Source organism: Crinia signifera, chromosome 2, assembly GCF_055691185.1.
Source record: "Crinia signifera chromosome 2, ASM5569118v1, whole genome shotgun sequence".
Classification (NCBI taxonomy): domain Eukaryota; kingdom Metazoa; phylum Chordata; class Amphibia; order Anura; family Myobatrachidae; genus Crinia; species Crinia signifera.
Window position 1 is genome coordinate 183,992,303 of NC_139218.1, and position 50,896 is coordinate 184,043,198.

The 50,896-nt window shown below is 43.0% G+C and overlaps 1 protein-coding gene across 1 annotated transcript; it reads left to right on the forward strand.

Annotated features, from left to right (window-relative positions):
- The first annotated feature begins 18,626 nt into the window (after nucleotides 1-18,626).
- On the forward strand, nucleotides 18,627-33,745 carry LIN28A (lin-28 RNA binding posttranscriptional regulator A). The gene is made up of 4 exons (XM_083171121.1): nucleotides 18,627-18,651; nucleotides 23,469-23,653; nucleotides 31,217-31,401; nucleotides 33,422-33,745. The coding sequence occupies exons 1-4, from the start codon at nucleotides 18,627-18,629 to the stop codon at nucleotides 33,606-33,608; spliced, it is 582 nt and encodes a 193-aa protein (XP_083027247.1). The 3' UTR covers nucleotides 33,609-33,745.
- The last annotated feature ends 17,151 nt before the right edge of the window (nucleotides 33,746-50,896 follow it).

Consider the following 50,896-nt stretch of genomic DNA (forward strand, 5'->3'; position numbering starts at 1 on the left):
CCCCAATGTCCCCAGTGAATAGATGCTGTTCACATGTAGCCCCACGGTCTGGGGACATAACCAGCAGCTCCCAGAGCCGCTAGCCATGCCCCCACAGAGGCAAAAATGGGGGCGTGACCTCGCGGCAATAGGGATTTCAACACAGTCGACATGGACACTGAAATGTAACACCGCGTCCCCTCGTATTGCCTGCTGCATTTGCCATGCTGCGGGCACGGTGCCTCGCTATGCTCGCACACTATATTATTCTCCCACCATGCCCTAGAGGATGGTAGGCCATGAAATACCGCTTGTCAGCACATGTCGGCTCCAAAAAAAAAGTGAAAGACCACATGTTGACCTTTTATTTTGACTGTCGACCTCCCCCATGTCGACCTAATGCTTGTGTCGACCTAATGACCTTAATGCATGTCGACCTTAATGCATGTAGACCTATAGGTGTGGACCTAATGTTTGTCGACCTAATGCTTGTAGACCTAGTGACCGTATCCCGTATGAAATAACCCAGAACGAGAGACCCGAGTATCAAGCAAGGTACAACCCGTATATCAAGCAGGGTTGCACATGGTGCAGTGTGAATGGGTAAGCTGGGTCATTGCGACCCAGAACCCATTCACAATATAGGAAGAGCTCGTGCCTGAAGATCTTGAGACAAGTCAGTGATGGCGTCATCAAACTGGTAATAAACCAGTTTTTAAAGGGGTCTCAGGTGGATCGCACATGGGAATGACCCACGTACAAAATCCCAGCTGCCAAATGGCTTTGCTATATGAAAGCGGTATAACCCTCAAGGTACTCAGGATGCCTGGGGAAATCGTATTGCCAGAGCCAGTGAAGCTGCATCTGATGACACAGCAACTGGCTTCAGCATGAACAAAAAATAGGGCATGCCCACAAATAAGAGGGGAATTTCCTCTTTTCAAGGAAAAGGTAATATAATGTTATCTTCTTGATACTTTTAAAGCTTATCCCCTTGTGTATAACTTATTTAAAACATTTTGGTTAATATTTTCCTTACATATCAGAAACTTATTATTTCACTTTACTTCTTTTTTTAATACTATAAGTTCTTTCTATTTTGTCATTTTGGCTTGTTTAGGAGCTACACATGCTCCTTCCTGTATGTTCCTACTTTTCTGGTAGGCACATATGTGTATATTTTGTGGCTGAAATGAGACGCAATTTCAATAAACAGAATTTCTAACTAACATAACCTGTAGTAAAAAATATATATATTTTATTTATTTACCAACCAGATAACCCCCCCACACACACACACACGACACAGGACCTTATGTTATATATGATTAACTTCTATGCTGTCTTTTAAGCCCAACGGGTTCGAAGTTCTAAGGCAGAAAATCCAGTAGGCTTCACGCCTACACAATTGTACATATCTATTATTTTTGACATGTTCTATCCCTATAGGCCCCCATACACTATGCGATTTTGGTCCGATTTCATCCGATTTCGGCACTTTGTGCCGATAATCGGGTGAAATCGGCCCAAAATCGTATGTGTGTGATATCTGATCCGATCCGATGCGCGGTCCCGTGCGCATCGGACCGGATCAGGGAGGTCGGACGGTCTGTACATACGATCACGTCCGACCTCCCTGTATGCATATGCCTGCCACCTGACAGGCATATGCATGCAGACACCGGGCGGGCAGCGGCGGTGGCCAGCGGTGGTGGGGGCGGGCGGCGGGTGCGGTGAGCGCTGCTGACCTGGCCGGGCAGTGTACTTACTTACACATAGCAGCAGCGGGGACGGGCAGCGCAGTGGCGGCTATTCGATTTTTAAAATACTTGTCAAATGACCGGCCGCTCTCTGATTGGCTGAGAGCTCTCCGGCCAATCAGAGAGCGGCCGGTCATTTGACAAGTATTTTAAAAATCTAATAGCCGCCACTGCGCTGCCCGTCCCCGCTGCTGCTATGTGTAAGTACACTGCCCGGCCAGGTCAGCAGCGATCACCGCACCCGCCGCCCGCCCCCACCACCGCTGCCGCCGCTGCCCGCCCCTGCCGCCGCTGCCCGCCCCCACTACTGCCGCTGCCCGCCCCCACTACTCCTCACCGCCCTGCAGCTCCCCGGGTTTTTTTTAACATGGGATAAATCGCATGCGATTTATCCCATGTAAAAAATGGCACATCAAGTGCCAAATTGTATGTGAGCCTCCCGGGGAGCTGCCGGGCGGCTCGCAGGTAAATTGGGTCCGACTTGTCCCTAGGACAAGTCGGCCTAATGTATGGGGGCCTTATCATTCTAACTCCTTTCATGGTCCCCCTTTGGCACCCACCCATATGCCTATATAAGCATTGTTTTTATTTAGTTTAGTTATATTACGCTTGTGTTCCATGTATCTCACATGCAAGTTCCTAATCGTCCGGCCTACATACTGCAGGCCACAACCACATGTGAGCAAATATATAATATACTTTGTTTTGCAATTAATAAAGCCCTTTATAGGGAAAATTTTCCCTGATATATAAGATGAAAATTGAATTGTTTTTCTATCAATGTTGACACAGGATACACATTGTCCACCTACCCCTCCTCGTTGTACACGCTTTATAGCATGCTTTTGCCCATTTTGAGAATAAATTTGTCCTGCGATTTACTATCCAAGTGGGTATAGAGTAAGACTATAATAGAGAATCCAAGTGGGTATAGAGTAAGACTATAATAGAGAATCCAAGTGGGTATAGAGTAAGACTATAATAGGGTGCCCAAAGCACGGCGAGCACAGTGAGTCATGCAAGGGGATGCGGTATACTTATACAGTGTCCACGTTGACATAGACACCAAAAAAATTAAAACCATGTTGACCTTAAGCTTGTGTCAAACTTCTGTCAATGTCGACCTATGGTATGTTGACCATTTTCAGGCGTCAACCTAGTCATTCTCGACCATTATTGGTTGACCTAGTGCCTGTCGACCCACTATACCATAACCACAACTGGGTGCAGAGAAAAACATCAGGCCATGGCTCTTCAATGGAATGAACAATTCTGGGTCCAGAAATTGTGACAGTGCGCACGTAATGGCACAAGTGTTCACTACAACCCCCTAGGAGACAATATACTCCTTAGTAATATAAAACACTATAAAGATTAAGGAGACAAGTCAATTGGTATCCACTATTGGTCTACAAGCAATCATTCGACACATGAAAAGGGTTGACATGGTCTAGGTCGACATTAACAAGAGGTTGACACAAGCAAGACCATTGGTCAACACAGAATAAGATTCTCAATGATTTTTTTTTTTAACCAATTTACTCCAGGATTCAAGTGGGCATAGAAGGAGAATTTAATAGAGTGCACTCTGAGGCACAATGGCTGAATGCAGGTGACGTGGAATACTAACACAGTGTACATGTCAGCAGATGTCGACATAGACACCCAAACCTGTGGAAAAAACTTTTCTGTGTCGACCATATGCCAATGTCAACATGTTCCCTGTGTTGACCTTTTGTCAATGTCGACCTAGACACTGTCACCCTGATAATCCATACCCATGTTAAAGACCGGCAAATATAGGAAGTTGTAGATGGAGCAATTATCGAATAACTGCACAAGAATACAGATTGTATTACACATGCGCAGGCCCAAATAGCTATGAAAATTGCTTACGGATCATAAACACAATGTGGCAGAAGTGGACTGGCAGGAAGCCACTATTAGGGGATGGACATCTGACGTTTTTTAGGGTGTCTGGAAAAAACGCAGTCATGCCCAAGCATTTTAAAGGACAGTCTATGATGTCAGCACTAGCCTCGATCAGCCTGACTCTCTTGCAGAGTCATGGAGGGGTCAGACTTACCTAAATACATTACAGACTGGAAAAATGATGTGATTGTTTGTGATTTGCGTATGGATTTGCAGGTGGACAGCGATCTGCATTCATTTTCGCAATTCATTTGCAGATTTGCACGAGGCGGGTTGTGTTTCTGTCTGGGTGGTAGCTATCTACTCGCAGTTGTTTTTAACTTTGCAGAAGAGCAATCAGGTCTGAATCAGACCTTTAGTGCAATAAAATGGCGTATTTTTTTTTTAAGCAAAATCAAGGTGAATTAGTGTGCCATTACTGGTGTTCCCATGGTGTTGCAAAGAACATCTTAGGCATGCCCACAATTGAATTGATCCAAAAGTGTACCTATTATTTTAATAACTAATTTTGCCCCATTTTTATTATAGATTGAATAATATTATTGCATGAACTAATTAAATTGTATGCTTTCTCTGCATTGTGTTGGTTTCCTCTGCGTGCTCTGTTTATTTTTACCACAAACATAAAAACTTTCTGTAGGTAATTGGCTTCTGATGACACTCCCCTACCTCAAAAAGGTGTGAGCCGTTTTGTTTTGGAATGGAAAATGTGTGGTTTTTAAACAACTCAAAAGTAAACTCCAAAACATGAAATGTAGATCTTTACAATTTTCTCCCAGAGATTAATAGCCCACACCTCAGAAAACAAAATTAAGACTTCCTGTAACAAATTATAAGGGATATATACAAGTGGAAATGACTTACTAAATTAAAAATAATTAGCTAGATTTTTTAACAATGACATAATACGACACATCAATTGGCGGTGTGATCTGAAGCTTTTGCAATGCAAATGCTTTTCAATTCCCCTGCTAACGACATTAACCCATAATGGTATGAATGTCTAGTGCAGTGGTTCCCAAACTGTGTGCCTAGGCACCCTGGGGTGCCTCAAGACACTTGCAGGGGTGCCTTGGGTTGGTAGACCAAGATCAATTCATATTATTTATGGTCAATGTACCAGGCAAAATCAGTACTTGTGGCTGCCAATCATAATATACCTGTATGTGGACAAACAGAAGCAAATCCTGACCCTCACCAGATAACTGTGACATATACACACAATGCACTTCATTTAATATATTTTTTCTGAATTTCTCGATCAGAAGCATTTGGCCTAGGGGTGCCTTGAAAATATTTTGATACTCTAGGGTGCCGTGATTCAAAAAAGTTTGGGAACCACTGGTCTAGTGTGTGGTCTGTCATGCTTCTAACATTTCACTGAAATGTAAAATGTAAGTTTTTTAATTTTTATATAGTAACATAACTTAACCATCTATTAATTGATATTGTTTAAATACATTATATAGAAAATGATACAATGTATTATTCATTAGTTTAAATCCAAGAAATGTGTTTTGTTCATTTTTGGTACATTTTAGGCTGCACAGTATTATACAGTAAGTATTAATTCGCCATTTTATTTTTCTTATCTCTGTACGTCATATTGAATGTTACTTATCCCTGATGGATTCGGGCAACTTTGAAAATAGGTTTTACAAACTGAATGTGGTCTAAAAATAAAAAATAGTGTTTGAGCATACATTTTGCCTGTGTTTGTTATCAAAAATTGTATGTTGGCTACTATATATTTTATTTATATTTATTTATCTATGTATTTATTTATGTGCTCATGTGAGTATTTAAAAAAAAATTTGGAACATGGTCACTGCTGTCACATGTGAAAAATGTATCGCGCACATGAATAAAGTTACAGCACAGATGGTGTAGTGGTTAGCATTACTGCCTCGCAGCACTGAGGTCATGGGTTGGACTCCCACTAACTGTGCGGAGTTTGTATATTCTTTCCATGCTTGTATATAGGTTTACTCCGGGTACTCTGGTTTCCTCCTACAATCAAATTTACAGCTTTGCGAATCAACCAGAATAACCCCCACAGATTGTTAAATCAACTGGGGCAGGGACTGATGTTAATGACCAAATATTCTCTGTAAAGTGCTGTGAAATATGTGTGCGCTATATAAATAATTTGCAATGTTTATGAATAGGTGTTTTGATGCCAAAACATTGGAATTTAATGCATTCCTGATCCACAGTTTGAATGGAATTATTTACTTCCTAATAAGCGCCTGCATTTCATTTTATTCAAGTGCAAAGCAGGCCAACACATGTATGTATGTGTTTAGAACCATTCATTCGTATTCCTACCTGCATCTGTTTGCATTTGCATTGCAGTCTGGTTTTCTGGTCTCCACTTGTTCCATTTTAGTGTATTCAAAACATGTCTCCACACTTGGATCTCCTGGACTAATCACTTTGAGACTGGACTATCTCGAAATACCAAACCTTTTACATATTTTGTGATAGCATTAATTCTGGTCGTTGGGCCTAATTCTGACTTGATTGAACGGCTGCGAATAAGCAGGCCGAGCAATTATTGCTAGACTGTGCATCAGTGGCGTAGCTACAAAATAAGCACTCCCCTACCGGAACATTTCGGCAGCATCCCCCAACAACCCCCCCCTCTCCCCCTTCCCACCAGTAAAGTTGAATCTAACTCACTCCTCCGGTCCTCTGCTTGCTGCCGCCGGGTCTTGCTTGCGGCCCCGGGGCTCTTCCTGCTGCTACTGTATAATGCCTCCAACAAAATGCCTCCTATAGCATCCTCAAAACCTGTGTGCTGTAAGGGGCGGACATTTTGTTACAGCAATTTTTCATTAGCAGCAGCAGGAGGAGCGCCGAGAGTAGAGACTGCAGGCAAGTAGAACTGCAGGTCCCAGCAGGCAGTAGCAGTGCAGCAATAGCCCCGCAGACCCCCGGTGTCCACATTTACTCAGCGTCTCCCAGCGACCACGGATTCTGCAGGGCTATTGTTACGCCACTGGTGTGCATGTGTACGGCCTGTAGTACATATGCGCAAGGCCTTCCTGCGATAAAATCCTGGTAATTTTATCATCTCTCGTTGTATTTAAGTTGCTTGACAGCAGTGGCTTAAGTCCGTCCCAGGGGCCCGGAGGTAAGATGAAAGCTGATGCCCCCCCCCCCCCCCCCCCCAACTCCAACTCCCAACACACACACACATATATATATATATATATATATATATATATATGTGTACACAAAATAAATAACAGTGCGCAAAAAGGACCAACTTGTTTTTTAGGAACGTATAGTCCCAAATAGTGTTCACTTCAGTCCAGTTTTTTGGATAGTTCAATTTTCTTTTGCACTTAGGTCTATAGCCCAGCAGCTCTGTTCTTTCTTTCACCTCACGGTGATCCCTGGGTTCCTCAGGTAATTTCTGCAAATAGTCGAATAAAGACAGGCGCTCTATAGTGCATGTATCCGTTAAAAAAGTATTTAATAGCACATAGAAAACACACTCAAGGGGACGGGATCACGTACCACAAGAGGCGGTATAAACACCGCGATTAAAACAGCATGAAAAGTTTATATCACCCGGATGGCTGGAGCCGGTTACATTCACACACGGTCTCTCTCCTTCTGGTGATGACGCTAGGCCACGCCCCTACGTGTTTCGTATTCAACTTCGTCAGAGGGCTGGCCTAGCGTCAGTCAGTTACCTCCTTTTATTCCTCAGTCAGCAGCATAATCATTTGCTGCAGCTGGTCTCAATTTGAACAATGATATTCCTATCTCCTTGAACAACCTGTTTTTTCACATGGTATCTTACATAAAACTATATGCATACAAGAAAACGATATTAGACAATCAACAATACATGGAGTCATAAAATATAATAAATCTGTAAAAACTATTTAAAAGTTATATCAATACATTCATTAAGCGCATTATCTATATGATCGCAAGAATCCATACAAATCCACACTTTAAATATATTCATGTTTCAATAATATAAAATCACTAGTCAAGGTCTCTAAAAAATTTGTTAATATAAGGTGCATACTATAGATGAAATATATGTATGTACATATAAAACATATATCCCTGGGGTAACATTTACACTTAGCCAATAAAAGCCGTGATCTCCATCCCGTCATTTAAGCCCTCCGGGTATAATGTCTGTAATTTATACATCCAAGCAGATTCTCTCTTTAGCAATAACTTTTCTCTATTACCTCCTCTGATGTCTAGAGTTACCCACTCCAATCCTACAAATTTCATACCCACTGGGTCTCCATTCTGACAGGTTAAAAAATGCCTGGGAACGCTATGCTGTTTAAATGTATTCTTAATATTTCGGTAGTGTTCCAGCATACGTATTTTTAGGGCTCTTTTTGTTTGCCCCACGTATCTTTTACCACAGGGGCAGATAATCAAATATACAACATGTGTAGTGTTACAGTTTATAGGACCTTTAATTTTAAAATCTTTTTCCTCTCTTCCTTTAATTTGTTTCTGTCCCTTTAGACCAAAAGGACACATCTTACATTTGGAACAGCAGTAAAATCCCTGAAAAGGTGGCAACATAGTACAATCATTTATCGGTTTTGGCATTAATGGTAACAGACTCGGTGCCAGTTTATTCTTTAACGTGTTCGCTCTCTTAATTATTATCTCTGGACGTACCCCCACTATATCTTTTAGAATGGGGTCCATCTTGATGATGTGCCAATATTTATTCAATGCCTTTCTTATTTCTGGATTCTGAGCATTGAATTGCGTGACGAATGGGCAAATCAAGTTCTTATTTGTTGTCCCCCTCTCTTTATACTTCAACAATTCTTTGCGATCCAGGTTTCTACACCTCACTAAAGCTGTGTCAATTAACTCCTTCGGGTATCCTTTCTCCTCGAAGCGATGTCTATATGTCACAGCCTGTTCTTCAAAAACATCCATACTACTACAATTTCTCCTTAGCCTCAGTAATTGTGAGTATGGGAGGTTTGTCTTCCATTGCTTTGCATGGCAGCTATCAAACTTCAAATAACTATTGCTGTCCACTGTCTTAAAAAAAGTGGATGTCTCAATCTCTTTATGGACACCATCCTTTATCTTAAGATCAAGATCCAAGTACTCGATTCTCATAGTATCAAATTTAAAGGTAAAACTCAAATTAAATTGGTTGACATGTATATATTGGATAAATTCTATGAATCTTGTTTCTGGACCTCTCCACACCACTAACAGGTCATCTATATACCTTTTATACAGGACCACATTGTCACTATAAGGGTTATTCTCGTAAAAGAGATCACGGCTTTTATTGGCTAAGTGTAAATATTACCCCAGGGATATATGTTTTATATGTACATACATATATTTCATCTATAGTATGCACCTTATATTAACAAATTTTTTAGAGACCTTGACTAGTGATTTTATATTATTGAAACATGAATATATTTAAAGTGTGGATTTGTATGGATTCTTGCGATCATATAGATAATGCGCTTAATGAATGTATTGATATAACTTTTAAATAGTTTTTACAGATTTATTATATTTTATGACTCCATGTATTGTTGATTGTCTAATATCGTTTTCTTGTATGCATATAGTTTTATGTAAGATACCATGTGAAAAAACAGGTTGTTCAAGGAGATAGGAATATCATTGTTCAAATTGAGACCAGCTGCAGCAAATGATTATGCTGCTGACTGAGGAATAAAAGGAGGTAACTGACTGACGCTAGGCCAGCCCTCTGACGAAGTTGAATACGAAACGCGTAGGGGCGTGGCCTAGCGTCATCACCAGAAGGAGAGAGACCGTGTGTGAATGTAACCGGCTCCAGCCATCCGGGTGATATAAACTTTTCATGCTGTTTTAATCGCGGTGTTTATACCGCCTCTTGTGGTACGTGATCCCGTCCCCTTGAGTGTGTTTTCTATGTGCTATTAAATACTTTTTTAACGGATACATGCACTATAGAGCGCCTGTCTTTATTCGACTATTTGCATATATATATGTGTGTATATATATGTGTGTATATATATATATATATATAAATATATATATATATGGGGCTTAGAGGGGCACTAGCATTCATCTTGTGATAGGGGTAGAGCCAGCGGGGGGCCAGGCAGGAGCAGAAGAGAACCGGGCACACTATCTGGACGCCAGGCGAGGGGGTGGCAGCGGTGACCCGGCAGCAGGGGAGATCTGGGTGCACTATGTGGATGCCCAGCGAGGGGGGGGAGCGGTGACTGCAGGAGCAGGGGAGAGCCAGACGCACTATGTGGACACCCAGCGAGTGGGTGAGCCAGCGGTGGCTGCAGGTGCAGGGGAGAGCCAGGCACACTATGTGGACACTCGGCGAGGAGGAAGGGGGGGGCCAGCCCAGTGGTGATCAGGCAGGAGCAGGGGAGACCGGGGCGCAGTACATGTGGATGCCTGGTGAGGGGGGAGAGCCCCAGCAGGGAGGAGAGCCAGTGGGAGCAATGGAGTCAGTGCCCCTTTAGGCCAGGAGCCTAAAATGACTCAATTGCCTCCCAGAGTTCCGCCACTGCTTGACAGGACAGTGTTTGGGGGTGGTAACCAGCTGTTTTCTAGGAGTGTCAGGGAAAATGCAGGTGTGCCCAGGCATTTCAGGTGAAATCTTGTGATGTCAGCTTCAGCCCAGATATGACTGCTTCTATCGCAGCCACCGAGTAAGTCCCGGGCTACGCACAGACTGCATACACTGGAAAAATCCTTAGATGGTGAGAGGCTTGTGAATGGATTTGCAGCTAATCCCAGACCTGCAATATTTTCACAAGCAGTGCTAAGCAATTTGCAGGCTTGCACGGGACAGGATTCAATTCTGTCGGGGTGGTGTATACCTGATTGGAGGGCTCAGAAAATTAGCAGCCCAGTGATCAGGTCTGAATTAGTGCCATTGTTTTACAGACCAAATACATCGCTTATTACTCACTATTACCTTCTGTTTTTACTTTTACTTATTAATTGTTGTTGTCTTTTTGCTTTCAGAACTTGTGCAATGTTTTAATATATAAAATGCATGTTATGTTTTAATGACACTATGGGTGACATTCTATGCTTTGAGATAAATGCGCATGTTTTTTTAGCGCACCACATCGCCGCAAATCGCACTTTTTCAAATCGCACTTTTCTGACAAAATTTGCATATTTAATGTGATGCGCATTGGAGCCTGAAAAGTGCGAAGAGGTGCGATTTGCGGCGAAGTGGTGCGATTTAAAGTAACAAAAAAGTGCGAGTTCTTCCGCCGGTCATGTGCGAGTTTTGGACCAACCGGAGTGCGATTTACAAAACTGTCTTCGCATGACTAAGAACCCCCCAACCTATTGGCCCACCTGTGTCCCCTCCATTATGCATCACACCCCCTATATAAAGGGGCATTGGCGCCATTTCACTCTTTGATAGGAAGTAAGGAGCATGGAGAGGAGCAGTGGCAGTGTGATTAGAGGAAGAGGTGTTGGTGGCAGAGTGAGGAGTGGCAGAGGGAGCAGTGGCAGAGTGAGGAGTGGCAGAGGAAGCAGTGGCAGAGGGAGCAGTGGCAGAGGGAGCAGTGGCAGAGGGACCAGTGGCAGCAGCCAGACAAGTGGGAGACCCAGCAGTGTGGCAGGCAGCATGGCCACAGCAAGGCCAGCCCCACACCAGACCCTGGGCGTCCAGCCCCAGCAGGAGGAGGTTGAGGATCCGCTGGCATCCCCATCCTACAGCCAAGACCTAGACCATACCCCACACCAGCTGCAGGAGGGCCACATGTCAGAGGTGGAAGAAGATGCTGGTGAGGAGGAGGAAGACACTGGCATAAAGGAGGAGGGGTACATGGCTGGAGTTGAAAATGAGGAGGAGGAGGTGGAAGCTGGCCGCACCAAAAGTTGCCGGAAGGTCCGCTTTTTATATGAAGAAAATGCAGCACTTGTCCGGGCTATCCTGCCAGTGTTTGAGCGTTTGCTTGGCAAATCTAACTACAAGACCACTGCACAGCGCAAAAGGGCTATGTGGAAGGACATCACCCAGGCGGTGAACGCTGTCAGTAAGCACAAGCGCCTGGTCCGCAATGTCAAAAAAAGATTTAACGACATCAAAAGGCAGTTGAAAAATAAAATGGCCATGGAGTTGGAGGAGGCCACCAAGACTGGAGGAAGAAGCCCCACCACTGTGAGCTACAATGCGTATGAGGTGAAGCTGAAGCGCATCATACCCCCTGAGGTCCTGCCTGGCATGCACGTGGCGGATTCCGATAGGCCGCAAACGCCATCCAGAGCTGGTAAGTGTGACTCCATGCAATCTTAAACATACATGCCAATGTATTATACCTGTAATGTTCACTTGTATTGTTATGCAAAGTAAAGAGCTGCTGTGGAACTACATAGCCCAGCAATCTCATGCACAAGAAATTGGCTGCTCCTACTTTTAAATTGCTGATAATGCTGGGCCCTGTAGTTCCACAACTGCTCATATTGATTAACACTGTAACATTCTTTCTAGCAGCCTAACATGAATGTGGACAAAACCCAGAGGTGTACTGGTGGTTTACCTGCCATGCCTACATACCACCGATTATCCAATAGTTGTCATGTGTACACTAGTTTAATAATAATCTTTTAAAAAATTCTTTCCCTTTAAACAAAAAAAAAAGGTGTTGAAGAAATAATGCAGTCCTTATCCAAAGGGTATTGTCCATTATTGTAATTTCAATGCATGTTTTCAGAAAATGCTTAGCCATAGCAAGGTCCATAATGCCTGCCCATCTTTCCTTGCACAGATTGTCCATCCCGAAGTGCTGCGGCATCCAAGACCAGAAGGCCCGTTGCTGCAGAATCTGCGGAAGCAGGTAAATGATCAAAAACACGCCATTACACATACAGTACACACACCCATGTCACATGAACAATATCTCACACTACATTCATCTCCAGCAGCTACATTGCAACAGAAATGAATGTCATCTGAGCTAGGCATGTGACATATTATTAATGTCAATGTTACATGCTGTATCGGGGTACATGTGTAAGTACATAACACCCCTAGGTATGTGCGTCCAGCATCTCTAGCCCTATGTCAAACAATATAAACGACAGTGTGGCCTATATATGCATCAGTACTTACCTCTTCATCTGTATCCACAGGTGCTATACAACTAGGGACAAACCAAACAGAATCTTCAATACTGGTCTTAGACGAAATGGACATCATTCTTGATCCGGTCTACAACTTTGCGGCACAGGAAGAAATACAGACCTCGTCACAGAGTGATCTTCCCCCAAGTAGGGTGTCTCCCAACCCACCCCCACACACCCCATACAGCAGCTTCTGCTTCCCAAGTAGCTAACTCCTTGGTTAATTTCAAGGACAAACAGTTAGAATTCATGGCCTCCCAAAGCCTCCAAATAGGTAATATCCAGGGGTACATGCGTGACACCTTCCTTCAGTTACGCAAAATTGCACGTAGTGTACGGGTAGGTGTAGGCACTCATGTGCGCATTGCTAACAGCATTGACACCCGTTTTGCAGAACAAACTGCTGCAATAAGGGAACAGAATAGGCATATTGGCAGCCTGGCGCAAAGTATCACAGCACTAACCCAATCATGCACAGCGCAGACCAATGCCTTACTAGCTATGCAGGCCCAAATCCAGCAGCAGGAAGCCAATGTGGGAGGTGGCGCAGCATCAACCCTCAGCAGTGTATCCAGCACCCCAATAAGTGGCTCCCCCACTTCCCCACCCCGTCGGAGTGTTAGGACCTGTGGTGGGCTTGGTGCAGGGTCTAGAAGTGGTGTAGGGCTGCCTGATGCTGGGAGAAGGTAACTGCTATATATGTTTGTCCAGTTTGTCAAATGCCAAACATCTTGTAACATGCCCCCACAGTTGTTATTTTTCACATGGCAAAATGCAGAATGCTTCTAAAAAAGAAGACAGAATTTAAAATTGCTAACCGCATACCATTGTGTTTGTGTCTTTTTCTAAATACCAATTAATGTATGAATTGTAACATATTGTAATGGTATATGACAATGGGATTGCACTAAAGTAGTGTGGGGTAACTCCTTGGCTGGCAAAGGTTGTGGATCTACATATTCCAGCAGGCTCTGACACTCATGGTTTGGACTGTAATGGTTGTAGTGTGTCAGGGCATGCTGGCACGTGTAGTTCCACAACACCAGTGAGCCATGTTTGACTGCAAACTTCATTCATACATGTATCAAATGTACTTACAAGCTAGATAGCAGCAAGGGATAGGTCAGCACCACCATGTGCATCCGTTGGGCACTGTGTATTAGGTTAAATGTGGGTGTAAACAGATGGTATTGGTCAATAATTTGTTTCTGAGTACACTTACAACACAGGTACATTTAGGAGTACAGGGCACATGTGCTTACCAGAAAAGTAACGGCTGCTGATGTATGTCCGCAACAACTTCTTTATAGCAAGTAACACTTGAGTAAAATGCTTAGAGAAAGTGGGCTGTGATACCCCCAAGGCCCATTAGGTCACAGACTGAGTGGAGGCTGTGGCCAAATAGTAGAGGGCACACATTAATTTGTGTTGGCCAGACACTGCATAGTTGGCTCCCCCAAAAGGGTCCAAATCATCTCTCACCTCCTCATATAAGTCCAACAGGTTAATGGGGTTCAGCGTAACCATCCCCACAACCTGTTGATCCGAGAGGGAGTCCAGCTACAGCCGAGCACGATACATACGTGGGGTACACAGTAGTCGGGGGGCTACCAGGATCTGTTGCGCAGCTTCCTCCCTCCTGCGCAGCTCCTCCAAATGGGCCACATCACAGATAAGCAACTTGAAAATAGTCTGCTAAATCTACATGATTTAAACCCTCACAGGTGTCCTTACTGATGTTGGGGTTTATGTAGGGGTGTTTGTGAGTGAAAATGAGGGCACCTGTGGTGAAATTAACCATGTGTGCACTTGACCAAAATGAGTTCTGGGCCAAATCGCCAAACAGAACCTGGTCTGAAATAAGTGCGATAATTAGACACCTAAAAAGTGCGATTTGCGAATGCGCATTGCATTAAATAAGCGAGTTGTATACTTTTCTATTCGAAAACATCTGGATGCGATAAAAATGTGAATTAATCTCGCACTTTTGGTCCGCATACCTTACCGCACATAATATGCGATTTCAGTCCCTTAGAAAGCGGCAATAAATTACAATGCAAAATCAACCTGGCTTTGCTGTGTAAATGATTGCCACTTTTAAAAAAGAAAAGGGGAAAACTCTCCCAAAATCTATCACTTTCTGATTTATTATTTATTAACAGTTTCTTATATAGCGCACACATATTCCGCAGCACTTTACAGAGTATAGTTGAACACTCACATCAGTACCTGCCACAGCGGAGCTTACAATCTATATTCCCTACCACATGTACACGCACACACAGACATTCTAGGGTTAATTTTTGCTGGGAGCCAATTAGCCTACCTGTAGATTTTTGGATTGTGGGAGGAAACCGGAGTACCCGGAGGAAACCCACGCAAGCACGGGGAGAATATACAAACTCTGCACATTTAGAGCCATGGTGGGGATCGAACCCATGACTTCACACCCTATTACATTTTGCCACAGGAGTAGTGAGATCAGTGGTAAAAATGTATCTATATTTTATTTAGTTTATCAAATCACATCTAAACATTACATCATTTCATATACTGAACAAAAGATACATTTATAACTGTGATAACCTGAAAAGATATTTTCTATTGAATCATCTTATAGGAGGCTGACCTACAAACAGATGCCACTCTTTTATTATTAAAATGTGCCTTTTGTTTCTGCAGGAATTTATCACATGAAACAACCATTGTATACCGGTTTTTATATAAATAGAAGGGGTTTGTATGCAGTGACACCTTTGAGTTTTTAGACAAGAAGCAAAACCACCAAAGGCAATGTAAAATACATGGCAGGACTTTGCTGTACTTTGTCAGACACGTTACTGAAAACATTTGAATTGCAAATCCCATGCTTTGATTTCACTTGCAGAGCAGGGTGTAACTTGAACTGACTTCAATGTGCAATTAGACAAAGACTGGTCATATACAGATGAGCACAGGGGCATCTCCTTCTGGTTGTTGAGCTTTAGAAATAAATAATGCTTAATTAAAATAACCAGGAATAATATAGATTTAAGTAGTGATGTTGGCAAGGTGGTTATTTGCTTATTAGGCAATAGTATAAAGACATGGTTGGAAGTGATGGTAAAATAGCCCTGTAGGTGACTGAATAGGGACCACCCATCCGTTCCCGTGTTGCATGGTCTCTATGAATGAACCATGGGAAATTTGGGTCGGCTGCCTGTTTCCCCTCCCTGTAAATTGCCAGGAATGTCAGCTATGTGGGGTATATTTATCTTCCTTTCTGCCCCCACTACTCTTGTTTCCGTCGCCTAAAAAGGTGAAAGCAATCGGAAGCAGTCTCCTATGTATCCCTCCCCCAGCCTCATGTCCCGGCCAGGAGAGGTGATCCACCACCCTCTGATGGCCACACTAGATCCAATAAACCCAGTGATGACCTTGCATCTCATTACACCGCACGTCAATCACAACACCCCGCAGTAAAGAAGGAACAGATCTTGGATCTGATTTAAAACATCTAATAATAATTCCAATAGCCATCATCTGTTCTGTGCTGTTACTGTACACTCATGGCACGGCACATTATAATGACTGTATGGTAAAGTACAATATAATGACTGTATGGTACAGTAAAATATAGTGCTGCATTGGGGTTAGGTTCTGGGCACAGACTGCAAACAGACTGCAAACATTAGCTGTACTACATACATTTAGCACCTCCACAGGTCACATAATTTGCTCAAAATTTTATTATCTCCCTAACACATACAAAACAATGTAATCTATGATAGCAATAGTACACGACCATTCATACCATGGTAACAAATCCATTCCCAAATTATACTTTGGAAAATAGTGTGTTTACAGTTTCGTGAATGGTATATGTATTAGGCTTAATAAAAGGAGTGGTTTTTCACGATTTTTCTATCTACCCACAAAGTTTCCTGAGTGCCTTCAATTCGTAATGGTTTGGATATAAGGGGTGCATAGCCCTCAGTGAGAGCGGAGTGCACGGGGTTTTGGATGAATATATATATATATATATATATATATATATATATATATATATATATATCCAAATGGAATAACGGCACTCCAGACGCAAATATAAATTCAAAAAGATGGTGTTTTGTTTTCTGGCGAGTGCCGGCAGATTTGGACATATCGATCGATCGATAGATAGATAGATAGATAGATAGAAAGATAGATAGATACAAATATATATGTGTGTGTGTGTGTGTGTGTGTGTGTGTGTGTGTTTGTCATTTACATATATATCTCTCTATATATATATTTAGATCCGCACACATATACACTACATATATAGAGGGTCGACAATTGCCAGTTCAGTAATAAGGAAATACCAGCCAGCTATCCAGCCCACCTCCCCTCCTCTGTGTCACTTCAGGCAGTTAATAGTTAAGTGTTTCAATTAAAACCAGAGACCAGGACCAGTTTGAACTGACCACCGGAAATTGTGACTGCACATTCTGTGACAAGGCCTTTGTCCCATACAAGGGTGTGACACACAAAAATGGCATTTAAATTCCTGTATGGGGGATGAAGGGAGTCATCACCTTTAAAACAGAAGGATTACATAGAAACCTTAATAAAGAACCAAGGAACCCTATGGGATCAGGGGGTTTCTGTCCTGTTGTCATCTCATCAATGCACTAATATTGAATCAATTCAATACCTAGATGTATACAAAATGCCAACCCAAATACAGATTGTGTGCAAGCAGACCATAGTACTACATTGCAAGACAATTTGTTCCTGTGTAATATCTTACTGGATCTAGAGTAAGAAATAGTTAAATAGACAGAAATAACATCCCATTCTGTGGCTAATTAAACTGGTGCTATCTATCTATCTATCTGTATATCTATCTATCTGTATATCTATCTATCTATCTTCAGTGGCTATGTTCCCTCCAAATTATAGTCCTAAAGGTGTACAGTAGTTATAATTCTTGGCGATTATGCTGAATGTTGGATCCGCAAAACCCAAATTACATCCATGAAAATTTGTACACTGCCAATTAGTCTTCAAATGTTCCTAACATCCCCTCCCTTCTGTCCTCCTGTGCTCTGGGGGAGGGGACCGAATTAGAGGAGATGGAATTGGGAAATCACTCCAGGTCAGCTAAACCCCTGGCTGGTCATCTTTCAGCTCCATTTGTCCAGGGAGGTGGGATTCATAGGGGAGGTCTTAATAGTGTGTCCAAGTGTGGTAGTCATTCATTTCTACCCTGGCAGGTGGTCTCTGCTGATGATTGGACAGTTGGGCACCGAATCCACGGGGGTGGGGGGGTGGGGGGTGTTAATTTATTTCCAGAGAGAGCGCAGTCTGAATATTCTTTTTGGACTCGGCGCATGTGAGTGTGACATTATGACAACATTCAAACACATGGACCTACATGGGAGCTCATCCTGACTTCTGATTGAAGACTACCACTTAACCTTGGGGCTCATCATGGCAGAAGGTGATCGGATTGAAAGGGTTGGGGTGGCATTTATAATCCGAAAGGTGATTTTGCTGAAATCTGAAAGCAGTGTTGGTGAGGTGGAGGAGGAGCAGCAGAGGGCTTTTGCCTGTTGGCCTTCTATTGTCTTGTAGAATTTTGGATCTTTTCAAAGGCAGCAGCTCCCCCATCGCTATTGTTAAGAGAAGATGTAGCCAACCTTGTTCCCCCTTTTTGTGCGTATAATCTTTTTTCTTGGGAGGGGGGTGGTTGGTTGAGAGGCTGAAGTATCTCACAAGACTGGAGGCCAGGCATCTTCAGCTGGGACACGATTGCAGGGGAGACCTTACGATTCTCCTTACTTCAGGAGAGGCTAAAAAATGGTTTCTGTCTCCAACCGGGAGACCACAGGGGATGACCAGCTCGCTGCATTAGGTAGGGTTGGAAGAAATGGGTGCCTTTATGTGTGCGGGCTGTGACACTGGGTACTGAGCAGGTCTGAGGACATTTCCCGATTTTTGGGTGATGGAGATTCCTTCCCTCCTCCTTCCTCTGGCTTCTGCAGTAGTATTTTGCCGGGATCTCCGGGTTTTTTTTTTATTTTTTTTTGAGAGGTCCCAAAAATAAATAATATCAAAACTGACTTCTTAAATGTATTTCTAGTTTGGAAAAAAGTTATTTGAATCAAAGAGACTTCCGTCGTTTAGGTGCCATAATAGTTGTCTTGATTCATTTTACATTTATTGTAGTCAATACATGCACGCTGAAAAGTACAATGTGTTCTTTGCAGGTTGTTTTTCTTTGCTATATTGATTTCCAGGAGTGGATGTTACTATTTACCGAGGATATAAATACATTGTTGTTATTTATTGCAAAACAGCTTTTTTGTATCATCTGCAGTATGTGGTTAATAAACAAAGTATAGGAAAACTAATTTTATATATTATATCAATTGGGCATACCTTTTTGAAGGCACACATCAATGTTCAACCTTCTTTGCTATTAGAAGTAGCTGTATTAGTATTTTACTTAAAGTGAAGAAAAGATGCAATTTTTTTAGTATTGGTTATCTTTACATAAGGAGTACATACATTTATTGGTTGTGTTAAGTAGTAAGTACAGTATGTGGTAATAAAGACCAGTTGTGGAATGCAAATATATGAATTGATGGCTTCTTTAAGCACTGCTCATAGTCAGAGATGCTTTGCTATTTATCTGTGGAGACTTCCTAAATAAGTGTATATGTTCAATAATTGTCCATTTCCTAATTAATTGTTGAACTGTATGTTTCATGGAAGTTATAATTTATTAGGCTGAGCATTCAGTCCAGATACAGTGATGGGAGATAAAATATGGCAAAGTGGTTTACAACAGTGTTTCTGAGCTTTCTCCTACAATTAGAATAGTTACAATTAGGATAGTGTGGTATTAGTATGTTCAGATTCTGCTGTGAGATAAGTGTAGGACAAGTCTGTAAGTACTGTACACTGCAAAGAGAAAATGGAATAGGACTTATACTGCAAGGAAAGAAAGATGGAATAGGTGAACATAAATCTGAGAATGTAATTATGGGGGTTACTCTAGTTCACTCTTTCTGACAAAATCCTTCTTAGATGGACAAAACCATGGCGGTTATTCTGGTTCACTCCTTCTGGCAAATTCCTTCTCAAATGGACAAAACCATGTGCACTGCAGGTGGGGCAGATGTTACTTGTGCAGAGAGAATTAGATTTGGGTGGGGTTTTACTTCAAAGTGAGATCTATATTGCAGTGTAAAAATAAAGCAGCCAGTATTTACCCTGCACAGAAACAAAATAACTCACCCAAATCTAATTCTCTCTGCACATTTTACATCTGCCCCCCTGCAGTGCACATGGTTTTGTCCATCTAAGTAGGAATTTGCCAGAAAGAGTGAACCAGAATAACCCCCATGTGCACTGCAGGTGGGGCAGATGTAACGTGCAGAGAGAATTACATTTGGGTGTAGTTCTACTTCAAAGTCAGAGCCATATTGCAGTGTAAAAATAAAGCAGCCAGTATTTTCCCTGCACAGAAACAAAATAACTCACCCAAATGCAGTGTGCATGGTTTTGTCCATCTAAGACGAATTTTGACAGAAAGAGTGAACTAGAATAACCCCCATAATTACATTCTCAGAGTTATGTTCACCTATTCCATCTTTCTTTCCTTGCAGTGTAATATATATATATATATATATATATATATATATATATAATCAATTAAATGATGGTGACTGCAATAGTCTATTGCTAGCCTAATTTATGTTTTATATTATGTTCTATTTTTTTGATCCTGTGACGTTATTATTGCCAATAGCCAAGTCTCACCTATAATCACACACATTGTGTTCACTAAGCCATGTGTATACACGTATGAGTTTCCTATATGGCCTGTGTATGCTATTGTATATCAGCCTACACACAATAATGTAATCTTAGTACATACCACTGGATACATTTTTTAGGTAATTTATGTTAGAGAAAATATAAGGTACAAAACACAGAAAGACCTATTTTATCAAACCAGATAACTAGTGGTGTATCTATGATAGGTGCAATCTTTTAATAATACTTGCCTCTCCAGATTTCATCATCAGTAGCAACAGCACAAATCAATGGGAAAATGGCTCTTCAGACAGTTTCCCGCAAAACCAAAAAAATCACTGGGAAAATGGCAGTTGCACCATTTCTCCGGAGAGTGCCGCTGCCCGGACAGATATGGGCCCTTATTCTGATTGATGCGGACTTTACCGCGTTCTTACGGATTGCGTCTTTACGGCGTCTGCGCATGCGTAGAGAACGCAACGCGCATGTGCCACGCCTTGACTCGGTACCAGTTCGGACAAAGCCCGTCCAAAACTGGTCACCGCAATCAGTCGGGAAATAGGGGCGTATTATGGGCGTCATGCGGAATGACACATGGGCGTAGTTTCAAAGTGGGCAAAACGGGGCGGAAACATGGGCGGACACGGGGGAGTACACTTATGTTGGGGGGCGTACATTCGGAAACCACTCCGAATGCACGCGAGCAAAAAGGGCTGAAATGTGCGGTGTCCACAAGTGTACTATTGCTTTGCGGACACCACTCGTTCATGCGGTAGGCGAACGTACGCCTAATGACTACAACCATTAACACCTGAACCCAATACAATCTACTCCTTTACTCATTACTCACTAATAGGACGCTTGTCAGTGCTTTAATTGAAACGATTGCTGCTTCAAGGAAACCTTACTCATCAGCCACATATGCTGTACTTCTCAGACACTTAAAAACTGCTAACAATTGACATGACAGAATATTAATACTAGCAATACACATGTGTATTCGACATGTACTCATGAAACCACACATTTTGGGTAAAGTAAACACATTTATTTATATTCATGTCACACTCAATGCCACTGTCATGCAATGACCATAAAATTAAACATCACAACTATAAACAACATGGCAGGAATGCAGCAAAATAAATAATAATAAAACAAAAATATAATAGCACACAGATGGACAGTGGGTCATGTGATGTCTTGCAGAAGATACTTCATAGTGGGTTGTTTGGCGTAAATACTCCGCTTACGTGCGGTAGCACCGCTTGGCTCCCGGTCGGATGCGGTATTCCCGAGCATACTCTGTAATACTCTGTAATACCGTGCCGAATCGGAGTGTTTCTCCCGCACACGCATGGTTTGTATGTCGTCCGTAAACACGCCCTGTTCTTAAAGAGTGAGTCCGTCCGAATGCGGAGGACACGTGGGCGTTTCTACGGACGATGGCCGCATGCGGAAAAACACCGTGGCGTGCGGACCGCTCCGTAAGAATGCGGGAATTTCCGCACAGATCAGAATAAGGGCCATTGTACTCAGGCCCCATCATCTCTTAATATGCCTCATGAACACTTAACACAAATGCCAACACAGCTCATATTTTAGGGATACCCATGCCTGAGCACATGTGACATAAATAGTACTAGGGTAACTTTGATTTAACCATCTGACTCAAGCATGGATATGCTTAAATCCTGGGCTGTAATGGAAGAGTTTGGTACTCTCTCCCAACATTTATGAGCTGTACTATTTTATTTTCAGCCAGTTTAAGTCTATTTATTTTAGCAGAATTAGCAAGTTAAAATGAAGATAAACCTCACCAGTGAGATTCCTGATCATATGAGAACATGTAGACGGGTGTGGTACAGGGGTCCGACAGTCATTAGCCCGACGTCGGGTGTACGCAACAAAGCCCCTTGCGGGCTTGCTGTGCTCGCCACATTGTGGGCTATGTGAGCCACCTTTTCTTTTCTCCCTCTATGGGGGTCGTGGACCCCCACAAGGGAAAATAGCAGGTGGCCGTCGGGAACCCGGCTGTTGGGGTTTTGACAGTCGGGATCCCAACGTCGGGTAAATGCCTGTCGGGATCCCAACTGTTGGGACCCAGTCCAGCACCCCATGTAAACTACCGCTGAGAGAATCTCTTACTTCTAATTACACTGAACCAGGAGAACAGCCAGAACTTGGTGGATACCATAGCAACATTTTGAAGGGCCCCTGCTTCATAAAGAAGACAGACACCCATATCTGCAACTGTGTTTGATTTAATGAAGTTTTAGAGTGGTCTAGTTAATGTTATGCCTCATAGTATTGCCCTAGTCATTTTATGGCCCATACAGTACTAGTAGTGCCCTATTTCAATTAATTCCATAGTAGTGTTCACATTATGCCACACATTGCCCCTGTTTACATCATATCACACAGTGCCTCCAGTTCACATTATGCTGCACCTAGATGATATAGTGCCCCCGGTACATATTATGCCACACTGTAATGCTTCAGTTCATATTGTTAGACAATGTGGTAGAAAACTATACAACCAGGGTGCTAGTAAACTGAGCCCCCTAAGCCTCTGCTCTCATTTGCATAAAAGGAGACAACTGAAGCCTTCGTGCTTACGAGTAAATTATGTAATGTATTTTAAAGAGAAGTGTAACATTTTCCCAGTGTATATTTTTTCATGGATAAACTGAGACACCACAGTGTAAATTCTTTAGGTGGCTAGATTGTGCACAAAAAGCCTAGCCATGTTGTGTTACAAATTTGATTCGTATCTTCATAGATGTCCAGTTCTCTTCTTTGACCCATTATCCTTCTTTTCAAGTTTCTGATATAAAAAAAAAAAAAAAAACATTTTTAGCTGATTTTTTTAAATGTTTACAGACGGGTCCCCCAAGCCTATAGATGACTCCCAAGATTCTACCAATCCCGGAGGATCCGACGTCCTTCAAGGATCTGGACTATGCAAATGGTTCAACGTAAGAATGGGCTTTGGCTTCCTCACCATGACCAAAAAAGAAGGAGTTGATCTGGAGCTACCTGTAGATGTATTTGTGCACCAGGTAATTATATGATATATGTGTTTTTTTCCCCCTAGGTACAGTATATTATCACTTGTACAAAAATGATGCAGATGACACTTCTAGAAACCTTATCATAGGTCAGTAACAGCATACTGGCCACAGAACCTTTACATAAAGCTAATGGCACAGGGAAGTCTATTTATCATATGAAGAAAAAAGTATTAATGCCTACAAAATGTGACTTCACAGGGTCTTAAATCCTGGCACTCTGACCCTGGTCAAGAGCAGGGTCGGAGTGCCAGGATTTAAGACCCATGTTGACCCTTTCACACCAAAGAAAAACACAGGTTTTTCAGCAAATTCCAGGGTTGAAAATCTTTAACCCGGGAATTTGTTTCTGGTGTTAAAGGGGTATAATGCCATCAGGTCCACATTCGGGCCATGAAGCTAATCATAAATCCGTTCCTCAGTTCACTCTTTCATAATTCTCCAGTCTAGGTGTCTTAAAAAAATAGAAACCTATGTTTCTAACCTGATGTCTATTTACTATGGTGGCTAACGCATCACACATGATATGCATTCCTATTGTCAGAATTGGTCTGTAGATGACAGTCATTTCAAGGATCCTCTGAAGGCACAGGAGCCAAATGCTTAGATCTGTGTTAAAATAGGGTCAGCTTGGTGATAAGCTCTCTTCCTTACAGCATTAAGATCTTGAATTCCCACTCAGTGTGGAGTTTGTATGTTTTCCACTTGTTCGCATGGGTTTCCTCCCAAAACCATACAGGTAAATTAGTTGGCTTATAAAAATTTACCTGAGTGTAACATAGTAACATAGTAGTTGAGGTTGAAAAAAAACGTACATACATCAAGTTCAAACTTATTATAGGACCTGTTACATTGTATGGTCTGCATGTGATATCCCCATTTGAATTTATTTACTTTGTTTCATCTTTGGGCTTATGGTGATTATGGGTTGATTTTCTGAATGTTTTTTTTTCCCAGTAAATCTTATCTTAAATGCATTTATTGTGTCCACCTCTTCTGAAAGGGAGTTCCATACCTTTACTGCCCTAACTGTAAAAAAGTCTTTCCTTTTAAGGGTATGGAATCTTCTCTCCTCTAGTCTGCGTGCGTTTGTGTGCACATGAAAGGGAATATACATATATTGTAAGATCCACTGGAGCAGGTTCTGGGACAGATATAAATGGGTATGGGTCATTGGGTCAACCCTACTTAGGTCTATATGCATTGGGTCGAACACTAAAGGTCGACAGGGCTTAGGATCTGAAATACCTGAAATAGGTCAACATGGCTACGGTCGACAGGGTTGGAAGGTCAACATAAGCATTAGGTTGACAATGGGAAGGTTGACAGTCAAAAACTTGGATGAGTTTTTCAGGTTTTTTTTGTCTAGAATGCGACATAGTCAACATGGACAACGTTAATGTGTACCGCTGCACTCACCATGCTTCGGGCACGGGGCCTATTTTATTTTCCCATAATGTTGTAGTGGATGGTGGGGCATGAAATACTGCCTGTCGGCACATATCAGCTCAAAAATAATGGGAAAATCTCATGTCGACTTTTAGACTGTGGACCGTCCCATTGTTGGCATAATACTTGTATTGACCTTTCAATCCTGTCAACCTTAGCCATGTTGACCTATTTCAGGAGTCAGCCTAAGCCCTGTTGACCGTCAGTGTTCTACCCAATGATGTCGACCTAAATAGGGTCGACCAAGTGATCGTATCCCATGTTAATGACTATTCTCCATAAAGCCCTGTGTAATATAATGTTGCTATTTAAAATGGAAATATAAATGAAGTAGTATGCTGAATCCAACAGTGTGAGTCTGGCAGGTATACCTGATAAGCAGGAATCCCTGTACAGTGGGGGGCATACTAGTGTAGCAGAGGTGTAGATCAGATCTTCCCTCTCAATAACAAGTTTAAGGTTTTAACCCAGTGGTTCCCAAACTGTGTGCCATAGCACCCTGGGGTGCCTCGGGGCACGTGCAGAGGTGCCTTGGTTTGGTGGTCCAGGACCAATTCAAATTGTTTAAATCTTATGTAATAGGCAAATCCAGAGCTGGTGGCTTAACATTTTACTTCTTTACTTTTCTCAGTGAGAAACTTTTGCCGCAAAATAAAAAAAATTCTGATGCTCTAGAGCAGGCATGTCCAAACTATGGCCATCCAGCTGAAACTACAAGTCTCATCATGCCTTTCCACAGTTTTGCTATTAGGGTATGCTAAAACTATGGCAAGGCATGCTGGGATGTGTAGTTTCACAACAGCTGGAGGGCCACAGTTTGCCCCTGCACAGGGTGCCATGACTGAAAACAGTTTGGGAACTACTGTTTTAACCAACAAATTAAAAAAAAATACTCTTTCCTTTCCTAACTCCCTCACTATCATACCAAGATAGCATCATGCATTGTGTATGATACGGTAGTACACTTGTGTGACTGTGATAGAGGCTGGTGGTCCCCCACATATTTCCCCCAAAGGCAGTCCTCAATATCTGTCATCCTAATCATCTAATCACAGCAATTTAAAAGTCAAAACCTGATCCTATTAATAACTGAGACTGAGCCAGGTTATAGAACACACAATCACAATATATAGCCTTTATGTATTTGTTCTCACGGGTATCTTGCACCCATGTATGGTTATGGTGTAAAATATATAAAATATATTAATTAAATATACACCTTATGCTGGACAATCTGTCTTGTTTAACATTATAAAAATGGTAGCACTATATGCTGGAAAGCCTTGCAATCATTTTAGGACGCAGCCAGGATAGCGAAAATTATGTGGAATAAAACAATAATGAAAAAGAATAATTCACTGGTGTGGAGTAATGAATAAACTAGTTTTATCCATTTAAACACAACACAATATGTGATATTGGGTCTATTGAAAACTGCTGCTGTAAGCAATTGAAGACAGGTAGGTATTTGTATTTATAAGATGCAGCTGCTGGGACTATTGCATCTGTATTTTCAGAAACATTTATATTGCAGGGTGACAAGTGAGATAGCTTTGAGTTACATATATGGATACAAAACAATGACAAATCTGCTATAATAGCAACCACCATGTATTGTGATTTAGTTGTGACACCCCTGATGATTATCTGTATAAAACAAAATTTATTTAAAACAACTGTAGCTCTTATCTGCTGTTATCAGTTGTGTGTATTTACATATCTTTCCTGTGATGAGACCACCTGAAGGGCTTGGAATTAATCTTTAGGGCTGAATCTCATGTAAGGAGTCTTCCTAACCTTTGCTTGACCTATGCATTCCCAAGAGATTTTGGAAGTGTGTGGGTGGGATACTGGTAATATCTTACTTTATTGTCCTGAATGTCTAATTTCCTCATTGCAGCCACTAACAGTGCCAACATCAAAAGATCCCATCATTTTGTCCTTGCCAGATCCAGCCACCTAACCTCCTACTAAAGAGCAACATATTTCCTATCCCAATATCTCCTGTATACACACAGGACATGCACTGAGATAAGACATCCTGCAGAAACAAAGAGATAACATCCAAATGACATTGTGTTCACCAGACCCTTAAGTAGGATACAGTGGGTACAGTGCTTAATGTTTTACATTGCAATCTGATACTAGCATCCTACATTTGGACAGCAGCCACAATGGGAAGATTCATACCAATTAGATCTTAAGACTCAGCAGAGCTATTTTTAAGTAAAATATCTACATAAGGTAATTTAGAAAATCCCCACAAAAAACACATTATAAATTCATGTAAAATTAGTTCCTTTCCTTTGGATCTGTATTAGTGTAGTAGTAGCAGCAGCATTACCCTTTATTTAGTTTTAGCATTTATTTAGAGAATGTTTGGCTATTTACATTAGTCTCTGCCCCAGTGGAGGCTACATTCTATATTCCCTACCAGATGTAAATGCAAAAACATTCATCATTTTGTTGGGAGCCAACCGATGACCTTTGAATAATGCCAACCATTATACTGGCCATGCTGCCTTTAAATATTGACAATTATATGTAAATGAGGATAAAGAGAAAATAGAGAAAATGCAGGTGCACACTGTAAATACTAAACATTGTTAATAAGAATAATTATAATAAACTATGCAATATAACATTACAGTACATTCAAAGTAAATGAAAATACAACAGTAAAGTTGAGGTGCTTAGCATCATTTTGGCCAGAAATTTAAATTTATATTACAAAATATCAAATCTAAAAAGAACCTTTCACTTATGGGTAATAGTGTAAAAAGAAAACATTATCTCAGTCCAATAAGTACATTAATAATTTGTTTATCGCATCATTGTATCATGCATTTTCCCTCTGTCTTAGTATTATGAAATGGGGAAGTTGCTGATTTGGACTTAGCCATTCTGCATAGCGTAAACTAGTAAACTGGTTCCGCTTATAAACAGAAGCAGGCAAAATGCATTTATTTTTTAACATTTATTTATATATATTCCATTGTGCTTTACAGTAATAAAAAATAATGGGTAATATTAGACAGAGTGTTCATAGGCATAAGTGTAACTATAGAATAGCTAGTTTGGTGCTCACAAAAGCAAACTGTACCAGTTGGCTCATGGTTGCTGAGCAGACAGAGCTGCAACTATAGATATTTACCCTGTGCTGGTGGACTCCTAAAAACACATTTATTCACGGTGTTGTTGTTTTTTATTTTTGCTTTTAAAAATGCTATTTGGCCAAAGTTAATTAATACAGGGTTAGATCAATATGTGAGAGTTCATCTTAAAATTGCTTATATCTCTGCAAACACTAGGCTCTCAGCTCAGTATTAGCAGAGATATAATCCGGTGAGAACACTTGACCTGACCAGTGATTACCTAGATTTATTAACCGCCGGGCGATGTAGGGGCATTTTCGAAGTAATCTAGTGAGAACGCTTAGAAAATGCCCTGAATTTGCCCTGTGCATAGGCCCCTTTAAGGCTTACCTAGAAATGATCCACATGGCTGAATGAAACTGAGTAGATATTATATGACTGTTTTGTAGAGTAATGGTGATAAAGACATACATTGAGAAGCTATATTACAATATAAAGCTGGAATTGGATGCTGTAAAATCAAACCAGTTCATAAGTAATTGAGCAAGTATTGCAGCATATGTGGCATAACCATAATACAAAAATATATGGGTAGGTTAATTGGATCCCAACAAAATGAACCATAGGGTGAATTTGTGTGCATGTGCATGTACATGTAGTAGGAATAGGACATATAGATTGAAAGCTCCTCTTGAGCAGGGACTGATGTGAATGGTCTGTAAAGCACTGCAGAATGTGTGTGTGCTATATAAATAACAGGTAATATATGACTAAGCTTAAAAAGTGAAAATATGTAGTGATAAACTACCAGTCGATCAGCCTCTAGCTGTCATGTTATAAGCTCGGTTTACAAATGACAGTTAGGCGTGATTGGTTGTTTATCACTCTCCACTTTATCACTTTTAGAAGCTTAGTGCATCTGGCCCAATGTCTAGTAATGATCCTCATGAAAAAGATCTGATTGTTGTCTGATATGTTTATAAATGGTGTTACTAGTCTCTCCTGGCTACCCACGAAAAACTCAACTGATGCCGGCAGTGATCACTCCACAAAGCGACATGTGCAGAACAACGGCTCTTACTCACTGTGGCCACTGACATGTGTGACCAAATTGTTAAGCTGGCAATCGCTGGGGGAGAGACGCTCCATCTGACGGGGACATGCAAGCGTCTCACATGCTTGCGTGTCTCAGTCAATTGGCAGCGGTGAGCGGAATCCCTGCCCATCTCCGCTTTAGGGAGATGGGCATGGTTAGAGGGGAGTGCGGGGGGGGAGGCGGTGGAGAGCTCTGTCGGAACGGGGAGCGCGAGCATCTCATGCGCACCCCCTTCCGGAGGCTGGCGGCAGGTGCAGCTCCAATTAGAGCTGCTCCATCTGTACTATACCTTGGGACACTCATGAATTACACTGCTCAAAGTTTGCGAGCTATAGGATTAATAATGTTAAACGATGCTGACTTGTGTATAAACAGTTTATAATCATTTAATAACAAGCTAGAGTTGATATCCCATCAATATACTGTAGTGTGTTTAATCAGATCAGCAATGTAATTGAACAATGCACAGAGCACATGGCTACCTGCATATTAAGCAGCCTCTTCTGCCTTTCTATAGTTCTTTCCCCTCCCCCTTCTCTGTTAGGAATGCATGGAATGTATAGCATGTCTGAGATCCCTTTGTTCTTAAATGGGATAGTCAGAGTATCCGCTTTGTGACATAAGCTGGGAAACCCTGCACCCCCCACCTGGAGAGAAGGAAATGGCCTTTACACTTTTATTAGCATGAAGGCCTAACAGGGGATTCCCCATGCTTACAGAACCAAATATAAAAATAAACCTACAGTACGGCAATGGTGTCATTGCATATTATGTGTATATGAGATAAACTATCAGTTCATATTAAAAATATATTAATTAATAACTAAGGGCTAGATATATCAAGCTTCAAAAGTGATAAAATGGAGAGTGATAAATAACCAGCCAATCAGCTCCTACCTGCCATGTCACAGGCTAGGTTTGAAAAATGACAGACAGGAGCTGATTATCACTCTCCATGTTATAACTTTTGAAGTTTGATACATCTGGCCCATAGATTGTAAACTCCACTGGGGCAGGGACTGATGTGAATGTTCAAATATTCTCTGTAAAACTCTGCAGAATATGTGTGCGCTATATAAGAAACTGTTAATAAATAAATAGTACACCCTGTCAGACACCCTATTTACAGTACTTGGTCGGAGACTAGGACACATGGGCATACACTCAGGCTAGAGGAAAGAAGATTGCATACCCTCCAAAGGAAAGTATTTTTTACAGTCAGGACAGTAAAAGTATTGAACTCTCCTCCTGAAGAAGTTGTGTGGGCAGACACAATAAATACATTTAAATTAAGGTTGGACAGGCATTATTGGAGAAAAACATCCAGGGGTACAACCAATGTTCCCTCTAATTTTACGAAGGCTGTGTGCGGCTAAAAATTTTGGCTGTGCAACTTTGGAATGAAATTTACATTTTTGTGCGTCACATATATAACTGGAAAATTATGTTCAGCATTTGTGTTAACTTTACTTCAAAATTATATTAATCATTTAAACATTCAAAATACAGTACACAATGTAGTTAATGGGTGAAACACACATTAATTGAGTCCACAACTGCAAAAAGGGACCATTGCTGCTTTGTGCGCTCAGTTGTAATGTCTGTGCGCACGCTCGTCAAGGTGTGTGCGCGCGCACGTGCGCACAGCTTAGAGGGAACACTGGGTACAACTGATAAATGTTATTTACACCAAAGTGAAATAAAAGTAAAAAATTCAAAAGGGATTTAACATCTAGACAACACCATCTAAGAGGACCTGTAAATGGTTGAAATTGATGGACGTAAGGCTTCTTTTGACCTAAACTGTTACTATGTTACATTCAGTGTTTCATAAAGTAATCCAGCATTTTTTAACATTTTCATAGACTTCTATTCCCACTCTCTAACCAAGCCTTTTTATTCTCCCTCTCACAGAGCAAATTGCACATGGAAGGTTTCCGCAGCTTGAAGGAAGGGGAGTCTGTGGAATTCACTTTTAAAAAGTCTTCAAAGGGCTTGGAATCCACAAGAGTGACAGGACCAGGGGGAGCCCCCTGCATAGGAAGTGAGAGGAGACCTAAAGTAAAAGGGCAGCAGAAAAGGAAGCCAAAGGGAGACAGGTAAGAACAGGAACCATATGAGCGCATTGCCTATGTTTTCCAATTATGTTGAGTACATCTGGAGTTTGTTCATTTCATTAAGATTAGTTTGTTTGAAAACTGTAGTGCATATTATAGAAATGGATAGGGTTGTATTAGGTGTAACTCTGTCTTATTGGTGGATTCATTAAGGCTTGTAAAACTGAAAATTGGTAGTGTTGCTCATATCAACCAGATTTTATAATTTTCTAGGATGCAACAGAAAAATAAAACTAGAATCTGGCTGGTACCACTATTTTTCATTTTTTATATGCTTTAGTACCTGCTAGGCATAATAAGTTAATATATCCAACATTACTGACTGACAATCCATATGTTTGTACCTTTTTATCCATCATGCTACCCTTGTAGGGAATAATAGCATTAATAATTTCTACACTGCCCTATGATTATGGCTGAACTGGGCCAATGCATACTTTGCCTGCACGCCATATACACCATGGCAATGTTGCTTTCTATACAATGTAGTAGTATTTTTTTTCTGAAATATATATAAATTGCTCCTATTGCAGCTTAAAGCTGCCCACGCACGATCATGCCTTTCGAGCATGAGATCATTGTTATATATGTAGCCTGGTTGGACAGGATACAGTCATTCAGGGGCAGATTTATTAAACCGGGAGAAATGATCAAGTGGCCAAGATAATGCACCAGCCAATCAGCTTCTGTCTTTTTTCAAACCCAACTGGTGTGTTATCACCAGCCATTTTATCACTTCGGGATTAATAAATCTGCCCCTGAGATCCTTGTGCTGACCATACACTAGACCAACTTTCATCCAGCCATCCAACTAGCTGTTTTAATTGAATAATAATCTTGTACTTGGTGGAAGAAAATGTAATTTGTAATTCAGTCATTTGCTCTTCAAACCTAGAAACGGACAAAAACTGTCACTCTGACAAGGTACTGTAGTTGAATCTGTTTGATTTAAACTATTTGAATGAATGTTTTTGTCCATTTTCCTGGGTTTGTAAGTGGACGGAGCTCTCCCGCTTGCTAGGCAGAGAATGTACGCTGCCTAGCGAGCCTGTCTGAATCAGGCCCATTGTTTGCAGAGTTTCAATGTCCCCAAATTACACAATAAGTACAGTATGAGACGCAGAGGGATTGAATTGGATCCCTTTTCATAACCAATCATGCCTTCCCATAAGAAGGGGCTCTGGGAATTGATGCCATCTAAGGCATAGGTTTCCACAATCAGACGAAAAGTTTTCTGAGATTGCTAAATATTAAGCAGCATGGTTCTAAAAACATGTAAGTTTCTCAATGTATAACACCTACATTAGAGTTTCTATAGGCCTATTAGCAGCCTCATAGACCAAATACAAAACTTATTTAACACTTGAACTTTGTACATTGGTTCCATCTATGGAACTACTTGCAACTTTGGGTTTATAGTTTCTAAACACTTTATTCATGAGAGTTATGCCTTACTACCTACCACAGATGTTCACTCTGTCAATCAACCTGCGTTCAAATTGGTATTGCGACCAATGCGCAAGACCATCAGGATGCATGCTTGGTATGAATCACACATGCACATCAGCATTGCCAACGCTGTGCATCTAGTGCTGAATAAGGCCGGCCCCCTTACACTTGTCCAACTTATTGTCCAACAAGTTGGACCTGACTGACTCGAGATTTATCCTATTTGCAGGAGGATCAATCTTTTGGTTATACCCAATGGCACGCGATTGTGCATTGGGTCCAACACATCAGGCACATAAGATTTTGTCAGAAAAATTCACCCAATCCCCCTGAATTGGGTCAAATCTGACAAAATCTCACGGGCCCTTTAGATTAGAGGAATAATCTATAACAAAACTGCAGAGATTGAGGAGTAATTAAAACATTATATTATTTATAACCATATTTTTATTAATTTACAACAAGCTTGACTTTTCACCATAACATTTTATTTGTTCTAAATGATTTTGCTTTGAGATATATAAGTACTAATTGTATCCCCTTTTCCATATAGGTGCTATAATTGTGGAGGGCTGGATCACCATGCTAAGGAATGCAGTTTACCTCCTCAGCCCAAGAAATGCCACTTCTGCCAAAGTACAAGTCATATGGTGGCACAATGTCCAGTGAAATCCATACAGCCTATCAATTCACAAGGGAAATCTGACACTGAGGAGTCAATTCCCGCAACTGTGGAGTAGCCAATCCACATTAGGCCAAGTGCACACTACAAGATTTGTCTACCAATAAATATAACATGAAATATAACATGCCATTCTGTAGCAAAGACGCCGTTTAGCTTGATGAAACGCGATTGATATTGAAACAGTTTATTAGTATTCCAAGTGTATTGAAGTAAGATGCAACACAGGGCCTAATTCAGAGAGGTGCATACAGCAGGTATGTTTTTGGATGTAGCATCTGTGTGTAAAGCCCCCATACACTATGCGACTTTCCTGAGGGGAGAAGTCACATACGATCCCCCTTAAACCACTCGGCAGCTTCCTGGGTGGCAGGATCACATATGAAACATTATATGCGACCCTTTTGCACATGATTTATCATATGCGATCCCAGGGAGGTGTGATCCGAAAGATCTATAGGATCCAAGGATGCAGGCTCAGATCATCTGCAAAAATATGGAACATCTGAGTAACCCTCAGGTTATTCAGAATGTCCGATGTTGTCTCTGAGCTAGGACCATAAAAGCTGCGTCAGAAGAAGCAGACCCTGTTCTCCGCACTCGCAGAAAATCAGGATGACATACCCTTGTTTTCTGGAAAACTTCCTCACGACCCTAAATGACAGTCTGTCAGTCAGGCTGCAGCTTAGGTGGCACTGCATGCTATGATACAGGACCTGCACATAACCAGTCCATGCACCATTGGTCCTGTAGTCAAGCCACCCGGATGCATACAACTCTGAATCAGGTCCTCAGGGGTAGATTTATTAAGCTCAGTGAAGTGATAAAGTGTCTGGTTTTTATCACTGACCAATCAGCTCGTACCTGTCATTTTTCAAACAAAGCCTGTAACTTCACAGTTAGAAGCTGATTGGCCGGTGATAAAAACCAGACACTTTATCACTTCACTGAGCTTAATAAATCTACCCCTCAGTCACAAACATGCACTAGTTCAGAAGATGATGGGTGAAATGTAATAGGATGAGAGATTCAGAAAGTGAGAAATTTGGTAAGAAATCTCCAGGTTTTTTTTAAACGGCAATCATTTACACTGCAAAACCAGTTTGATTTTGAAGTGTAAAATGATTGCCGCTTTAAAAAACCTGGAGATTTCTTATCAACTCTCTAACTTTCTGAATCTCTCCTCCTATTACATTTCACCCCATTACTTTAAATATGTTGGCCTGGAAGTCAAAAATTAACTTTTCCTAGTGGTTAAAAGTCCAAAACAACAGTATCAGTGAATGGATCTACCATTGACAAGTCTTAACTGAAAAAATTATTATATGAAAGTTTATTAATTGTGCTGTAAAGTGTACTACAGGGGCGGCTTTGAGAAAATACTTTTAATGCTTAATTAAAAGTACGAACAAAGCACATGTAGAGTCAGGTAGAACACTGTAAATTACTTGTGAATTTAAACTGTTTTCTTATGAGTACAATAGAGACTTCCAGAACAGTTTACACTGTGGTAAAGGGCAGCTATTAAGTAATGTATCAATTAAATTAACTACAATAGTAACCAAAGAAAAGAGGACTGACTATATAATCCAAAGGTAAACTCAATTTAGCCAATCAGAGTCAGGTTTACAACTACCTGCCCTTGTTTGTCTGCCTATTCTACAATGGTCTGACAATTTTTATATGTATCATTGCAACACAGGTATCTGTAATCTGTTCTAATCAAGTGTGGAGCTATCTTGCACAATGGAAAAGAAACCTTTAAACTCGTTGAACTGGAAGTTTGCCACAGGCTACCTGTAGTCTTAGTTTATCAAAAAGACATGTTCACTGGCCTACATTTTTGTCTGAACCAATGAAAACTATCCATTAATCCCTAGGTGTACATTGGTGTCCATTGTTGTATGTATTTTTAGTGTGAATCAAGCATTATAGTGTGTGCTCTCATTTAAACTTTCCTCAATGCCCCCTGGCTTCTGGCTTCTGTGTCCTGAAATTATATAGGTTATATAGGTTACCTTTAATGTCTGTTTATAGTTTCTTTACCTGTTGTCATATTTCAGATGTCCTCTATTTTTGTATATTTTAAACTATCTTTCTTTTTTTTTTTTAAGCCTCTATTTTTTTAATGAGGCTGCTTTGAACACTGTCAACTTATACATAAGAGATACTCCTTAATTAATGTGCACAAGGGTAAAAGTAAGGGTAAAACACATATTTACGAACAGATGATTTTTTTACATAAATCTTTAAACATTAGAAAATGTGTGTTTTAGCCCTGGAAGACCAACATCAAGATCGTTTTGACGATCTGACATCGATCAAAATCGACCTTTAGTAAATATACCTCATATAGTCTGCATTTTCCATGGAGTCTATGGCTTTAGGCTCGCTTCTCCAGGGTTTATTGCATGGGGAAAATGCTGAATAATATAGCTAGGGGCATAAAAACCTTAGCATCCCCCCCCACACACACACACACACACACCACACACACACAGTAAATCAGCGCCTAATTGAATATTTCCCATAGATAAATGTCAATGTTTCAGTATAACCTATTTATTTGTTGTTTTTGTAAATGTATATTTCGCTGTACATATATATAGTTTTACATAGAACTATATATGTATATGATAAGTACATAAAACACTACATATTTCTATATATATATATATATTTTATTGTCAGTGACGGAGGGCACTGATATATGATATACAGGATAAAGATATAGGGGTAAATTGTATGTATTGTGTTCCCATGTCCAGTGATGTACCCATGGATATAATAAGAATGGTTTGGGATCTTATGAAAATAACTGCCACTATGCAGGTTCTACTGCTAATTATTGGTAGATTGCTTTACCAATGAAATCATCATCAATGGTGTTGAGGATCATTATGCAGTGGTTCCAGGCAGACAGATACATTATATGTACCCCGAAGCACATGTATTAATATTTATACAAATATATATACTCCGGAATATCTCAGGTCATAGTATTAGTTTGGATTGGGTGGGTGGGGATATTTTAATGACTATACAAATGGAAAAGAATCTACCTCAGGGATATCGTTCTGTGTATGTACCCAGGTGTATGTACAACAAGCTGTGCACAAATATCCAGCAAATGCTGAGCTCAGGAAAGTTGTCTTCTCCGGATCTATGTTTGTCTGTTTTTTTTTACTATTATTAGTTTTATTACTACCAATAAACTCTATCTAAATCTTATTCTAATTGTCTAATGTTTTTTTTTTATAAGTAATACAGTACAAACATTAACCATGAATGTATTTTACAGAAATGTGCAATTCATAATAACATTAAACATATACTCTAGTACACCCTTTTCCTTATAGACATATACAGGTTTCTTTCTTTTTAACTTCTTTATGGAGAGCATCCAAAGAAAACACACAAACAAATCCAAATATAAGTGTGAACCATCATGATAATCAATTAAGGGGTTGCTAAAGTTAAAACAACTTGTCTTACATTATTATAATCGTTTATTTATTTGGCGCCACAAGGGTTCCGCAGTGCCTAACAATAGATAAATGATCAAAAAACAAATAATGAATTCAAGTACAAGACAATATAGGATAAGTACATGGTAAATAAGTAAAACACATAAAATTTGCTCGCTGCGCCTGGGATTTGTGTAAAGCTGCTATGTTAAAGAAATTAATTTTAGGGATATGGATACAAAGCGCTGATGGTAGGGAAGAAGGGTAGGTGAGACAAACGTAGTGGAATCGGGGAGAAAGAAGGATATGAAGTTAAAGAAAAAAAGAAGAAGAAAAGACAAGAAACTTTGTAAAATAAAAATAAAAAATAAGGAATAAAAATAAAATAATAAAAATAATAAAATGCAATAATATGTTTACACTCTTTAAAGAGTAATTTGATTTGGCCGGGACTGGGTTGGAGCAATGTTATTTCCGAGAGTCATTAGTCCATTGTGGGTACAGCAGCACTGGGGGAGAGCGTTACACTAACTGTCCCTTACTTGTTTGGGTGGTGTAGTGGTAAGTGGTCCTGTTTCTGCCGCTGTGATGCACTCGCGGCTCTCCTCTCTCTACGCTTGCGGCGACTTCCGGTGGTGGCAGCTCTATTGATCATATTATATACCAGTGCTATTGTTGTCCTAATTTAAGGATTTTGTAAAGAAGAGCGGGGTGCCTAGGAAACACCCCCCCCCCCCCCCCCCCACACGTTTGCCTATGGTTGTGGTTGTTAAAATATCGTCAATGACACTTCCATTGACCATATTTTCCATCCAAACAAGAAGTGACATGTAATAGGATGCAGTTTTTTGGTAAGGTTCCAAAATCACCCTAAATCGCATGTACTACCTCCATGTCGGTTTGTAGCTACCCAGTTTGTTTAATCACTGTTGTTTCCAATTGTAAAGTGCAACGGAATATGCTGCGCTATGTAAGAAACTGTGAATAATTAAATAATAAATAAATTTTGCAACATTGTGAGGTCCCCCCTCCTGAGGACCAGCCCCATACTCATTGAGCTGGTCCTGCTTCCAAAAATATGGGGGACAAAAAGCATAGGGGTCCCACATATTTTGGAAACAGAACTTCTGTAGAGCACCGATTTATGTCATCTCATTTAACACTGCTGGCAAAAAGGGGATTTTTGTAAGAACTTACCGTTCAAATCCCTTTCTCTGAATCCATCCTGGTGACACAGCTCAACCATGGGATGTATGAGGGCCTGAAGGAGCCAGGCACCTATGCTAAAGCTTTGAGAGGCAGGCTCCTCCCTTCTGCATCCTAGCATTCCTCAGTTCAACTTCTAGAGCACACTAGGATACATTAACTCAGTACAATGCCTGAGCATATTAATATGCACAATCAAGTAATTATAACCATCATAACATGACAACACATGAAACGGTATTACTTACTGAGTGTAAGGGAGGGATCCCTGTGTCACCAGGATGGATTCAGAGAAAGGTATTCGAATGGAAAGTTCTTACAAAAATCCCCTTTTCTCTTTCATCCATCCTAGTGACACAGCTCAACCATGGGAAGTTCAAAAGCCGATCCTTTGGGAGGGTACGCTCAGGCCCACAGTTCTCATCACTGCTCGCCCAAATGAAGTGTCCTCTGACCAGGGACGGATTTTAGTGCCAGGTCACCCCTAGGCACCAATTTTTTTTGCCGCCCCCCCCATCTATCAGGGGCTGTAAGGGGGTGAGGTGATGGGGGAGCAAGCTGACAGGGAGTGAGGTGACTGAGCGAGCTGACAGGGGGTAAGAGGGGACGATCAGACTGGAGCGAGAGGAGGTGAGGTGACATGTGGAAGCGGAGAGGGTGGGGAGAGGAAGGGGTCTCATTCTTACCATCGGTGGGTATCCCGATCAATGGCACCGGCCTCCCGACTCAATAGCTCCCCAGCCACCACTGGCTCTCCTTATCTGCTCCGGTTCCGCTGCTGCTGCCTGGTTGCCGCTGGTCTGCTCCACGGCCGCTTCTCTCCTGTGCACCAGGTGTTGGTCACCTCTGCGGCTGCTGCTATTTGGACCTCGGGCGCTGTCACTGCTCTATTACGTAGGTACTTGCGCCGCTCCTCTCTGCTCGCCTTGGTTCTCATCTGCCACGTATCCGGCCAGCATAATGGAAGGCCGTCCCTGCCCCCAGTAATCCGCACTACCCACAGTGACTAACCCTGCTTCACACAAGGAGGGGGATGCCTTGCCGCCCCCAGCAGGTGCCGCCCATAGGCCCGTGCCTCACGGGCCTAATGGGAAATCCGGCCCTGTCTCCGACGCAAACTCATGGAACCTGTAGAATTTGGTGAACGCGTGAACAGAGGACCAAGTGGCAGCCGTGTGTCACGACCACTGGACACAAGTGGCGCTTACCGGTTAGGGTCCACCGTCGGGGTCTTATGCCCCTTCATGTTGGTACCAGCTGGAGGAGTTCTGCTGGTGTGTCCTAGTGGCCTTGCCTCTCGTCTCCTGCCTAGTATTGTGGGTCTCCATTCCCGGGCGCCATGTTGGCTTGGCCCTGTGTCTCATAGGGTTCCGCCATCTTTCCGTGGCTGCCCAATGGCTTTCTCTCTATCCTTTCCGCTCATCCAATCAGGAGCTAGCCCAGGGGATTTAATCCCTCACCTGACACTCAGCAGATGCCAGTGCTTCGCTATCTCTCCCAGGAGGTTACCTGTGACCTGTGCTTCCCAGTGTGCTTCTGAGCTCCTGCTTCCAAGATCTCCCAGTGTGTACCAGCACCAGCGTTTCCACACCTGTCTGCTTCTGAGCCCCTGCCTCCAAGATCTCCCAGTGTGTACCGGCACCAGCGTTTCCACATCTGTGTGCTTCTGAGCCCCTGCTTCTAAGATCTCCCAGTGAGTACCTTCACCAGCATCCCCGCACCTGTGTGCTTCCAAGACTGTGCTCTAACTCTCTCCCAGTGAGTACCTGCACTCGAGCCCATACCTGTGTGCTTCCAAGCCTGCCCTCTCCGCTGATCTCCCAGTGTGTACCTGCACCGGCGCTGCCGCATCCGTGTGTCTCCAGCTCTGCTGCTCCGCTGATCTCCCAGTGTGTACCTGCACCGGCGCTGCCGCATCTGTGTGTCTCCAGCTCTGCTGCTCCGCTGATCTCCCAGTGTGTACCTGCACCGTCGCTGCCGCATCCATGTGTCTCCAGCTCTGCTGCTCTGCTGATCTCCCAGTGTGTACCTGCACCGGCACTGCCGCATCTGTGTGTCTCCAGCTCTGCTGCTCCGCTGATCTCCTAGTGTGTACCTGCACCGTCGCTGCCGCATCCGTGTGTCTCCAGCTCTGCTGCTCCCCTGGTCCTCCACTGTGTTCGGACATCAGCGCTTCCGCCTCTGTGTATCCTCTGGCCTGCTACTTCAGTGATCTCACAGTGTATACCTGTACCAGCTTCACAGTACCCGTGTATCTCCAGGTTGGACATTCCAGTGATCTCCCAGTGTGTACCTGTATCAAGCTTCCCAGCACCCGTGTATCTCCAGGTTGGATGCTCCAGTGATCTCCCAGTGTGTACTACTGTTCCTTGACTTGTTCCATGTTTCTAAGTATTAATACCTGAGACTGTGTTACTTTAATAAAGAGGTATTATTCATCTTGGCCTATGCGTAAGACTTATATTACGCCTGCTACCTTCCAACCCTCTGAGTGCCCCTTAGCTCCTGGCCCGCTAGCGGACTCACAAAACCCACGAGTCCTGACAGTAAGCACTGGCCCAATGGTTCCGGTTGTCAGTCAGGAACTTTTTCAGGGCATTGCCAACCGTCTCCACGGATTGGAGGAGGGTCAACAACAAACATCTCAGGCTCTGCAAAGTATGGCCCAGTGCCAGGACGAGCTACAGTCTTCATTGTCTTCCAAGTCCTTGGGTTCTACTGGCCCTGGCGCCGGTCCACCTCTTCCTCAGTCCCACTCCGGATCTGCACTACGGTTGTCCCCGCCAGCCAAGTTTGACGGCTCCCCTCAAAATTGCTGAGGATTCATCAATCAGTGGAAGGTCCATTTTTCTTTGCTACCATAGAACTTTCCTAGTGATCAGACTCGAGTAGCCTTCATTGTATCTTTGTTATCCGGATCTGCTTTAGACTGGGTTTCTCCTCTCTGGGAAAGACAGGACCCCTTACGAACCAAGTATTCTGACTTTATTTCCTCTTTCCGGAGAATATTTGATGAACCCGGCCGTATCACTTCAGCTGCTGCTGAGATTCTACGCCTTCGTCAAGGTTCCAAGACTGTGGCCCAATATGTCATTCATTTCCAGACCGTGGCATCTGAGCTTCAGTGGAATGAAGAGGCATTGAATTTCACGTTCTTAGCAGACCTATCTGATCGATTAAAAGACGAGTTAACTACCCGAGATTTATTGTCCTCCTTGAATTAAGTTATCTCCTTGTGTAATAAAATTGATCTTCGTTTCAGAGAAAGACAGTTGGAAAAAGCCCGTCAAGACCGTGGTCGCCCTCCGCCTAGTCCTCGGTTGCCTCCAATGACCAGAATATTGGTTTCTCCCCCTCGGGATGAACCGATGCAAGTCAACCGTACCCGTCTCTCCCCTGAAGAACGGCTACGACGGCAACGTCAGAAACTGTGCATTTACTGTGACGAGCCCGGTCATTTCCTTGCCAGCTGTCCTCGTCGTCCATTAAACGGGCAGTCCAAGTTGGTCTTGGAGAAGCCAGACTAGGACCACCTCAGTCTTCTCTAATCAAAAGAGACTCTTGTATCCGTCTTCTAGTTATGTTGCCCGATGGTCCCGTTTCTACTCTGGCATTGGTAGATTCCGGGGCTGCAGAGAGTTTTATGTCTACCCAGTTTCTCAAGGCCCATGGGGTGAAATATCATGCACTTCCTACAGTCCTTCAGCTCTCCTCCATCGATGGCAGTCTGATTCTGTATGGGTCCATCACCCATAGAACTGGTTCCCTAGAAAATCAAGTAGGTGCTCTGCATAGAGAACGACTTTCTTTCCTAGTGATTCCCCGAACTAATCATCCGATTGTTCTTGGCCTACCTTGGCTCCGAAAACATTCCCCAGTATTCGACTGGAAATCCATGCAAATCCATTCCTGGAGCAAGGAGTGTCATTCCACATGCCTACAGAAAGTTGTTCCAATGCACGCTACTTCTTCACCGCTGCCTGATCTGCTTCCAGTTGCATATAAAGACTTTGTTGATGTCTTCTGCAAGAAATCAGCAGACAAATTACCTCCTCATCGTCCTTGGGACTGTCCCATAGATTTGATTCCTGGTAAAAACCCTCCGCGGGGTTGGACTTATCCTATTTCACTCCCCGAGACTGAGTCTATGGCTCAGTATATCCAAGAAAACCTTCAAAAAGGGTTTATCTGTCCTTCTTCCTCACCTGCTGGTGCAGAATTCTTCTTCGTCAAGAAAAAAGATGGTGGTCTTAGGCCCTGCATAGACTATCGAAAACTAAATGACATTACCATCAAGAACCGTTATCCCCTTCCGTTGGTAACAGAGTTGTTCTATAGGATCAAAGGGGCAAAGATCTTCTCTTAATTGGATCTCAGAGGAGCATACAATCTCATTCGTATTCGGGCAGGCGACGAATGGAAAACAGCATTCAATACCAGAGATGGTCACTACGAATACTTAGTAATGCCATCAGCAATGCTCCTGCAGTTTTTCAAGAGTTTATGAATGAGATCTTCCGTGACTTCCTCTATTATTCTGTAGTAGTGTATCTCGATGATATTTTGATCTTTTCACAGAACTTACAAGAACATTGGCATCATGTTAAAGAAGTCCATCAAAGACTCCGGGTCAATCAGCTGTACTGTAAACTCGAGAATTGTGAGTTTGAAAAGACATCCGTGCCATTCCTGGGATATATCGGGGGAAATTTACTAATATGAAAAACCTAGTTTTTCGTATTAGTATTTTCCCTACGACTGCATATGACTATTTCAGCCGTATGCACAGTCGTGTTCCGGAGGGGAATTTACAAAGCAGTCAAATACGACTGCTTTGTAACCCTCCGATGTCGTACTAATTCGTATTAGCTGGCCATATATACGGCCGCTAATACGAGTTTTTCAGGCAGCCTGCACGGATCAGTCAGATCTGTGCAGGCTGCAAGGTGTAGGGGTAATGTCACAGCCGGGGGACACTTATTATATAAGGTCCCGCGGCCAAAACATTCACCCTACCGACCAGTCAGCCTGGCCAGGGGCCCTGGGGGAGTGGGGACCCCCCAATAAAAGGGTCCCCCCTCCAGGACTTACCTGACCAGGCTGAAGCCTGGTGCTGTGCCCGGTGGCCCTGTGAGGTGGCCAACGAGCTGATTCTGTGTAAAAGAATAGATGAAAAACTATTGTTTAAAACTGTGGAACTATGAGTCCCAGCAAGTCTCCCCCGAAAGCTGGGACTTGGAGAACCACAAGTCCCAGCCTGAGGGGCATTAAAGGGCGCGCTGGCACTTGTAGTTCCACAGTAATAAAAATAGTACAAGAAATATACACTGACACATTAGAAAAATAAAACTTTAATACATACATTACACACATACTGATACTTACCTATCTTGATCCCGTAGGTAGCACTCTGTCCTGGTGTCCGGTGTCCTGTGTCGTCTTCCAGGTCCATGTCGGCGGTCTGTGTCGTCCTCCAGGTGTCCAGGTCCGAAGTAATCCATGGTGGAGCTGTGGAAGGAAATCCTACTCACCTGGTCCTGTGGTGAAGATATCTTCTCTTGGTCCGCCGTAGTCCAGGTATTCTTCATGCTGCCGGCGCTCCCCGCACTCTCCGCATCGGACTGAGGAGAGACGCAGAGATATTTCATACTCTGCGCCTCTTCTCAGAATGATTCTATTGGCCGACTAGCGGCCAATCAGGAGCCAAGAAAGTCGGCTCTTGATTGGCCGCTAGGCGGCCAATAGAAATCATCCTGAGAAGTCATACTGATCCGTGCAGGCTTAAAGCAAATACGACAGGGAAATCAAGGTGTATTTTCCTGCCGTATTTTCGTGGCTGTTTCACACCAATTAGCAGCCGTATTATCAATACGGCTGCTTAGTAAATCAGGAACCATCATTCTTTTGAATGGTGATTCCTGTCGTATTCTAATGATGGTGTAGACATTCGTATTTGTAAATACAAATACAAATGTCCCATCTTTAGGAATACGAATTGCTGTATTTTTGGGATAGTAAATCCCGAAAATACAAATGTGTAAAAAATAGGTGTATTTCTGCCTACGAATACACCTATTTTTTACGAATTCATATTAGTAAATTTCCCCCATCATCTCGGGTACCGGGTTGAGAATGGATTCCCCCAAAGGTACAAGCTGTTCTAGACTGGACTCAACCCTCGACTTTAAGGTCGGTGCAACGTTTTATTGGTCCCAAGAAGAACATGTCTCAGGCCATGTCCTTAATCCAGCCGTGTTCGCACATACCGAACTTCTGTCCATTCCTCGTGGAAAGACTTTTGTGAGTCCGAAACATAGACCCGCGTTACTTAAGTGGGCACATGCCTCTCGTTTCTCAGGTCATCCTGGCATCAAAAAAACTTTGGAACTTCTTCAAAGATTGTATTGGTGGCCATCCATGAAGACAGATGTCACTTCGTTTATTGCTTCCTGTATTCCTTGTTCTCAACACAAAACTCCTCGTCAGTCGCCAGCGGGCCTTCTTCAGCCTCTCTCCATTCCGGAATGCCCCTGGTCTCACCTTTCGATGGACTTCATTACTGATTTGCCAGCTTCCCAAGGTTATAACACCATATGGGTGGTCGTGGACCGCTTCTCTAAAATTGCCCATTTTGTTCCTCTCAAAGGATTGCCCTCAGCTCCTAAATTGGCTCAGCTGTTTGTTTCAGAAATATTTAATCTTCACGGATTGCCCAAAGAGATCATCTCCGACAGAGGGGTACAATTCATTGCCAAATTCTGGAGATCCCTGTGTAACGCTCTTCGAGTCAAGCTAAATTTCTCCACGGCCTATCCGCAAACGAACGGCCAAACTGAAAGGGTCAATCAAGACTTAGAAACATTTCTCCGGTTATATTTGTCTTCATCACAGGATAATTGGAGTGAATTATTGCCATGGGCCGAGTTTGCTCACAACAATTAGTATCACTCTTCTTCAAATAAAACTCCTTTCTTCGTGGTCTATGGACAAAATCCTCGTGTTCCAGAGTTCCAGAAACTTCCAGTTTGTGAACTACCAGCTGTTAATTCTTCTCTTCGTTTTTTCTCAAGCATCTGGGAGAATGTGCATTCCTCGTTACAAAAGGCTTCCCAGAGATATAAAAAATTTGCAGATCAAAATCGATGAGCTGTTTCTGTTTTAAAAGTAGGGGATAAAGTATGGTTGGCCACAAAGAACATTAGATTACGAGTTCATTCCATGAAGATTGCTCCTCGCTACATTGGACCATATTCTATTGAATCCATGTTATCTCCTGTGGCCTACAAACTGCAATTACCTCGATCCTTAAGGATTCCTAATTCCTTCCACGTTTCCTTATTGAAACCCCTAATATTGAATCGATTTCAGAAGAGAGTTCCCAAGACGCCTCCTTTTCAGTCTCAAGGGGAGGTAGACTTTGAAGTCAAGAAAATCCTAGACTCCAGAAATCGTTATGGCAAGTTGCAATATTTATTGGATTGGAAAGGATACGGTCCAGAAGAACAAACTTGGATCGACGCCTCCAGTATCGATGCCCCAATGCTCCTAAGAAAATTTCATCGTGAATTCCCAGGTAAGCCAGGGAAGTGTCCGGAGTCCACTTCAAAAGGGGGAGTTGCTGTCACGACCACTGGACACAAGTTGCGCTTACCGGTTCGGGTCCACCGTCGGGGTCTTAGGTCCCTTCATGTTGGTACCGGCCGGAGGAGTTCTGCTGGTGTGTCCTAGTGGCTGTGCCTCTCATCTCCTGCCTAGTACTGTGGGTCTCCATTCCCAGGCGCCATGTTGGCTTGGCCCTCTGTCTCATAGGGTGCCGCCATCTTTCCGTGGCTGCCCAATGGCTTTCTCTCTGTCCTTTCCGCTCATCCAATCAGGAGCTAGCCCAGGGGATTTAATCCCTCACCTGACACTCAGCAGACGCCAGTGCTTCGCTATCTCTCCCAGGAGGTTACCTGCGACCTGTGCTTCTGAGCCCCTGCTTCCAAGATCTCCCACTGAGTACCTGCACCAGCGTCCCCTCACCTGTGTGCTTCCAAGACTGTTCTCTAACTATCTCCCAGTGAGTACCTGCACTCAAGCCCATACCTTTGTGCTTCAAAGCCTGCCCTCTCCTCTGATCTCCCAGTGTGTACCTGCACCGGCGCTGCCGCATCTGCGTGTCTCCAGCTCTGCTGCTCCGCTGATCTCCCAGTGTGTAACTGCACCGGCGCTGCCTCATCCGTGTGTCTCCAGCTCTGCTTCCCTGCTGATCTCCCAGTGTGTACCTCCACTGGCGCTGCCGCATCCGTGTGTCTCCAGCTCTGCTGCTCCGCTGATCTCCCAGTGTGTATCTGCACCGGCGCTGCCGCATCTGTGAGTCTCCAGCTCTGCTGATCCCCTGGTCCTCCAGTGTGTTCGGACATCAGCGCTTCCGCCTCTGTGTATCCTCAGGCCTGCTACTTCAGTGATCTCCCAGTGTATACCTGTACCAGCTTCACAGTACCCGTGTATCTCCAGGTTGGACATTCCAGTGATCTCCCAGTGTGTACCTGTATCAAGCTTCCCAGCACCCGTGTATCTCCAGGTTGGATGCTCCAGTGATCTCCCAGTGTGTACTACTGTTCCTTGACTTGTTCCATGTTTCTAAGTATTAATACCTGAGACTGTGTTACTTTCATAAAGAGGTATTATTCATCTTGGCCTATGCGTAAGACTTATATTAAGCCTGCTACCTTCCAACCCTCAGAGTGCCCCTTAGCTCCTGGCCCGCAAGCGGACTCACAAAACCCACGAGTCCTGACACCGTGCATACTTGCTCCGCCGTAGCCCCGTGGCGCACAGCCCGAGGCAGCAAATGACCTGGTGGTATGAGCATTTATTCTGGAGGGCACTGGTCTACCTACTTTAGTGTAGGCAAAGACAATAACCAAACTTAACCAACGAGCAATGATCTGCTTTGAAGCTGGCCAGCCTTTTTTTGTGTATGTCATACAAAACCAATAACAAGTCAGTTTTACAAAACTCCTTCACTGTGTCCTCGTAAATGCGCAAAGCTCGAACAATGTCCAATTTCTTGTCCCTAGTTTGTCCCTATTCCTGGCCTCCTCTGGAGGTCTAAACACCGGGATAACAATTTCCTGGTATAAATGAAAAGAGGAAACCCCCTTAGGCAAAAACTTAGGGACTGTTCTCAACACAGCCCTATCATCATGGAAAACCAAAAACGGAGACTTGCAAGACAAGACCCCTAATTCAGAAACACGCATAGCAGACGTGATTGCTAATAAAAAAGTTAAATTCCAAGTAAGAAACTTTAGGTCAGCTGACCTTAACGGTTCAAACGGTGGCTTCTGAAGAACAAATAACACCAGAGATAAATCCCAAGGGGCTACTGGTTGTCTATAAGGAGGCTTAAGACTACCCGTCTTAAGCCTTCTTATAGACAACCATTGGTGGAAGGTCTGCACCTCCGGCAACAAGGCCACCTTCTTTTGAAAGAAAATAGGCAAGGCCGACAACTGCACCTTCAACGATTGAAGGCTTAATCCAGAAGAAAATCCATCCTGTAGGAACTCCAGAAGTCTAGAGATTTTAAATCTAGAAGTTTAAACTTTTTGTCTCTCACACCATCTAATGTATGTCTTCCAAACCCTATAATAATTAGCTGCAGAAACCGGTTTCCTTGCATTAATCATGGTTTAGATAACAGCATCTGAGAAACCCTTCTTTTTTAAGATGGAGGTTTCAAGAGCCAGGCCGTTAAATTGAGCCGAGCTAGGTCCTGATGAAGGAAGGGCCCTTCCTGAGGAGGTCCGGCTGATGATGAGGATGCCACAACGCTGTCGACAAGCTCATAATGTTGGAATACCAAGATCTCCTTGGCCAATCCGGAGCTATCAGGATGATGGTTGCTCCTTGTGTCATCACTCTCTTGAGAACCCTGTCCAGCATGGAAAATGTCAGGAATACATATGCCATGTTGAAATTCCAGGGCACTGTCATGGCACCCACCACCCACGCCAACGGATCCCTGGTCCTCGCACAGAACTTGGATACCTGATAATTGTGTCAGAACATTGGCCTCTGCCCACTCAAAGATTCAAGACACTTCCTGCATTGCCATACTGCTGCGAGTGCCCCCTTGGTGGTTCAGATACGCCACAGCCATGGCATTGTCTGACTGAATCTGAATGGGAGATCTCCTCAGAACCTCTTCCGCCTGCAGAAGCGTCTTCCAGACCGCCCGCAGCTCCAGGACATTGATCGATAAGGACGATTCCACACTGGACCATAGACCTTGCAACCTTAAATTCAGGGTTACTGCTCCCCAGCCCCTGAGATTGGCGTCGGTGGTGACCACCAGCCAATCCCATGACTGAACTGAATGCCCTAACTGGAGGGATTCTACATCCGTCCACCACAGTAAGGAATTCCGAGTTTCCGGAGTTAAGAGGACTTTCTCCATTTTCATGGACTTTGGTTTCCCTGACCAACATGCAAGGATGTTCCATTGGAACGGCCTCAAGTGAAATCTGGCATACTGAAGGGTCTCGAAGGTCGCCACCATTTTGCCCAGTAGTTTCAGGCATAGCCGGGTGACTGCAGAATGGTATCTTTGTCTTTCAATTCTGGAAGAAATACACGACATAGATGCGTATCCAGAATGACTTCAAAAAAATGAAGTCTCTGATTGGGACACAGCTGGGTCTTTGGCAGATTTAAAATCCACTCATGGCTCTGCAGAAACTGAATTCCAGTTGACAGATTTTCCTGCAGCTTCTCTGCTGACAAAAGGTTGTCCAAATACTGGATGATTACAATTCCCAGGAGCCTGAGTACTGCTGCCATGACCGCCATAATTTTTGTGAACACCCTTGGAGCTGTCGCCAGCCCAAACGGAAGAGCTTGAAACTGCAGATGTAAATTGCCTATCAGGAAACGCAGCAAAGACTGATGTTCTTCACATATAGGCACGTGCAAATAGGCGTCTTCAATATCTACAGAAGCTAGGAATTCTCCCGGCTCCAGGCTCAAGAGAACTGTTTTCAAAGATTCCATTCTGAAGGGCTCCACCGACAAGTGGAGAGTCAGAGACTTTAAGCTCAGAATTGGTCTGAATGAGTTGTCCGGTTTGGGTACCAAGAAAAGAATGGAGTAAAACCCCTTCTTCCTTTTCTCCCGCGGTACCGGAACCACCACACCCTTCTCCAGGAGAGAGCATGCCGCCCCCACGAGGGCCTTTCTTAAGCGTGCCTCCCTGGGTAAAGGTGTAGGAAGAAACCTCCTTGGGGGAACACCCCTCAGGTTGATCCTGTATCCCTGAGAAACCACATTGAAAACCCAAGGGTCCTGGGTGCGTAGAGCCCAAGTGTCACAGTACAGCAAGAGATGACCCCCCACTCTGATTCCAGACCGTGGAGCCTCCGTTGCGTCATGTGGAGGGCTTCTCCTCACCCTTGGAAGCCTGCTTTTTTGTGAAGGCACCACAACGGGACCTGGGAGCTTTACCTTTTCCAGCTGCAAACCTTCCTCTACCTGACTGCCCTCTGAAGGAAGCACCCCTTCTAAAGAAGGGAATTGCTTGTATAAATGCAGGGTCCCCCTGAGAGGGAGTGTTGGGTGTTGGTTATCTTCACCCGGGGGACAGGGGGGGGGTTAGGTGTTCATTATCTTTACGGGGGGCTTCTGAAATTTTCAGTGGGGGGAGTGTGGTTTTGATAATTACGCCACTGTAATGAATAGATGTTGCTGAACGTGTGGTGATGTGTGCGTGTATGTATGTTCTCTGAAAAATGGGTTAGCTTACTGTGTGATGGGCATAAATATGACCGTCACAATTAATGCATGAATGTATACAATGGTAACAGCAGGCACTGATTTTGCAAACACATGTACACATAGGCACACATTTCAGTCCTATTCAAATATTGTGTTTTGCAATGCTATCGTAGAAAAGTGGTCAAGTGCAGACAAGTACTTGGCCACATATGTATGGAAATGTAGTAAATGGAAGTGACATCCTTGAATGACAGAAATGACATTGTAGGAGTGTCTTCGCTCACCGTATGGATGTGCATTGCGTTCGGTCCTATCCAAATGAACGCACATCTGAACGAGTGAACCAGAATAAGGTCCAGTGTGGGATGAAAGGGTACCAGGGCAGATTGAAGGAAGAGACCAAAGTCCATGCTACAGTGGGGTGGGAGGCTCTTTGGCCAGAGGCGTAACTAGACCTGTCTGAGCCCCATAGCAACATTTTGAACGGGCCCCCCAGCATTCTGCTATAATGAGAGGGGGGGTCAGATTAGTAGATGGGGAGGGCTATGGCAGAGTAGACGGCAGGACCGGACGCTGGTTAAGGTGACATGACAGTGAGGATTAAGGTTATGTGGGGGGGGGGGGGCAGTGGGATGTGGGCAGTAATCTGAGTAGGGAAGGGGGGGGGGGCAGGATAGCAAGACACTGGGAAGGGGGGGTTACTGGTTTGGGGACAGGGGATGGTTGGTTAAATGGGAGGGGGGGTGCTGGGCTGGGGAAGGTTGGTTAGATGGAGGGCACTGAGCTGAGGACAGGGTGTGGTTGGTTAGATGGGGCACTTGGCTGGGGATGGTTGGTCAGATGGGGAGTGCACTGGGCTGGGGTCAATGATGTGAGTGCACTGGGCTGGGGACAGTGGATGGTAGCACTAACCTTG

Bases quoted from the DNA above. Each gene is read 5' to 3' on its own strand.
- LIN28A (XM_083171121.1), top strand. From the start codon at position 18,627: ATGGTTTCTGTCTCCAACCGGGAGA. The intron at 18,652-23,468 runs CCACAGGGGATG...TTTTTTAAATGT, and splicing joins TTCTGTCTCCAACCGGGAGA to TTACAGACGGGTCCCCCAAG. The intron at 23,654-31,216 runs GTAATTATATGA...TCCCTCTCACAG, and splicing joins TAGATGTATTTGTGCACCAG to AGCAAATTGCACATGGAAGG.